The sequence below is a fragment of the Drosophila willistoni genome, unplaced genomic scaffold (genome assembly GCF_018902025.1).
Source record: "Drosophila willistoni isolate 14030-0811.24 unplaced genomic scaffold, UCI_dwil_1.1 Seg485, whole genome shotgun sequence".
In the NCBI taxonomy this organism is placed as follows: domain Eukaryota; kingdom Metazoa; phylum Arthropoda; class Insecta; order Diptera; family Drosophilidae; genus Drosophila; species Drosophila willistoni.
The window spans coordinates 270,267-342,355 of NW_025814416.1; the positions used below are offsets into that span (position 1 = coordinate 270,267).

The 72,089-nt window shown below is 40.7% G+C and overlaps 2 protein-coding genes across 2 annotated transcripts; one reads left to right on the top strand and one right to left on the bottom strand.

Moving 5' to 3' along the window:
- Positions 1-41,105: 41,105 nt before the first annotated feature.
- Positions 41,106-43,738, bottom strand: LOC6649980 (probable trafficking protein particle complex subunit 13 homolog). The gene is made up of 5 exons (XM_002072480.4): positions 43,659-43,738; positions 43,216-43,603; positions 41,908-42,220; positions 41,722-41,850; positions 41,106-41,669 (listed from the first exon to the last, which is right to left on the bottom strand). The coding sequence occupies exons 1-5, from the start codon at positions 43,699-43,701 to the stop codon at positions 41,229-41,231; spliced, it is 1,314 nt and encodes a 437-aa protein (XP_002072516.1). The 5' UTR covers positions 43,702-43,738; the 3' UTR covers positions 41,106-41,228.
- Positions 43,739-62,815: 19,077 nt separating this feature from the next.
- Positions 62,816-63,520, top strand: LOC124461444. The gene is made up of 2 exons (XM_047012965.1): positions 62,816-63,218; positions 63,297-63,520. Exons 1-2 carry the CDS (start codon positions 62,816-62,818, stop codon positions 63,518-63,520), a joined length of 627 nt encoding a protein of 208 aa, XP_046868921.1.
- The last annotated feature ends 8,569 nt before the right edge of the window (positions 63,521-72,089 follow it).

A 72,089-nucleotide genomic window follows, 5' to 3' on the forward strand; every position in this document is an offset into this window, starting at 1 on the left:
AAGTCGACTAGCCGCCACTTTGTGTCTTCTAGCCACCATTTTGCTGTCATTTTAGCCGCCATTTTGAGTCTTCTATTCGCCATTTCAAATCTTTTAGACGCCATTTTTAGTCTTTCAGTCGCCATTTTAAGGCTTCTATCCGTATTTTGAGCCTTAGCCGCCAATTTAAGTCAATTAGCCGCCATTTTGAGTCCGCTTGCCTCTATTTTGAGTCTTTTAGCCGTCATTTTTAGTCTTGACGCCATTTTAAGGCGACTAGCCGCCACTTTGTGTCTTCTAGCCACCATTTTGCTGTCATTTTAGCCGCCATTTTGAGTCTTCTAGCCACCATTTTGAGACCATTAGCCGCCATGTTGAGTCTTTTATCCGCCATTTTTAGTCTTGACGCCACCATATTTAGTCTTTCAGCCGCCATTTTAATTCTTCTAGCCGCTATTTTGAATCTTTTAGCCGCCATTTTGAGCCTTAGTCGAAATTTTGAGTCCATTAGCAGCAATTTTGAGTCTTTCAGCCACCATATTTAGTCTTTCAGCCGCCATTTTAATTCTTCTAGCCGCCATTTTGAGTCTATTAGCCGCCATTTTGAGCCTTAGCCGAAATTTTGAGTCCATTAGCCGCCATTTTGAGTATATTAGCAGCCATTTTTAGTCTTTCAGCCGCCATTTTAAGTCTTCTAGTTGCCATTTTGGGTCTTTTAGCCGAAATTTTGACTCTTCTAGCCACCATTTTGAGTCCATTAGCCGCCATGTTGAGTCTTTTAGCCGCCATTTTGAGTCTTCTATTCGCCATTTTGAGTCTTTTAGACGCCATTTTTAGTCTTCTATCCGCATTTTGAGCCTTAGCCGCCATTTTGAGTCCATTAGCCGCCATGTTGAGTCCACTTGCCTCTATTTCGAGTCTTTTAGCAGCCATTTTTATTTTTGACGCCATTTTAAGTCGACTAGCCGCCACTTTGTGTCTTCTAGCCACGATTTTGCTGTCATTTTAGCCGCCATTTTGAGTCTTCTATTCGCTATTTTGAATCTTTTAGACGCCATTTTTATACCATACACCCATAGGGTGAAATGGTATATTAATGTCGCCAAAATGTATGTAACAGGCAAGGAAGCTTTTCCGACTCCACAAAGTTTATATGTATATTCTTGATCAGGATCAACAACCGAGTCGATCTAGCCATGTCCGTCCGTCCGTCCGTCCGTATGAACACCTAGATCTCGGACACTATAAGAGCTAGAGCCACCAAATTTGGTATGCAGTCTCGTGTAGTATGTACAGTTATCGAGTGTGTTTCAAATTTTTGCCACGCCCCCTTCCGCCCCCGGAATTTACATAAAACTGATTTTCTTAAAAATCAGCTAAAAATGTAAGCTACCGACATTAAATTTGGTATGTAAGCTACCTTAATACACGCGCAGATATTGACCACGCCCATTTTCGCCCCCGCAAATTAAACGAAACTGATTTTCTCGAAAACTAACAAAACTAAACTCACCAAATTTAGTATGTATATTGGCTTAGTATGCGCGCAGAATACGTATATTTTAATATGTTGCCACGCCCACTTCCGCCTCCATAATTTAGAAAAAAACGATTGGCTCTTGCAATTTTTTGACCATCGCGATCAAATTTAGCAGACTAATAAATCTTATCTATTTCTATCAAACTACCAAATTTGATTGAAATCGGACTAGAAACATACAAAATATACGTATGAGCGTATTTTGCTACGCGATCCATAAGGGCAGAATTGGCCGTTGGCTAGTGGCGGCGCTAGAGTGCTCGTGTGTTTGTAGAGTGAGCGAGATAGCATATGGTATGAGGCATGTTAAAACAATTTAATAGACATACATTTGGTTTTCGAAATTTTAAATATTTGTTTCACCTGGTGTATGGTATACCCAAGTTGGCGAGACGACTTACTTACTTCATTAGTTTTTCAGCCGCCATTTTAAGTCTTCTAACCGCTATTTTGAGTTCATAAGGCGCCATTTAGGTCTCCTAGTTGCCATTTTTAGTCCATTAGCCGCCATTTTGAGTCTTTTAGCCGACATTATGAGCCTTAGCCGCCATTTTAAGTCTTCTAGCCACCATTTTGAGTCTATCAGACGCCATTTTGACTCCATTAGACGTCATTTTGAGTCCTCTAGCATCCAGTTTAAGTCTTTTAGCCGCCATTTGTAGTCTTGACGCCATATAAAGTCGACCAGCCGCCACTTTATGTCTCTTAGCTACCATTTTGCTGTCATTTTAGCCGCCATTTTGAGTCTTTTGGCCGTCATGTTGACTCTTTTCGCCACCATTTTGGGTCTTCTAGCCGCCATTTTGAGTCTTCTAGCCGCACACCCAAAAAATTCGATCACGTCTGAATATAGAAAAGTTTGTGGAAAAAACAGATGCATCAGCAAGGTCAGGTTTTAGTCTCGTTGCCCTAAAAACTAGAATGTTATGTTCAAAAAAAGACTATCTACATAGATTTTGGAAGCTTAGATTTCAGTCCTGTAACGTTGGCGTAACCCAGGTTAATGTAGGCCCGATTCGATAGACCGGAGGATATTCGAGGAACAAATCGCACTCACCCACTGTGTATCTATCTATCTGTTTATGTAGCATTGCGTCTGTTTTTGAAGTGAAAACTTCTTTAGAATCGTTGGGAGTGATTTGAGACTCGATGAAACGAAAAAGCGACACTAAAAAGAGACACATATAGATCTTATAGTATTTAGCCTGCGAGAGAATGAGATGCAAATATATAAAAAGCATTATGAATAAAAAGCATTATGAAAAACTTCGACTAAGCTGGGAGTCGAACCCCGGCCGCCCGATCGCCAAGCGAGCACACTAACAACAGAGCCACGTCGACACTTATTTACTTTTTATTTACTTTTTATACCCTTGCAGAGGGTATTGTAAAATTGGTCAGATGTTCGTAACGCACAGAAGGAGGCGTTTACGACCCCATACAGTATATGAATTCTTGATCAGCATGAGAAGCTGAGTTGATATAGCCATGTCCGCAAAATGTTTTCTTCTAGACCTATATGATATAGTGGTCGGGTCCTAAGGATTTTCATACTTTATCTTACCCGGGTAATAAAAAACCCCAAAAAAAGATTTCATCCCGATAGCTCTTAAGACGGCTGAGTAAAACGCATACGCACAGACGGACGGACAGATGGACATGGCTATATCAACTCAGCTTCTCAGGTCGTAAACGCCTCCTTCTGTGCGTTACGAACATCTGACCAATTTTACAATACCCTCTGCAAGGGTATAAAAAGTAAATAAAAATGTATCACAAAATATATAATGAATGAATGCACAGCAACTAGAATCACTGTCTGTTCAGCTCTCTAAAGTGGGAGAAATATGTGCATGCGAAACCAGATTGAGCAATGGAAAAACAGTTTTAATTGTGGCAATTTATATTTCACCCAATCAATCAATAAATAGCATCACGGAATTCATTCATGAAAATTTAATAAAGTATACACCAGAAGTATCGCGGATACTTAGAAAAGATTACGATAAAGTTCCAATGATTTTAAGTGGCGATTTTTACGTAAATTTTGCATTGGACACAGCGGTTCCTTTAATTGACTTTCTCAATACAACATTCAGTTTAAAAATGTGTAACAATCGCACTGAATCAACAACACGATCAAAAACAACAATTGACGCGGTATTTCAAAGATATGTTGACAACATCGAAACCAAAGCATTTGTATCATATTTTAGCTATCATAAGCCACTCGTATCATTTGTTGAAATTGAAAACATTGAGGATGAATAATAATAAAATGAAGAAAATAAAACATGACCTTTATAGCAATATTATAATGAACCTAAAATTATCCCGCTCCTAATGCTGCTTTCGTCTCATTCTCTCTCAGTTTGTTTTACGGAAAGTTTCACTTCTATCGTGTCTAACCGTTAGACGCCCTCTTTTTATACCCTTGCAAAAAGGGTATATTAATTTTGGTCAGAAGTGTGCAACGCATAGAAGGAAGCATTTCCGACCATATAAAGTATATATATTCTTGATCAGCATGACGAGACGAGTTCATATAGCCATGTCCGTCCGTCCGTCTGTCCGTCTGTCCGTCCGTCTGGATCAACGCAAACTCCTCCTAGACCGTTGGAGCTACAGAGCTGAAATTTCGCATGTAGGCTTGTATATACTGCAGGCGTTGTAAATATCGGATTCAGCCGGATCGGATCACTATATCATATAGCTCCCATACAAAAGGCAAAGTCACGAACTGTGACTTTTTTTAATAACTTCGTTATTTTCTGAGCTATTGTCATGAAATTTAGTATTAGTGCGTTAATTACACATATAAACGACTGTGCCAAATTTGATCAAGATCGGGTGTCTATATCATATAGCTCCCATAGGAACGATCTTTCGAAAACAGTGACTTTTGTCAATAACTTCGTCACTTTTGACGCGATTGCTTTCAAATTAAACATTTGTTAGTTTAATATATCTGTTAATGACTGTGCCGAATTTGATAAAGATCGGGTTACTATATCATATAGGTCCCATAGGAACGATCGGTGGAAAACAGTGACTTTGATCAATATCTTCGTTTTTTCCTATGCTAAGATTGTCGGCCGTTCTTTCGCAAACATTAGCCTTTTTAACTCGAACGTTTATCCACTTTGATGGCTATAGGTAAGGAAAGAGTTACCATAAAAGTTGCAAGGGTATACAAACTTTGACGCGGTCGAAGTTAGCCCCGTCCGGACGCGTCCCTCTGGTTTTTTTTTTTTTATTATTATTGCGGGGAGAGCCCTCTTTCTACAATCTATCCGAAAAGTGGATAATCAGCAGAAGTCAATGGCAAACGGGACATTTGGAAGGTTATACATATAAAAACAAAAGGTACATATAACATTTCATAATTTCAAAATGAGGTGAGGTGGGCTCTAGTCAGCCTTGTTATTTCGTCCGTTACACGTGGAATTCCCAGCGTACAGTGGATCTCAGCATTGGACGTAAGGACGTTGGCATCCCCCAGAGTGTGATCCCGTAGGTCCCTACTGGCTTTAGGATGGTTTTATATATCAGTAGTTTTGAACGTAGCCTTAGGGTAGATTTGCGTCCCACCAGCCTGAGGTACTTCCTCAATCTTTTGTCGAGCATTCTGCGCAGGCCTGTGTGCCACACTCTGTCGAATGCCTGATTTACATCGAGGAAGGCTGCCGTACAATATTTTCTCTTCTCAAACGCTTCCAGAATTTTGTTGCTAGTCCGATGACATGGTTCTGGTGTGCCATGACATTCCCTGAAGCCAAACTGGTGATCGGGGATCAAACCGGCCTCCTCCATCCTCAACTACTTTGGAGAATACGGCCAACAGACTTATCGGACGATAAGAGGCGAGATCGACTACAGGTTTCCCAAGTTTAGGCATTAGTATGATTTCGGCGCACTTTCACTGGGTGGGGAAGTATCCTAACTGGAAGCATTGGTTTGCAATGGTGAGAAGAAATTGTATGCCTTCTTCAGGTTGCGCTTTAATCGATGGTACGTCGATTCCGTCGTATACCGGGGACTTGGACACCTTCAGTCTGGAGATCTCTTCCAGCAGCTCGTCCATGTCAACGGCTTGGATGGGAAGGGCTCTGCCTGGGTGCATCTGGTGAATGGGTTAAACGCATCACACAAGTGGGTGGTGAAGGCATTTGCCCTGTCGCTGTCTGATCGGCACAAGGTACCATCGGCCCTTTTAACAGGCTCTTTTCTACTGGTGGACCTTTTTAGTCCATTGGTTAGCCTCCACAGGTTATATTGCTGGTGACCAGATTTAACATTTGCTAGAAAATTTTTCAGAGACTGTTTGCGAAGAGTATACAGCAGTTCCTTGAGTATTACGCGAGCTTTGCCAGACTCGTCAGAGTCGCCTGTTTTCCGCTACCATAGCCGTCACTTCCGGGGACCACAGAAAGTCATCTCGACAAGGTGTATTTCTTGAAGGCCTTAGAGGTGGTGTTGCCTATGTCACGTGGCATTGTGGATTTCGATGTTCAGCAGTTCAACTGCTTCCCTTAGGTCTTCTTTCGAGGAAATCTCAATGTTTGGGTCCAGATTCCTCTGAAGTCAAGATTGGAAGACCTCAACATTGGTATTCCTCCTGAAAAGTCTTTTTCTCAACGAGTTGGTGCTGGCTGGCATGTTAATAAGGAGCTTGACTCCACAGTGATCTGAACACAGGTCGAGGTCACTGGAGATAGAACAACCGGGACTTTGTTCGGATCCGTGGGCCAGTATGTTGGTTCACACATTGGTATAGGGCCCTACCTTTGGGAACGACGATTCGGGATCCCCACCAAGAGTGCTTAGCGTTGAAATCTTCTCCAATGATGAACCTGCTCCCAAGGCTATCCAGCAGGTCTTGAAATAGACTTTGTCCAACCAGATGGCGTGGTGGACAGTAAGCAGCCGCCAAAGTGACGTCTCCAGTTGGGGAGGTAACTCTAACCCGAGCGCACTGGGCCCAGGGCTCTTGAAAGGCAGCCACATATTTGATGCCACTCCTGATAATGACAGCGACGCCGCCACGCGCGTTGCCATTGGGATGGTTAGTAGCAATAATGTCGTATCCACTGATGGAGAAGTAGGATTGAGAGGAAAAATGGGTTTCGGAGACTAATAGAACATCCACATACTTAGATTTGAGGTATAGCTCGACCTCTGTTTCTGCACAGACCGTTCGCATTCCAAATGACAACATGAAGGTTTATTTGCATTGATTGGCCATAAGCTTTGTGATCAACTGTGTCAGAGCTGACATTTGAGGGATCATGCTCTCCATCATTGCCTTAAGCTTGTTCATTCTTGCATGTGTCTGGTCTACGACGGCGGGAACTGGGTCTGGTTGCGGCTGGGCAGACTGCTGGTTGCCTCCAACCACACTAGCGAAAGTCATGCCAAGTACAATGGTAGGTCTTTTGTAGACCGAGCATGGAGTGGGTCGCTGAGTGAGCCGCAGAGCTGGCCTTTGCCTGGGCTGGTGAAACTCCTTGGCCTTTTAATACACATTGCACCATTTATATGATGCTGTATGATTGCCATTACAGTTGACACATTTTGCTGGCTCGTCTTTTGTCTTCGTGCATTCGGCCGAAGAGTATTTTTGCCTATCACACTTGACGCAGCCATAGTCAAGGTAGCAACCTCCTCCTTGGGTGTGTCCGAATCCTTGACAGCCAAAGCACTGGAGAACTTCCATGGACCTGCTAGGAGGCTCAATGGCAACAACACAACTACAGAGTCGTTTGATGTTGAACACTGTGACCTTAAGCACACAGAGCTTCCTTTATATCCATCAGATCAATCGTGTGATGGAGACCCTTGATAACTATCCGATAGGCACGCTCATACTTCGGCTGGAACGTCTGAAATCTAACCAGATTATTTATTAGATAAGATTTCAGCTTGTGGTAGCTTTCCTTCTTCTCAAGATTAATTCACTCGTGTCCGCTTAGTATTTGGGACAAGTAGAATTAACTTGACAATCTTGATCCATGCCTCAATGTTCGGGATAAGCTTCAAGTTCCACCTGCCCTTTGTGGAGGCATCCCAGCGTCTCTGCCAACTGACGAGGAATCCATGATATTTCTCTTTTTGAAGTAATCTTCGAATCGCATATGATGCGATTAACACGCATATGTTAAATGAAAGACGTTAATATTTCTTGAATTTATTTAATGTTTATTTATTTATATGTAAATAGGCACTAGCACATCAACCAGTGACTAAAAGTTGTCGCAACCAACACATAAATTGGGTGGACTTCGGACTGAGATTACAAAGGTAGAGATGGGGGCCAAAGACACAGTGGTGCACACCCGATGTAGCTACAATTGATCTTACTAGGAATAATGCAATTCTTTTATGGTTAAAAAAGAGAGCTCACCAGTGCATAGTTCGACATAGTGTCGAAGCAAAATACGTCTTTATTGATAATAGGTAACCACAGCAGCTTAATTAACTAGGTCTTTATTGTTATCTGCTGACCCTATCAGATCTACTTATGACTGATGAGCCATCGATATCTATAATCTGGTTACATACTAATCTTGACATAGATTTCCATTTGTTCTATATAATAATTGCAAGAGCTGCAAAAATGTTGCAATTGCAAAGATATGATTTTCTCAAAATCTTTCGGAATAGCGGACAATTTTAAAATACCCCTATAGGTAGAGGCTTCGGACTATTTTCCATTTTATGCAAAGGAAGAATATACGAATCCTTCCAAATAGATGTCAAAAAGAAAGATTCGACAGACAATAAAAACAATTTTAAAATGGATTTACATAAAGCATTTGCACAGAACTTGAGTACACATCGATGTAGACCATCTGGACCCGGAGAATAAACAGGTTTAACTAGTTTAAGTTCGCTAAGAAGAGAACTTTCATCAATCACTGGATTAAAAATAGAACTAACCTTTTTTAAATGATAAGGATACGGATTTGCTCGATATTCCGTTGAGGAAAAAGTTGTTTTGAAAGAACTCGCAAACATATCGGTAATGGCCTGATCAGTGTTAGCTCTTTTATATTGAAAGGTCATAAAAGATGGGTGCACAGATGTCTTATGCTTAAAATTAACAAAATTATTAAAATTTTTGGGGTCAGAAGAAAACTGAAGCTTAGAGTGCTGAAGATAATTCTTATATCATTGTGTTTTAAGCACCATGAATTTTAAACGAGCGACTGTATACAGAGCGTACTCCGATGAACGACGGGTTTTTTTTTGTAAAATTTTTATAATATCGAGTCTTCCCATTTTTCAAATTAGATAACTCTCGAGAGCCAGGCAGGTTCGTTGAGCCGCTCCTGCCTACCAAGAGGCACACAAATATCAAAGTGTGAATTCAGAGTATCATAGAAAAAACGAACCCCTGAGTTCATATCTCTACAATTGTACAGATAAGACCAATCGGTAGTAGCAATGTTTTCATTAAGGCTGGCAAAGTTAGTCTTACGAAAGCACCCAGTTAGAGGTAACTCATTTGAACCAAGTAATGGTGAAAGCAAGGGCAAATCAATTTTTAAATTTAATGTAGTTTGAAATTTGTCTTCTGGAAGAACAAATGGTTCGATCCTAGAAACCTCACAATAAGAAGAATCCAATACAAAAATAAGATCTAACGATTTTCCATTAGAATTTAAGACAGGTGTTGGTGTTTAGATTATATAAAATAAGCTAACATTAAGCCAATTATAATATAGAACGAATGGAAATGTATGTCAAGGTTAAGTATGTAACCCGATTATAGATATCGATGGCTCATCAGTCATAAGTAGATCTGATATGGTCAGCAGTAAACAATAAAGACCTAGTTAATCAATAAAAACGTACTTTGCTGACCTAACACTATGCACTGGTGAGCTCGCTATTTTGTACTATAAAAGAAATGCATTATTCTTAGTAAGATCAGATACCAATTGTAGCTACATCGGGTGTGCATCGCTGTGTCTTTGGCCCCCATCTCTACCTTTGTAATCTCACTCCGAGGTCCACCCAATTTATGTGTTGGTTGCGACAACCTTTAGTCACTGGTTTATGTGCTAGTGCCTAGATATATATATAAATAAATAAACATTTAATAACTTTAAGAAATACTAACGTCTTTCATTGAACATTTTGGTGACCCCGACATTGGCGGCTCCAAGTTAAAAGAATAACAGACTTGGTGAAACCGTCATCAAGCGAGAACATTTGGTCAACTCAGGCGACCAATCTCTCAACAAAAAGGAAACTGGTCAACTAGGCGACTACTTTCTTTGCACGCTTTGGACACGACAATCCTAAGCGAGGTCCCGACTAAAAAACATCGCAATTGATTAACTTGGCAATCATTGCGTAGCCACCTTGGCGAATAAAAAAGATTTATTGGAAAACTAGGAGTTGGTTTTCCGCAACGGGGTAGCAGTGCATACCTGCATACATGAATAAAAGTTGATCAACTAGGCGATCACCTTATAAAAAACATTTAACAACGATTTGTGTCAACGAGGCGACCAAATCATAAGAAGTTATTTTTATATAAAATAAAGTTTGATCAACTCAACTCTGTTGCATTCCCCCGCGTCAGCAATATCTGACCTAGTTAACTCGGTCAGTAACCCAGGTAGTACGCACGAGTATAGATTTTGGCATTGATCAGCAATTTTTTAAACAAAGAAAAGAAACTCAAAAAAATTGGATTCACTGTCGTGGCAGTTATCAGTGTAAAAGAATAGGTATATTGGAAATAAAAATAAAACTATTGTTAAAACACTAATCAAAAGGCAACTTCGGTTTATTTCTTATTCTTATTTGTGCTACACTTGACCAATTTTAGGAACGAGTCGGAGCGTTCCCAGTCTTTGACAAAATAAATAAACTCCCATCGGGTCAAGTACTAGTATAAATAAGCAATTACATAAGAATATAAAGGAACATAGAGGAGTTTTATAAACAGCAGACAGAACTGGGAGAGGCAATCCAGGCCTTTATCCGGAATACCAAAAAAGATTCTTTCGCCAGGAACGCAAACCATCTTATTTCGAGGAGAAATACATGTGGGAGAACTTCGAGAAAAGTCATCAAGAGTTGATGGACAAATTAAATAACGTGCCAACTGAAGATGACTACTTTGTAACGGACTATTTCAGCAAAATGAAGGCGGTTGTATCTAATATAGTGGAAGATTGGAAGGACCATTTGGCAAAAATAAAACTAGAGAGACAAGCTCGCCAACGAGAGGAAGAGCGAGTCGTGATCAAACCACTGGTTCGCAAGCAAAGTGCTCTGCTGGATTCATTGTCCAGGACATTAAGACAATTTGTGCCTGAAGACAATATGACTTACAAATCGGTAGTCGACAAATTATGGATGCAAATTGAAGAAATCCATTATGAGATTCATCGGCTAGCTGAAAATCCAGCCGAAGCCGGATATAATATAGCTACGTTTGTGGCCGCAGAAAATACAATGCTGAAATTCTGTGTGGCACCCGCAGAAAATGTAGTGATACAATCACCACCTGTATTGCAATCGATACATCATTGCAACTACCCAAAATTCCCATTCCAAAATTTGATGGGGATTATCTGAAATGGCAACAATTTCATGACATCTATAAAAAGGTGGTTCATGAGTCAAATGTATCCACGATAAAGAAAATGTGGTACTTAAAATCAAACCTGTCTGGAGAAGCAGAGAGATTGATACGGCACCTGGAATTAACAGAAGCCAATTACAACACTGCTTGGTCAGTGTTGCAGGAACGTTTTAATAACAAACGAGTTCTAGTAACAGCCATACTGGCAAAGCTGTTTGATCACCCAAATGTGGGAAATGACGCAGCTTCTATAAAGAATTTGCATGATAACATTTTTGAATCATTGCAAGTCTTAAAAAATGTAGGCGTCAATATGGAATCGTCAGATGCTGTCATAATGTTTCATATGACAAGAAAATTGGATAGATTCAACCACGCACTATATGAGCAATCTCTTTCCAACACAAGGGATCTGCAGGTAGTAAAAGATTTCCTATCCTTCTTGGAACAGCGCTTCCTAACATTAGAGGCGATTGGGAAACCAAGAAACGAAAATCGCAGCATTGAAAAACCAAGTCCAAGGAAGACATGCGCAACAGCATCTGGGACAAACAGTACCCTGTGTGCTTTCTGCGAAAGAGCAAAGCACAAACTCTTCCAATGTGAAAAGTTCAAAATCAAATCCGCAGCAGAGCGGCTTAATTGGGTGCAGAGACACAAATTGGGTGTCAATTGCTTCAAGCCAAACCATATGGCAAAAAATTGCTCTTGGAGGGGATGCTTTAAGTGCGATAAAAAACATAACACAATGTTGCATTTAGAAACCGGCAACCAAATTGCTACATCGGCTTCTGCAGCTTCTGCATATGGACTTGGCAAAAAATACACCCTGTTGGCAACGGCCAAGGTAGTGGTAAAAGGGATCAATGAAAGGAAAGGAGAATTTCGAGCACTCCTGGATAGCGGCTCACAAGTAAATCTCGTCTCAGAGAGACTGGTAAAGAAATAATAGTTAAAAATTAGCGAGACTCATGTGCACATAAATGGAGTGGGTGGTCAACGTCAGCTTCAATCACATGTATGGTAGGCATGACGAATCCAGAGAAATCTCTAGAAAGATTCTGGCAGCTAGACACACTAGAGCCAATAAAAAGGTACAGGAGTCCGGAGGAAGAGTATTGTGAAAAATTCTTCCTCGATAACCTACACACGGCGGCGGACAATCGACTAATTGTAAAGATTCCATTTGCTGAAGAGGCTTCATCTCTTGGAGAATCTCGGGAAGTAGCCATAAGAAGATTCATGTCGTTAGAGAGGCGAATGAACCCTGACATAAAAAAGGAGTATGTAAAATTTATGTCAGAATATGAACAGCTTGGACATATGAAGCAAGTAATGGTAGAACAAATTCCCAAGAACCATTACTTTATACCGCATCATTGTGTACTAAAACCAGAAAGTACCACCACCAAGCTAAGAGTGGTATTTGATGCATCATGCAAAACGTCATCAGGAAAATCACTGAACGACATTTTATATCCTGGACCAGTTGTACAGAGTCAACTCTTCTCAATTCTTCTGCGGTTCAGGACACACAAATATATGTTCACGGCAGATATTGAAAAAATGTATCGCCAAGTTTGGATAAACCCTGCCGATCAATTCAATCAGATGATTGTGTGGAGAGAGGATCCAAGTCAAGAACTAAAGTTTTATCGTTTAAAAACGGTAACTTATGGAACCACGTCAGCCCCATATTTAGCGACGAAGTGTCTGGAATATTTGGCACTGAAAAACATTGAAAAATTGTCGTCTGGAGCATCAGCATTAAAAAATGACTTTTATGTTGATGATTGTCTCACAGGAGCAGACAGTTTACCAGAAGCCCTGCAAATAAGACAAGAGCTTCTAGAAATCTTGAAACCTAAGGGTTTCAACTTACGAAAATGGTGTTCAAATAGCAGTCAACTTCTAAAGGAAGTTCCAAAGGAAGATACGATTGCTGACATCAATCTCGGTGACACACTGGAACAAACAAGTGTCAAAACATTGGGAATCATATGGCCACCCAAACAAGACCAATAATGTGGAAAGGCTCTAAGACATACAAAAGGAATAACCAGACGAGTGGTGCTATCTGAAGTCGGTCAAATCTTTGATCCTCTAGGACTGTTCGCACCGGTAGTGGTAAGAGCGAAAATGTTTCTTCAACATGTTGCTACCGAACGAATTGAGATGGATGGTGACCTACCGCCGTATTTGGAAAAGCAATGGGAAGCCTACCGAGAGGATGTACAGGCACTAAACCACATGAAAATTCCAAGGCATATTTTTGATGGCAAGGTCCCCACTACAAAGGAATTGCATACATTTGTTGATGCATCAGAAAAGGCGTATGGTGCGGCAGTTTATGTCCGATCAACCTATAAAAATGGCCAAATTTCGGTCAGAGAGTGTCTCCCCTGGAAAAACAGACACTGCCCCGGCTGGAACTATGTGCAGCTGTACTTGGAGCTGAACTCACGGATAGAGTTCGACAGGATCTCCAATTAGGATCAGAAAGTGTGGAATCATTTCTCTGGTCAGACTCAACAGTGGTACTCTCGTGGATTAATTCACGGGCATCACATTTCCACACGTTTGTGGCTAATCGGTTGACAAAAATACACGCAGTATCACATCCAAGGCAATGGCGACATGTGTCATCAGCGCTCAACGCAGCTGATGTTCTGTCGCGAGGCATATCAGCAGTTCAACTTAGCACACATACATTATGGTTGTATGGACCACTATTTCTGCATGGACCACAACGTGGCTGGCCAGCACCATTTAAGCCTACAGAGCACACGATGGATACCGCTGAGAAGAAAACCAAGGTATTCAGCATGGTGACTGCCACGGCAAACAACAAGAGTGAATGGATATATACAGTAAATCACAGAAATTCGTTTTACCGGCTACAGCGAATAGTGGCGTATATGCTACGGGTTTGTCACAAGCAGAACAGGAAACCAACGGCTCAGTTAGAGTTGGAAGCGTTGGACCAAGCACGGAGAGTGATCATTAAACAAATTCAAGAAACAGGTTTTTCATATGAATTACGGCACTTAAAGAAACGACCTGATCAACCGCTAGATCGCAAAAGCACGGTGGCAACATTGCCACTAATACTGGATGAAGATTCAATCATACGAGTAGCAACTAGGCTACAACAAGCACCAGTATCAACGGAAACAAGGAATCCATATCTCTTGCCGTATAATGATCCGGTGGTAAAAATGATGCTACGGAAACTTCATGAAGAGAATCTTCATTGTGGACATGAGGCACTACGCGGAATAGCTCGGCAACAGTACCACATCATTAAGGTGAAACCGATGGTCCGGAATGTGATCCAGGGCTGCGTAGTATGCACCAAGTACCGGCCTCAGTTCTTTAAACAAGTCATGGGCGACTTACCTGAGCATCGGGTATCTCAGAATAGACCCTTTCTCAATGCCGGAGTAGACTATTGTGGACCATTCTGGATCCACCATAAGGTTCGAGGAAAACGTCCCGACAAAGCCTACATTGCAGTATTCGTATGCTTTGCAACCAAGGCAGTACACTTGGAGTTGGTCGGAGACGTGTCCACCTCCTCATTTGTGGGCGCGCTTCAGCGCTTTATTGGGCGCAGAGGAAGATGCCAGACATTATACTGCGATAATGCAACAAACTTTGTTGGAGCAAACAACCAACTTAAGGAACTGACCGATACAATACACTCAGAAACGGCAGCAGGTAGTATCAAGGAATTTTGCAATCAAAAAGGAGTGCAATTTAAGTTCATACCACCACGGTCTCCACATTTCGGAGGATTATGGGAAGCTGCGGTAAAGTCCGCTAAGCATTTACTGTTGAAAAACGTATCGACAGCAAACTTAACGTTCGAACAACTGTCTACCATCATTGTCAATGTTGAAGCAGTGCTGAACTCTCGTCCGTTAACGCCAAACTCAGACAATCCCAACGACTTAACAGCTCTAACCCCAGGCCACCTATTGATCGGAGAACCATTAGTAGCCCAACCAGATTCAGAGCCAATAACACAGCGATCGATTCCTGAGCAATGGGAATTAGTGCAACGGCTTAAGCATACATTCTGGACACAATGGTCTCAAGAGTACCTACAAGAATTGCAGGGTACATCCAAGTGGAAAAAACCATATAACAATGTCAAAGAAGGCATGATGGTAATTCTAAAGGAGGATAATGTGCCAATTTTGCAGTGGCCAATTGGACGAATTGTTAAATTATATCCAGGCCTGGATGGATACGTCCGCGTGGTAGACGTTAAAACAGCCAGAGGCACCTACAAGCGGGCTATCCATAAATTGGCCCCCTTGCTTAGAGAGACGGCGACAAAACGTAAAATCGAGGCAGATGACACAGAATCGAATTCCCAAAAAGACCCTGGTATCGAGGACAACGAAGAACCAAAAACAAAAAGACGCTTATCGATCGGTCTGCCACCGTTGGCAATGACGATCTGCCTAATGCTGTTATTATTGCCTATAGCATTTTCTCAAAGAACTAATATAACTCGATTCAACCCCAAACCAGGCATATACTATGAAAGTATTGGCACAGGAAGGATGGCAACGTCTGACTGGACTATTGTGGCATTCTACGATCTCGAACCATATTGGGCCGACCTGAAGACATTTTCAGACGGAGTAGTAAAGGTTGGAGAAATATGCGTGTTAATGAAGGTTCCAGAGGCATGCACCGCAATGCAGAGGCACTTCGAGCATGTCAACTCGGAGCTACGGAAATGATCTCCTTCACATAGAACGCCAACGACGATCGCCTTTAGATATAATTGGGAACAGTGCGAACGGCTTATTTGGTGTGCTGGACTCAAAGTATGCAACAGAGATGTCAGGCACCATACGAAAGGTTAAATCAAATGAAGATTACTTATTGAACTTGCTGCAAAATCAGACATCTGTAATTGATTCAACGATAAATACCATTAAGCGAGACGAAGCCACGATTGAAAATCAGATGAAACTAATGGAACAACAAATGAACGACATGACCAAGGTCCAGGACAATACGGTAAATGCATTGCAATGGTATATCACGCTAACTACTCAGATGACAGTTATTGCAGGGAATTTGCAACGAATTCAAACCGAAATTTCCCGAGTATTTACAGTAAAATAAGCCAGTTACTACTATCACCAGGCCAGCTTGGGTAACATCTGAACCAACTGAAGAGACATCTTCCGTTCGGTTTGGATTTGCCAGTTCCAGATAACGACGTCTTGCAATTATATGGCTTAATGAAGGCACAAGGCACAATCGCAAACAATCATGTGATATTTAAGGTCACATTTCCATTAGTGACAACGCAGACAAAGCAACTGTATAACCTGGTACCCATTCCAGCAATTGGAACTCATGGGATTGTAATCATGAACATTAAAATTCCCATCATTGCTGTCAACAAGAAACAGAATCAATACATTGGGCTCTCAAGAGCCGATTTGGAACAATGCCATCAGCTCAACAACGAGCAATATACTTGTTTTGATAAACAAACGACGTTTACGGCTAATAGCAACTGTGAGTTCCAGCTATGCAAAAACACAAAATCATCAACTTGCCAAATACAACACACAAACAGGTCATTCGTATGGTACGACATATATCACAAAAATCAGTGGATTTTTGGCACCACCAGACCAATTGAACTCGCAGTGACCTGTGACGATAATATACAAGGTCTCACTATCAAGAAGACTGGATTGTTAACTCTAGACCCGACGTGTACAGCAAGGAGTACTGCTATACGAATAACAGATCACAGTATAGCTACGACAGACACAATGAACTTGTCATACATATGTATGTCCGATTTGGCAACTTCAGCATTGGCCCAACAAAAGTAGCGCCAACAACAACAGTCCAGGACAATACGGTAAATGCATTGCAATGGTATATCACGCTAACTACTCAGATGACAGTTATTGCAGGGAATTTGCAACGAATTCAAACCGAAATTTCCCGAGTATTTACAGATGCCCATCATAGCAAAATAAGCCCGTTACTACTATCACCAGGCCAGCTTCGGGAACATCTGAACCAACTGAAGAGACATCTTCCGTTTGGTTTGGATTTGCCAGTTCCAGATAACGACGTCTTGCAATTATATGGCTTAATGAAGGCACAAGGCACAATCGCAAACAATAATGTGATATTTAAGGTCACATTTCCATTAGTGGCAACGCAGGCAGTGCAACTGTATAACCTGGTACCCATTCCAGCAATTGGAACTCATGGGATTGTAATCATGAACATTAAAATTCCCACCATTGCTGTCAACAAGGAACAGAATCAATACATTGGGCTCTCAAGAGCCGATTTGGAACAATGCCATCAGCTCAACAACGAGCAATATATTTGTTTTGATAAACAAACGACGTTTTCGTCTAATAGCAACTGTGAGTTCCAGCTATGCAAAAACACAAAATCATCAACTTGCCAAATACAACACACAAACAGATCATTCGTGTGGTACGACATGTATCACAAAAATCAGTGGATTTTTGCCACCACTAGACCAATTGAACTCGCAGTGACCTGTGACGATAATATACAAGGTGTCACTATTAAGAAGACTGGATTGTTAACTCTAGACCCGACGTGTACAGCTCGGAGTTCTGCTATACGAATAACAGGTCACCGTATAACTACGACAGACATAATGAAATTGTCATATGTCCGATTTGGCAACTTTAGCATTGGCCCAACAAAAGTAGCGCCAACAACAGCACAATTCACAAAGATGCAGCTAAGCTACGACGAACTAAGCAACATTCAAGGAAAACTGGAAACTAAGCAAAACTGGAAATTGCCAGAAGACCCCAGCCAGCCGGCTCACCATGTTATAGTCTCCTACGTAGCGTTAACAATACCATTGGTTCTTGTGATGGTATATGGAATAAAAAGATGCTCACAACCCCCAAGACACAATGGTCCAGAGCAGACAACCGTGAGGATCGTCAATACCGACTCCTGCTGCAGTAAGCCCAGCCCCCAGCAATTTTGCGGTCAACGTTGGATAACGTTGAACAGGTGTTCAACGGCCGGGAGTATGTTGGTGTTTAGATTATATAAAATAAGCTAACATTAAGCCAATTATAATATAGAACGAATGGAAATGTATGTCAAGGTTAAGTATGTAACCCGATTATAGATATCGATGGCTCATCAGTCATAAGTAGATCTGATATGGTCAGCAGTAAACAATAAAGACCTAGTTAATCAATAAAAACGTACTTTGCTGACCTAACACTATGCACTGGTGACCTCGCTATTTTGTACTATAAAAGAAATGCATTATTCTTAGTAAGATCAGATACCAATTGTAGCTACATCGGGTGTGCATCGCTGTGTCTTTGGCCCATATTGGCCGCCATTTTTAGTCTTTCAGCCGCCATTTTGACTCTTCTAGTCGCCATTTTGAGTCTTCTAGCAGCCATTTTGAATGTACTAGTCACCATTTTGAGTCTTTAAGCCGCCATTTTTAGTCTTGACGTCATTTTAAGTCGACTAGCCCCCACTTTGTGCCATTTTGAGTCTTTTAGCCGCCATTTTGAGTCTTCTAGCCGTCATTTTGAGCCTTAGTTGCAATTTTCAGTCCATTAACCGCCTTTTCAGTCTTTCAGCCGCTATTTTGAGTGTTCTATCCGCCATTTTCTATATAGCAGCCAAACCAGATTCTGGAAGTTTTTTACAGCCTGTATTATGAGTCTTCTAGCTGCCAGTTTGAGTGTTATATCCACTAACCACCACTTCGAGTCTTATAGCCACCATATTTTATATAAAAGCCATTACAGCTGCTAAAACCATTCTGCAGCCGGCATTTGGAGTCTTTAAGCCGGCATTTTCAGTCTTCTAGTCGCCATTTTGACTTTCTTTCTTTCCTTCCTTCTAGCCGCCATTTTAAGTGTTTTAGCCGCCATTTTTAGTCTTTCAGCCGCCATTTTAACTCTTCTATCCGCATTTTGAGCCTTAGACGCCACTTTGAGTCCATAAGCCACCATTTTGAGCCGTAGCCGCCACTTTGAGTCTTCTAGCCGCCATTTTGAATCTCTTAGCCGCCATTTTTAGTCTTTCAGCCGCCATTTTAAGTCTTCTAGCTGCCATTTTGAGTCTATTAGACGCCACTTTTATTCTTCTAGCCGCCATTTTGAGTCCATTACCCGCCATTTTGAGTCTTCTAGCCGCCATTTTGTGTCTTTTAGGCGCCATTTTGAGTCTTTCAGCCGCCATTTAAATCTTCGAGCCGCCATTTTGAACCTTAGCCGACATTTTGAGTATTTTAGCCGCCATTTTTAGTCTTGACGCCTTTTTATACCCTTGCAAAAAGGGTATATTAATTTTGGTCAGAAGTGTGGAACGCATACAAGGAAGCATATCCGACCATACAAAGTATATATATTCTTGATCAACACGATGAGACGAGTTCAATTAGCCATGCCCGTCCGTCCATCCGTCCGTCCGTCCGTCCGTCTGGATCAACGCAAACTCCTCCTAGACCTAGCCATCAAAGTGGAAAAACGTTTTATCTAAACAAGCTAATCTTTGCGAAAGAACGGCCTACAATCTTACGACGATATTGATCAAAGTCACTGTTTTCCACCGACTGTTCCTATGGGAGCTATGTATATGATATTGTTACCCGATATTTATCAAATTCGGTACAGTCATTAACAGATATATTAAACTAACAAATGTTTAATTTGAAAGCAATCGCGTCAAAAGTAACGAAGTTATTGACAAAAGTCACTGTTTTCAAAAGATCGTTCCTATGGGAGCTATATGATATAGTCACCCGATCTTGATCAAATTTGACATAGTCATTTATATGTGTAATAAACTGCCCAACATTAAAGCTCAGAAAATAACGAAGTTATTGAAAAAAGTCTCTGTTCATTTGTATGGGAGCTTTATGATATAGTGGTCCGATCCGAGATATACAACCCCTGCAGTATGTACAAGCCTACATGCAAAATTTCAGCTCTGTAGCTCTTACGATCTAGGAGGAGTTTGCGTTGATCCAGACGGACGGACGGACATGGCTATTTGAACTCGTCTCGTCGTGCTGATCAAGAATATATATACTTGATATGGTCGGAGATGCTTCCTTCTATGCGTTGCACACTTTTGACCAACATTAATATACCCTTTTTGCAAGGGTATAAAAAGTATGTGTACACAAGGGTGTCGCCTAGTACTGGCATGGGGTGTTACCTTCACTCCCCCAATATTGCGATCAATTTAGTGAGACTTCAAATCGAAATGTATTAACAAAATTCAGCTACACTTCAGTGACCCATTAAATTCGACGAATTCCTAGAGAGCTTCGCTCTACCCAGGTGTCCCGTGACACCTCATTGCTTTTTTTTTATTCAGTAACTAGCTAACTTTTAACTCACCTAACTAACAGAAAAACATAACATAAAGGAACAAATTTGATTCCGTTTATATGGAAGCAGGGGGCTGACATCTCCGGAACTACCAGTGTATAGTTGCGTCGAAAAGCGGTGTACCTAATACTGTCCTGACCTAATCCGTTTCTGTCTCTGTTGCTCTCTCATGACCTTTGCAAAGCCGTTTACTGCCGTCCAGATTTCAGCGACCTGTAGCATCCTTCTAGTTAGGTTGGCCCTAGTCTGGAGTTTAGTAATCTTCTTTCAACGTCGTATCTCGGGCAATAGATGACATCATGTTCAGCGTGTCCGCTAAGTATTTGGGTCAAGTAGAAGTTAGCTTGACCATGGCGCCTCTTGATCCATGCCTCAATGTTCGGGATCAGCTTCCAGTTGGTAACTTATAAGTAAAACGCCGAGTGGACTTCAAAATTAATTAACCTTTTTTGCAAGGGTATAATAAAGTAAGAACTAGTATCGGGCCGGGGTTGAACCATACCTTAGAGCAGGACCTCAACCTGCTTGCAGCTGCTTGGTTTGTTGCTGAGATCTGAGCAGACTGGCTCTGATGTTGTTGCCGCTGCTGAAGCCTTGATATTTTCTGTTGCTGCTGGCAACTGCCTCCTGCTAATGCTGACTCGCCGCCTGACGGTTTACCATAGATGACCTTTGAACTGGTGACGTTTGGCAAAGTTTGTTCCGCTTCGGTTTACTACTGCCTGATCACACGTGTGGGTAGAGATTTGCTACAAATAGCACAGGCGACTGGCAATGCGGGAATCGGCCCTTGGCTTTGCAACAGAGCCCTCACCGCTGGTTGCACCTCTTGCAGCCTACTACCTTCTCCATAAACACATTAATGAATCTGCGGTTAATTTTGCCATTAGCATTCTTCTCTTTGCCAAAGTGGGTAACATTGAGGCCAGAATATGGCCCATTTCCTCTAACTCGCGCCTGTTAAAGCCCCTGAAGCCGATGAGGCGGCATTGCGTGTGTGTGTTTGTCTGGTCTGCTGCTCTGTTCATTTCGACGTAGTAAGCAGCGGGCGGCTTTCGAGCAGAACCAATTTATATTGCCTGTGACTTGTGTTCTATTTATTCGATCAGATTGAAATTTGAAATAAAACATAAAATTAAAATGAAATCAGGATATGATGTTTTATATCCAATAATATCACATTAATTATTAAATTTCATAGCGATACTCTTGGAATACTTAAATGCACCATATTAAGGAAATGGCATTGGCACAAATGACAAATCGCTACTGATTTAAACCGCTGTTCTGCTTCGAATTGCTCAAAAACTTGGTTTGGAAATAGACATTGTTGGTGTTTAGATTATATAAAATAAGATAACATTAAGACAATTATAATATAGAACGAATGGAAATGTATGTCAATTAAGTATGTAACCCGATTATAGATATCGATGGCTCATCAGTCATAAGTAGATCTGATATGGTCAGCAGTAAACAATAAAGACCTAGCTAATTAAGCTGCTATGGTTAGCTATTAGCAATAAAGACGTATTTTGCTGACCTAACACTATGTCAAACTATGCACTGGTGAGCTCGCTATTTTGTACTATAAAAGAAATGCATTATTCTTAGTAAGATCAGATACCAATTGTAGCTACATCGGGTGTGCATCGCTGTTTCTTTGGCCCCCATCTCTACCTTTGTAATCTCACTCCGAGGTCCACCCAATTTATGTGTTGGTTGCGGCAACCTTTAGTCACTGGTTTATGTGCTAGTGCCTATTTATATATAAATAAATAAACATTTAATAACTTTAAGAAATACTAACGTCTTTCATTGAACATTTTGGTGACCCCGACAGTGGCGGCTCCAAGTTAAAAGAGTAAGAGACTTGGTGAAACCGTCATCAAGCGAGAATATTTGGTCAACTCAGGCGACCAATCTCTCAACAAAAAGGAAACTGGTCAACTAGGCGACTACTTTCTTTGCCCGCTTTGGACACAACAATCCCAAGCGAGGGCACAAATTGATGAACATTTCACATCAATCTGGGGTCCCGACTAAAAACATCGCAATTGATTAACTTGGCAATCATTGCGTAGCCACCTTGGCGAATAAAAACAATTTATTGGAAAACTAGGAGTTGGTTTTCCGCAACGGGGTAGCAGTGCATACCTGCATACATGAATAAAAGTTGATCAACTAGGCGATCACTTTATCAAAAACATTTAACAACGATTTGTGTCAACGAGGCGACCAAATCATAAAAAGTTATTTTTGTATAAAATAAAGTTTGATCAACTCAACTTTGTTGCATTCCCTGGCGTCAGCAATATCTGACCTAGTTAGCTCGGTCAGTAACCCAAAGGTAGTAGGCACGAGTATAGATTTTGGCATTGGTCCGCAATTTTTGAAACAAAGAAACTCAAAAAAAAATTGGTTCCACTGTCGTGGCATTTATCAGTGTTAAAGAATAAGTATATTGGAAATAAAAATAAACTATTGTTAAAACACTAATCAAAAGGCGACTTCGATTTATTTCTTATTCTTATTTGTGCTACACTTGACCAATTTTAGGAACGAGTCGGAGCGTTCCCAGTCTTTGACAAAATAAATAAACTCCCATCGGGTCAAGTACTAGTATAAATAAGCAATTACATAAGAATATAAAAGAACATGGAGGAGTTTTATAAACAGCAGACAGAACGAGGAGAGGCGATCCAGGCCTTCATTCGGAATACCAAAAAAGATTCTATCGCCAGGAAAACGAAGCCATCTTATTTCGAGGAGAAACTTGAGCTCCTGGAATACATGTGGGAGAACTTCGAAAAAAGTCATCAGGAGTTGATGGACAAATTAAATAACGTGCCAACTGAAGATGACTACTTTGTAACGGACTATTTCAGCAAAATGAAGGCGGTTGTATCTAATATAGTGGAAGATTGGAAGGACCATTTGGCAAAAATAAAACTAGAGAGACAAGCTCGCCAACGAGAGGAAGAGCGAGTCGTGATCAAACCACTGGTTCGCAAGCAAAGTGCTCTGCTGGATTCATTGTCCAGGACATTAAGACAAATTGTGCCTGAAGAAAAAATGACTTACAAATCGGTAGTTGACAAATTATGGATGCAAATTGAAGAATTCCATTATGAGATTCATCGGCTAGCTGAAAATTCAGCCGAAGCCAGATATAATATAGCTATGTTTGTGGCCGCAGAAAATACAATGCTGAAATTCTGTGTGGCACCAGCAGAAAATGTAGAGATACAATCACTGCAACTACCCAAAATTCCCATTCCAAAATTTGATGGGGATTATCTGAAATGGCAACAATTTCATGACATCTATAAAAAGGTGGTTCATGAGTCAAATGTATCTACGATAAAGAAAATGTGGTACTTAAAATCAAACCTGTCTGGAGAAGCAGAGAGATTGATACGGCACCTGGAATTAACAGAAGCCAATTACAACACTGCTTGGTCAGTGTTGCAGGAACGTTTTAATAACAAACGAGTTCTAGTAACAGCCATACTGGCAAAGCTGTTTGATCACCCAAATGTGGGAAATGACGCAGCTTCTATAAAGAATTTGCATGATAACATTTTTGAATCATTGCAAGCCTTAAAAAATGTAGGCGTCAATATGGAATCGTCAGATGCTGTCATAATGTTTCATATGACAAGAAAATTGGATAGATTCAACCACGCACTATATGAGCAATCTCTTTCCAACACAAGGGATCTGCAGGAAGTAAAAGATTTCCTATCCTTCTTGGAACAGCGCTTCCTAACATTAGAGGCGATTGGGAAACCAAGAAACGAAAATCGCAGCATTGAAAAACCAAGTCCAAGGAAGACATGCGCAACAGCATCTGGGACAAACAGTACCCTGTGTGCTTTCTGCGAAAGAGCAAAGCACAAACTCTTCCAATGCGAAAAGTTCAAAATCAAATCCGCAGCAGAGCGGCTTAATTGGGTGCAGAGACACAAATTGGGTGTCAATTGCTTCAAGCCAAACCATATGGCAAAAAATTGCTCTTGGAGGGGATGCTTTAAGTGCGATAAAAAACATAACACAATGTTGCATTCAGAAACCGGCAACCAAATTGCTACATCGGCTTCTGCAGCTTCTGCATATGGACTTGGCAAAAAATACACCCTGTTGGCAACGGCCAAGGTAGTGGTAAAAGGGATCAATGAAAGGAAAGGAGAATTTCGAGCACTCCTGGATAGCGGCTCACAAGTAAATCTCGTCTCAGAGAGACTGGTAAAGAAATAATAGTTAAAAATTAGCGAGACTCATGTGCACATGTATGGTAGGCATGACGAATCCAGAGAAATCTCTAGAAAGATTCTGGCAGCTAGACACACTAGAGCCAATAAAAAGGTACAGGAGTCCGGAGGAAGAGTATTGTGAAAAATTCTTCCTCGATAACCTACACACGGCGGCGGACAATCGACTAATTGTAAAGATTCCATTTGCTGAAGAGGCTTCATCTCTTGGAGAATCTCGGGAAGTAGCCATAAGAAGATTCATGTCGTTAGAGAGGCGAATGAACCCTGACATAAAAAAGGAGTATGTAAAATTTATGTCAGAATATGAACAGCTTGGACATATGAAGCAAGTAATGGTAGAACAAATTCCCAAGAACCATTACTTTATACCGCATCATTGTGTACTAAAACCAGAAAGTACCACCACCAAGCTAAGAGTGGTATTTGATGCATCATGCAAAACGTCATCAGGAAAATCACTGAACGACATTTTATATCCTGGACCAGTTGTACAGAGTCAACTCTTCTCAATTCTTCTGCGGTTCAGGACACACAAATATATGTTCACGGCAGATATTGAAAAAATGTATCGCCAAGTTTGGATAAACCCTGCCGATCAATTCAATCAGATGATTGTGTGGAGAGAGGATCCAAGTCAAGAACTAAAGTCTTATCGTTTAAAAACGGTAACTTATGGAACCACGTCAGCCCCATATTTAGCGACGAAGTGTCTGGAATATTTGGCACTGAAAAACATTGAAAAATTGTCGTCTGGAGCATCAGCATTAAAAAATGACTTTTATGTTGATGATTGTCTCACAGGAGCAGACAGTTTACCAGAAGCCCTGCAAATAAGACAAGAGCTTCTAGAAATCTTGAAACCTAAGGGTTTCAACTTACGAAAATGGTGTTCAAATAGCAGTCAAATTCTAAAGGAAGTTCCAAAGGAAGATACGATTGCTGACATCAATCTCGGTGACACACTGGAACAAACAACTGTCAAAACATTGGGAATCATATGGGCACCCAAACAAGACCAATAATGTGGAAAGGCTCTAAGACATACAAAAGGAATAACCAGACGAGTGGTGCTATCTGAAGCCGGTCAAATCTTTGATCGTCTAGTACTGTTCGCACCGGTAGTGGTAAGAGCGAAAATGTTTCTTCAACATGTTGCTACCGAACGAATTGAGATGGATGGTGACCTACCGCCGTATTTGGAAAAGCAATGGGAAGCCTACCGAGAGGATGTACAGGCACTAAACCACATGAAAATTCCAAGGCATATTTTTGATGGCAAGGTCCCCACTACAAAGGAATTGCATACATTTGTTGATGCATCAGAAAAGGCGTATGGTGCGGCAGTTTATGTCCGATCAACCTATAAAAATGGCCAAATTTCGGTCAGAGAGTGTCTCCCCTGGAAAAACAGACACTGCCCCGGCTGGAACTATGTGCAGCTGTACTTGGAGCTGAACTCACGGATAGAGTTCGACAGGATCTCCAATTAGGATCAGAAAGTGTGGAATCATTTCTCTGGTCAGACTCAACAGTGGTACTCTCGTGGATTAATTCACGGGCATCACATTTCCACACGTTTGTGGCTAATCGGTTGACAAAAATACACGCAGTATCACATCCAAGGCAATGGCGACATGTGTCATCAGCGCTCAACGCAGCTGATGTTCTGTCGCGAGGCATATCAGCAGTTCAACTTAGCACACATACATTATGGTTGTATGGACCACTATTTCTGCATGGACCACAACGTGGCTGGCCAGCACCATTTAAGCCTACAGAGCACACGATGGATACCGCTGAGAAGAAAACCAAGGTATTCAGCATGGTGACTGCCACGGCAAACAACAAGAGTGAATGGATATATACAGTAAATCACAGAAATTCGTTTTACCGGCTACAGCGAATAGTGGCGTATATGCTACGGTTTTGTCACAAGCAGAACAGGAAACCAACGGCTCAGTTAGAGTTGGAAGAGTTGGACCAAGCACGGAGAGTGATCATTAAGCAAATTCAAGAAACAGGATTTGCATATGAATTACGGCACTTAAAGAAACGACCTGATCAACCGCTAGATCGCAAAAGCACGGTGGCAACATTGCCACTAATACTGGATGAACATTCAATCATACGAGTAGCAACTCGGCTACAACAAGCACCAGTATCAACGGAAACAAGGAATCCATATCTCTTGCCGTATAATTATCCGGTGGTAAAAATGATGCTACGGAAACTTCATGAAGAGAATCTTCATTGCGGACTACGCGGAATAGCTCGGCAACAGAACCACATCATTAAGGTGAAACCGATGAAACCGGAATGTGATCCAGGGCTGCGTAGTATGCACCAAGTACCGGCCACCTGAGCATCGGGTATCTCAGAATAGACCCTTTCTCAATGCCGGAGTAGACTATTGTGGACCATTCTGGATCCACCACAAGGTTCGAGGAAAACGTCCCGACAAAGCCTACATTGCAGTATTTGTATGCTTTGCAACCAAGGCAGTACACTCGGAGTTGGTCGGAAACCTGTCTACCTCCTCATTTGTGGGCGCGCTTCAGCGCTTTATTGGGCGCAGAGGAAGATGCCAGACATTATACTGCGATAATGCAACAAACTACAAGAATTGCAGGGTACATCCAAGTGAAAAAACCATATAACAATGTCAAAGAAGGCATGATGGTAATTCTAAAGAAGGATAATGTGCCAATTTTGCAGTGGCCAATTGGACGAATTATTAAATTATATCCAGGCCTGGATGGATACGTCCGCGTGGTAGACGTTAGAACAGCCAGAGGCACGTACAAGAGGGCTATTCATAAATTGGCTCCCTTGCTTAGAGAGACGTCGGCAAAACGTAAATTCGAGGCAGATGATACAGAATCGAATTCCCAAGAAGACCCTGGGATCGAGGATACCGCAGAACCAGAGACAAAAAGACGCTTGTCGATCGATCTGCCACCGTTGGCAATGACGATCTGCCTAATGCTGTTGTTACTTCGTATAGAATTTGCTCAAAGAACTAATATAACTCGATTCAACCCCAAACCAGGCATATACTATGAAAGTATTGGCACAGGAAGAATGGCAACGTCTGACTGGACTATTGTGGCATTTAACGATCTCGAACCATATTGGGCCGACCTGAAGACATTTTCAGACGGAGTAGTAAAGGTTGGAGAAATATGCGTGTTAATGAAAGTTCCAGAGGCATGCACCGCAATGCAGAGGCACTTCGAGCATGTCAACTCGGAGCTACGGACAGGAAATGATCTCATTCACATAGAACGCCAACGACGATCGCCTTTACATATAATTGGGAAAATTGCGAACGGCTTATTTGGTGTGCTGGACTCAAAGAATGCAACAGAGATGTCAGGCACCATACGAAAAGTTAAATCAAATGAAGATTACTTATTGAACTTGCTGCAAAATCAGACATCGGTAATTGATTCAACGATAAATATCATTAAGGGAGACGAAGCCACGATTGAAAATCAGATGAAACTAATGGAACAACAAATGAACGACATGATCAAGGTCCAGGACAATACGGTAAATGCATTGCAATGGTATATCACGCTAACTACTCAGATGACAGTTATTGCAGGGAATTTGCAACAAATTCAAACCGAAATTTCCCGAGTATTTACAGTAAAATAAGCCAGTTACTACTATCACCAGGCAAGCTTCGGGAACATCTGAACCAACTGAAGAGACATCTTCCGTTTGGTTTGGATTTGCCAGTTCCAGATAACGACGTCTTGCAATTATATGGCTTAATGAAGGCACAAGGCACAATCGCTAACAATCATTTGATATTTAAGGTCACATTTCCATTAGTGACAACGCAGACAAAGCAACTGTATAACCTGGTACCCATTCCAGCAATTGGAACTCATGGGATTGTAATCATGAACATTAAAATTCCCATCATTGCTGTCAACAAGAAACAGAATCAAAACATTGGGCTCTCAAGAGCCGATTTGGAACAATGCCATCAGCTCAACAACGAGCAATATACTTGTTTTGATAAACAAACGACGTTTACGGCTAATAGCAACTGTGAGTTCCAGCTATTCAAAACCACAAAATCATCAACTTCTCAAATACAACACACAAACAGGTCATTCGTATGGTACGACATATATCACAAAAATCAGTGGATTTTTGGCACCACCAGACCAATTGAACTCGCAGTGACCTGTGACGATAATATACAAGGTGTCACTATCAAGAAGACTGGATTGTTAACTCTAGACCCGACGTGTACAGCAAGGAGTACTGCTATACGAATAACAGATCACAGTATAGCTACGACAGACACAATGAACTTGTCATACATATGTATGTCCGATTTGGCAACTTCAGCATTGGCCCAACAAAAGTAGCGCCAACAACAACACAATTTACGAAGATGCAGCTAAGCTACGACTAACTAAGCAACATTCAAGGAAAACTGGAAACTAAGCAAAACTGGAAAATACCAGAAGATCCCAGCCAGACGGCTCACCATGTTATCGTCTCCTACGTAGCGCTCACAATACCATTGGTTCTTGTGATGGTATATGGAATAAGGAGATGCTCACAAGCCCCAAGACACAATGGTCCAGAGCAGACAACCGTGAGGATCGTCAATACCGACTCCTGCTGCAGTAAGCCCAGCCCCCAGCAATTTTGCGGTCAACGTTGGATAACCTTGAACAGGTGTTTAACGGCCGGGAGTATGTTGGTGTTTAGATTATATAAAATAAGATAACATTAAGACAATTATAATATAGAACAAATGGAAATGTATGTCAATTAAATATGTAACCCGATTATAGATATCGATGGCTCATCAGTCATAAGTAGATCTGATATGGTCAGCAGTAAACAATAAAGACCTAGTTAATTAAGCTGCTATGGTTAGCTATTAGCAATAAAGACGTATTTTGCTGACCTAACACTATGTCAAACTATGCACTGGTGAGCTCGCTATTTTGTAATATAAAAGAAATGCATTATTCTTAGTAAGATCAGATACCAATTGTAGCTACATCGGGTGTGCATCGCTGGTCTTTGGCCCCCATCTCTACCTTTGTAATCTCACTCCGAGGTCCACCCAATTTATGTGTTGGTTGCGGCAACCTTTAGTCACTGGTTTATGTGCTAGTGCCTATTTATATATAAATAAATAAACATTTAATAACTTCAAGAAATACTAACGTCTTTCATTGAACAGACATGAAAAGCATTGTATGGAAAGCTACATTTAATAACGGTGCCTCCATAGCAGAGATATTTTTAGTTCACTGTTGGAAGAAGCTCCGGTTACACCAACGTTACTCGGACTTTAATCTCGATCGTTATATCATGCAGTCATAGATAGGTTGAACTGATATATTAAAGTCGACAAAACGTACGCAACAGGCAGAAGCAACCCAGAGCTTTTCCAGCCAAGTCGATCTAACCATGTCCGCCCTTCTCGAAGACTCTAAGAGCTAGAGCCGTCATATTTAGTATGCAGACTCGTGTACTATGTACAGCGATAAAGAAAACTAGATAAAATCGATTTTCTCAATGACTATACTAGCTATAGACTTAAAATTTTCCTCTTCCGACCGCATAACATGGAAAAAACCATTTGTCTCTCACAATTTTTTTATTATGTAAGATGTCATTTATTTATGTTATTATCGTTCTGTTCGACTACTTTAGATATCTACACATATATCGCTGTGAGTATTTTTAAGTATCGATGGTTAGTATTAAGTCAGTATGTTGAAAATATCGAGATGTGGCCTAAGGTCACATTGGAAGTGAGCCCCTTTCTCCTTCGGTGACGCTTGAACGAGCCCGACGCACCACCTGCCGAAAAAATAAATCTTTCTATATAAGCGAACTAATAATCGATCGACGATTCTTATTAGCTTTTTATAATTATTTGGAATACTAATTACTACTAATTAGTCTTACCAACTTTTCCAACCTTTACGTATGAACGTATGCGACACATAAAACATAGAGACCCCACAATACATTTTTTTTCATGTGTTTTTGTATTTTATCTTAACAAAGCTTTCAACTTAACGTAATGTAATACGCCAAACAGTTACTACTAACAGTGAATTTTGAATCTTATTTACATAAATCTATATAATCTATATTTTTAGTGGTTATATCTTTTATATTTATTTAGTTTAGTTAGTCAGCAACTGAGCGTAGCCTTTGGATGGTCCTTTGCTCGCACGGGGTCTAGCCAGCCGGTTTGCATGTGTCTGTTATTGTACCTGCTGGTGTGGCGATTTATTTGATCTTCTACCGTTTCCATGTCAAGATCGTGGTGTAGTGAGGCGTCTCGGATAAACCATGGGCACCCTGTCATCTGCCGCAGAGCTTTGTTTTAAAAAGTTTGTACCTTTTTCCTATTGCAGCCATCTCCCAGATTTGGATTTCATATCTCTAAGTAGGAGCTATTATGGCATTATATAGTGCCCATTTGCATCTTAGTGGCAATTTGCTTTTGCCATTTGTCAGCCAGTTTAGTTTTGACCGTTTGATTCTGCATGTTTTTAAAGAGGCTTCCCAGGTATTTTGCCTTTGCCTACTGTTTGTAGCACCTTGCCGTTAAGCCATACACGAGGAGGATGCTTTCTTCTCAATGTGAAGCATATATTTAAACATTTGGCCTCGTTTAGCATTATATTCTCGCACTCTATCAGCAGCAGAATACTCACAGGATGAAGAATAAAACATACAGAACTCGTCTGAATACGAAGCTATTAAGTACTTGTTTTCTTCCTCAGGCCTGGGTATATCAGAATTATCCATTGTGTATAGTAGAGGACCGAGAACATTTTCTTGAGGCACGCCCGCAGCCACATCATGGACACTGGAGAATACAGATCTTACTTTAGCTTCCAAGTAGGAGCGAAGAATGAGGTAGAAAGGAGCAGGCAGCTTTCTCTTCAGTTGTGCAAGAAGGCAAACATGCAAGACTCTATCGAATTTTTGCTTTGCAATACTTGCAATACTCCATTGCAATACTTCTTTTTGTCAAACGCCGTCAGAATAAGATTTACAACTCGGTGTACTTGTTCCACAGTGACTTGTCCCTTTCTAAATCCAAACTGGTGATTTGGGATGAGTTGCATGTTTGGAAGTCTAGTAATTCGAGTCACCATTACTTTTTCCCATACTTTTGAGCAAAGAAATTGGGCGGTATAATTCTGGATCATCTTCCTGCTTTCCTGGCTTGTGTATCACGATAACCCGAGCCAGTTTCCACTGTGTCGGAAAATGCTGCGGTCTTAAAATTGCGTTAAATATTAAAACAATAAAAAACAGTGCACGCTTGGCAAAGCTTTCAGAGTGTAATGGCAGATCCTGCCATGGCCGGGAGATTTGTGATTTGGCAAACCGTTAATTATGACCTCTTCTAATCGGATAGGATTTATTGGAAGACTCATTTGCAAAGGCGTCTCTAATTCATTAAGAGTTTCCAAATCTACTACTGGGTAGCAATCTGGAAAGGTTTAAAACGATTTTCCAAATGGTCAGTGAAGACTGATGCTTGTTCATCATCTGATCTACAAAAGCGTCCTAGTGGGTGCCTAATGGGGACTATTCTCATCGGCTGCCGCCTTAAAGATCTCGTAGGCTTTCATATAGAATACCCAGAATCGACAGTATAGTCCATAGCTTTAAGTCTTTTTTCAAAAAAGCAAGTCTTTTAAAGGTGTAACGCCTCTTTAAGCCTCTTACTCGTTTCTTGCCATGATGCCTTGTCTGGTTCGGATATATAGTTTATTCCCTTAGTATTCATGGTTAGGATGAGTGCAATGCGATCGCTGTAAAGATCCCAAGTGTCATTTATTATCAGCATATCATCTGGAATCCCATTACAAAGCCCAAAATCAATGCAAGATGGCCTCCCTCTTCTACCATAGTGGTATCTGGTTGGCGAGCCAGTGCCAAGAACCTTTGTTCTGGACGATGGCACGTATCTGGCAAGCTTGTTGCCTCGGTTATTTATAGTGGAATCTCACACAGCCAATGTGTGGCGTTCCAGTCTCGTTAAACCTGAAATTTATTACCTGCCGTGTTGAGCATATGTCTAAAATCGTCTTCTTTAATTCTTTGATTCGGCCGACAGTACACTGCACCTAGATCTAATTCCCCTTTGTCAGTGCTGATGCGTACTACGCAAAAATGGGCCAGACCCTTTCCTAATAACACTGCCACACCACTTTTCATTTCGTTGGTAAATTAAGTTTGCTGGATATGCTTAATAACCAAACAGTTTTGAAGGAGCATTATTCCCTAGACGAGTTTCGCTAAGAAGGATTATGTCAGTTTTTTTACTATGAGCATAAAGTTCAAGCTCTGAAGCTTTTTCTAAAAAGCCATTGACATTCCATATTAAAATTTTTAGAGAGGTCATTTTAAAACGAGGGAATTGAGCAGATTTACAATCTGCGTTTGCGTAGCAAGAAGCTGGCATTGCATTTCCGCCAGATTGGTTATCGCTTTGCTCTTTTCTTTAATTGCTGCCAGTAACTCACTGTTCTCGCCCAGCTGTGTTTTGTGGTTGTGCAGAAAAAGGTTGATGTGAAGGGGATTGTGTTTGTTGCAATGGAGGATTGGAGCCTCTTACAACATCTGAAAAGAGCGCCCCATTTGGGATAGCATTCAGCAGGACTTTCTGTTGTTTTTTATTCTTTGTATTTTGTGTAATTTGCTGTAGAAGCTTTTCTTAACGAGGTGTTCTTCTTATTTTGAAATACTCCTGATATCAAGGACAGCGTATATAGTATGCTGGGTGATTAGCTGAGCAACGTGCACAAGTTGCAGTAGAATCGTTAGGTAACTCACCATCTTTGGTTCTATATGTGTCGCTTCCACATTTCATACATCTAAACTTCATCCCGCAGTAACCGGCTGTATGCCCATAATCTTGGCTTTTCGAACAATGGGTCACTTCTGAACGTTTTCTCATATGTTCAATTTCAACACTCACTCTGCAGATGGTTGATATGTCAAAAACTTCCTTGTTATTAGGAGCAATAGCAATACTTACAAAAAACATGTTTAATGGATTCTTTGTATTTTTATTTTTTGGGTTGAATATGTGTAACACCCTATGCTTTTGATTTTCCAAGCAAGAAATAATATCCTTGTTTAGTGTTGGATGATATAGTACTGTAATAACAAATCTAAAGAGCTTGTCTTGCTGTTACTGGTAACTATAATACTGAATTTTATATGTACTCAGTTTTCGAGTAATTGAGTATGAGAGTTGGCATCATATGCGAATATACGTATGGTGTTAAATCCAAATTCGATTTTTTTCATATCTACACAAGGTTCTAGTAGTAGCTTTAAGGCGTTGATGTTGTCAACATTTTTGACTACAATAGGCGAATGTAGCTGGAACTTTTGTTTCCTACTTTCGCTACAGTCGACACATTACTAGGACACTTGCGTTCAACATCAGCCAATTTGTTGTTGTCTAATGTTCTCTTATTGTTTCTAGACTGAGACATTATAATTCTGTCTGCTACAATGCTGGATCCGTCATGTATATTTAATGAATTTGGTGTATGAACAGATGTCTCAGCTCCATTTGAAGTAGCTCTCAGAGCCGGCTGGGACGGTTCGGTTGGTTCATTTTCCTTTGTACTAAGGAACATACGTGGGGAGCAATCAGTGGTAATATTGGGGGATGACACAATTTGCTGTGACATTGATGTTGTTACTGTACATGTTGGCGTAGTTCTTACAGCTGGTGTGTTGTAGTTTATGTGAGCAGTATCAACATCTGCTAGGTCGGTAAGCCGTAGTGCCAAATCCCTCGTTATTTGCGCACGAATTTCGGCTGGACTTGCACCAGCGAATTGCCTCGTATTCTCAACAGCTAATCTATTGCTAGATTCAGAGGGAGTATATGCAGTAGTCTTCATGTTTAGTGTCTTTGTTGTGTTGTTTCTTCTTTGCAATTAAAAGTCAAAGACAACAAAAAACAACAAAAAATACAAAAAAAAAAAAAAAAACAAAAATCAATGGTCACAAAGTTTTGTTTTCTCCCCTCTAATGTGTAATAACGAGGAGAAATTTGTATTGGCCTCTTGGGCAAACAACTGTTATTTTCTGATGTTTCTTTTGTGCTTTTGTCGCTGCACTCGTCACCGGCAACGGCAAGCCAGTGCCTACGATTAGCGGAACAACGGATTTACGCGAAACTTAAATCAACCAATTACTTAATTACTTCAACAAATTTTAAACAACGCTATATTCATCGCAAAGTTTAAATTCAATCAACATTCTTATTAATATCAAAACATTAACAAACGCACATATTATTTTGCGCTGTCAATTTACAGCTCACAGTTTGTTTTTGTTTGTGTGATGTTGGTGCTCTCTATTCTTTTGTTTTCTCTTTTAATCGCGCTCGCGGCCGCGTACTTCGCGCTTGGGACAAAAATTGTTCTTGTGTGTTTTAATACAAAAAATATTCTCTTTTTTTGTTTCCTCTTTCTAATTTGCATATTGCAGTTAGCTTTTGCTTTGGTTTGTATACGCCTATCTTAACATATATATATTTCCCTTTTTACTTACATTTTGATTTATAAATTAGTTTTTCATAAATTAATTATAATATGTGAAGACTTTCTGTACTGTTGACTGTGTGATAATGTAATGCAATTTAGATGTGCTGGTTATACAGTCAAGGTAAGAGATAGTATTGCACAGGGTGGCGGCCTTCAATGGGGCTGTGATTCGTGTCGTGACTTGGAAACCGACTGGGGATGTATTTAAAACCCTGCCAGCTGGCGTTCATAAGCTCCAAGAGCAGTTTTTGGCGATGGAGGTTCATTTCAGAAGTTCCAAACTTTTGATTGAATCTCCGACGCGAAAGAGGGCCAGGTTTCAGGGGGCGTCCCTCAGTCCGTCGGCACCTCGATCTCTACCAGTTCAGGCTTCCGACAATGAATCATATGTCACCAAATGTACAGCAGCTGATATCGTTTAGGAGTCCGGGTTAGGCAGGTGTGGAGTCTCTTCTCATTTTCCCTGGAGACAGTATCCCACCTACTAACACGATACCGGTTGTAGTTTCCGAACCGTCCGGGCAACCATCCGTTCCCAGGAATATTGCTAATAAAGTAGTTACAAGAGGTACTAGCTATTGACTGCTTCAGCTACTACTGCATCTGCTGTTGCTGCTACTGCTGTGCCAGGCACTTCTAGTTCCCTTGTTGTAGTTCAACCCAAAAAGCAAATTTTTATTTCGAGGCTTGATCCCAATACTACTACTAAAGAAGTCGTAGCCTACATCCAGGACAAAGTTCAAGCCCCTAACATTGCGGTGGAAAAATTCCGTTTTTCATTTACGCGTGATATTTCGTCCTTCAAAATAAGTCTCTCCCCGTATTTTTTTGGCCATATATGTCATAACGATTTTTGCCCGAAACACCTTATTATTAAAGAAGAATCGGCCTCCGATTAGCCTTCTACCTGCCTCTGTGAATATCGTTCCTTCCGGCTCGTCTGCACCTGTTGGAAAGTCAAAAAACTAATTTCGTCCCTAACTCTGGCCTATCAGAACGTACTCCCCGTACGTTAAAGTATAAACTCTCTAGACTCTGTGTAGATAGTTTAGCTGTTGACTTTCATATTCTTGCTTTTACTGAAACTTGGCTGAAGACTGATATTGCCTGGACCCTTTCATATGATTCTTTATTACTGTTGCCCTCCTCGTCACATTGTTTCATAGATGGTCTGCTTGAGTTGTCCCCAACTCAAAAAAATCCTGTCCGGAATAGTCGTGACAGATTACTAGATCTGGTAACTTGTGTTGGATTCTTCCAACTGATGGTTTGATTGACCTCCTTGGTTCTCACGTGAGTTGTATAACTTGAAGAACGTAAAATCAAGATGCTATAAAAAATTAAAAAAAAACGATAATGCATCGGATTTTTACCTTCATGTAGCTGCTTAGGTTTTCTCGCGATCCTAAGAAATTTTATAACTTTGTCAATGTAAAATATAAGAAATCAAATAAATATAAGAAAACAATAAATCTGACACTGATCAGGAAATTCCCGATACGTTGCTGATTTTTTTCAAAACAACTTATTCCTCTTCGATTTATCAAGCAAATCCTCCTTATCCTCATCACTTGCAATCGTCTAGTTGCAGTTCAGACCCTGTGTTTGATAAAAGTTCGGTTCTTAGCGTGCTCAGCTCCGTCAAACAAACATAAGCACCTGGCCCTGACGGATACCAGGCTGCGTATTAAGGTTTTGTGTTAGCCAATACCGAAGTTGTTTACACTGTCCGTCACATCTTCTGCCTTCCCGTCTATTTGGAAGGAATCATATATTATTCCTCATCATAAAAAGGGGAAAAAGTCCGAAGACTCCAATTATAAGGGTATTTCAAAATTGTCTGCCACACCCAAAGCATTTGACAAAATAATAACATCTCAATTGCAACATGTTTGTAGCTCAATTATTTCGTCATCCCAACATGGGATTTAAAATCGTAGATCGACAACCTATTAGAATTTACATCTCACTCAATCAAAGGATTCAAAACTGCTGTGCAAACTGACGACATTTATACTGACTTCAGCAAGGCCTTTGACTCTGTTAATCATACTCTGCTTTTATATAATTTAAACGCACTTAGCATCCCCAGCCTATTGCTTGATTGGATCCCTCAATATCTTTCTAAGCATACACAAAAAGTCCTCTTTAAGTCTTCATTTTCTAAGACCATCCAAGTGACCTCTGGAGTACCTCAGAGTAGTCATTTGGGTCCATTGCTACTCACTCTTTTTATAAATGATCCATTCTATTGGTAGTGACACATTCACGTGTGCTTATGTACGCGGATGATGTTAAGCTTTACCTCAGTTTTAAAGACATATCGTCTTCTCGTCTGCTTCAATCCTAATGATCTTCAGAGTTGGTGTGAAACCAACCTACTAAACTTCAACGGCTTCAAATGTAAAGTTATGTCTTTTTATAGATGCACTTCATACTTAGCAACTTATTCTCATAACGACACTGCCTGTGTTCTTATGGACCATAAATTAACTTTTAATCCTCATATTTCTGCTACAGTTAGTAAAGCTATGAATGTTCTTCTTGGGTTTGTGAAACAATGGTTAAAAGAGTTTGACGATCCGTACACAATCAAAATTCTGTATGCTTCATTAATCCGTCCAATCTTAGAGTACGGATCTTGCAAATGGTCACCTCAATATGAGACGCACCAAAGTAAGATTGAATCTGTTCAAAAGCAATTTCTGCTTTTTGCTCATCGCGGTCTAAATTGGGATCGCAATATCAATTCGCATAATCATACTCCGGTAGGCTTCTTTTAATCAATCTCCCTTCTTTAAGTATTCGTAGAGTAATGCTTGGTGCTATCTTTATTCACAAACTTTTAATAGGTGAAATAGACTCTCCTGAGCTAATGAACCAGTTAAAGCTATCTGTACCCCGTAGACCTACCAGAAATTTTTGTTCCTCTATCCTTAAAACACTGTATTTCTAGCTATGCTTTGCATGAACCTTTTCGAGTCCTATGTTCTGATTACAATCCTCTGTATCCCGTATTTAGATCATAAAATTCTTTTTCTTTTCTGAAACCTCTATTTTATCACATTTAGCTTGTAATTAGCTGTAGTTAATCATATTTTAATTGTTTGTCCGTTTTATTTATATTTGTCCACGCGATCGTGCTTTTCGATATACGCCTGCAACCCAGTGTCAGTCGGGCGGGAGATGGACATTTCTCTGCTTTGGCTCGAGCAAAACGGGTTATGTCCTGGTGTCGTATGGGCCACTTTTACGTACTTCGCATTGTACGCGTCAACGTCCAGATAAAAATACTTGATATTGACTGTAACTTGTGTTCTATTTCAAATTCATATATATATGTTCTACATCAAATTGAGATTTGAAAGAAAACATAGCAGTCCTCGGTAGATGAGTTGTCTAAGTGGCCCAGTCATTTAGTCAACTGAACAACGAGGATCAGTGTTCGAATCCCAGGCTAGTGTATGGATGTAGTTTTTATCTAAGCCGAAGGCCTTAGTTGCCAGTGCTTGTAAAATATAGTTAGGTTAATAGTTTATAACTATATCCTATACTTTAATAATAATAATAATTAAATCTATATATATAAAAGAAAGTCGTGTTAGTTCAACCACTTATAACTCGAGATCTGCTGAACCAATCTTCGTGGTCATTGATCCCTTCGGATTTGTTTCCCCCCGAATAGCAGAATACATCCTAAAACAATAAAACTTTCCGACAAGAAAACCCCTTAAAACATCAAATTTCTTTTCCCTATACAAACGTTTTCTAACAGTCAATTTAAATAAAGTCAACTGTTGTTTTAATGTCATTGTAGTGCTCTGTAATATACAATGTGAAAATTAAAGGAAAAATTGGTATATTGTGTTTTGTGTAGTAACATAATAGAAATTCGAATATCGTGTTTTGTGCAGTGTTTAGTAACCCATATTATCAAACCAAACCAATTAGCAATCTAATCATTATGCCACGTCCTAGATTATCCGATGAACAAGGAGAAATTGTACGAGAAGAGCGGTGCGCTTTAGTATTTAACGAGTAAGGGCATTAATTCGTGTGTAAAGTAAAATTGTTATTATTGGTCCCGCCAACAGAGCCATTGTGTTTCCTGCTTTATGGCGAAACACTAGAAATATGACATTTTCTAGCGAACACTTAAAAATACGATGTCTGCTTCCAAGTGACTTCATTTGGTGCATGCTCTGAAATTCAAAAATGAGCCAGCTGGGATGTGTTGCGCGTCAGGAAAAGTGCAACTACCTGAAATTGAAACACCACCTGAACCATTGAACGGCTTACTTATCGGCATGGATCCAGATTCTAACGTGCTCCTGAAGTCAATTCGAAGATTCAATTCATGCTTTCAAATGACATCGTTAGGAGCAACAGAAATAGTTAGAAATACTAATACAAATGGTCAACAATTCAATTCTACACTCAAAGTCAGAGGCCAATTTTATCATAAAATGGGCTCACTGCTGCCAATGCCAAACAAACCACATAAATTCTTACAAATCTACTTTATGGGCGGCGAGGAATCCGGAAAAGCACTTGCCAATCGCGTGAACGTTGTGATTATAATAACCTTGATTTACTTAATGCCAGGCGCATCGTCAGCGAGCTAGATGCTCTTTAGAACGAGCACAACGAGTTGTTGAAAATATACAAATCACATATGCACCAATTACAAAGTGATAATTACACTATCGTCATTAATCCTGATAAAACACCAGCTGGAGAGCATTCGTGGATTCAATGCACCCGTTGTTGATTTGATAGCACCATGTTTTTCATACGGCTCTCGAGTGGGTAAACCATCCAGTTTTAGCTAAAGATGGACTAACAAAAAATATTGTTCACGCTATAGCATTAAAATATTGATATTGTTTTAAGGGATAAATTATAATAATTTAAAAATAATGTTTTGCCTAGCTATTTTTATCTACCGTAAGAGCTACAGAGTTGAAATTTTGCATGTAGGCTTGTTTATACACAGGTTGTATATCTCGGATTCAGCCGGATCGGACCACTATATCATACAGCTCCCATACAAACGGCAAAGTCATGAACAGTGACTTCTCAATAACTTCGTTGTTTTCTGAAATATCGAAATTGAAATTTAATATTGGTGAGTTTATTACACCTATAAACGACTGTGCCAAATTTAATCAAGATCGGGTGACTATATCATAGAGCTCCCACATACTTTATGGGGCCGGAAAAGCTTCTTTCTGCCTGTTACATACATTTTGGCGACTTCAATATACAATTTCACCCTATGGTAAGGTATAAAAAGATTTATTTATAAATCTCAATCGTAGATTTAAGTCTTGACTTTTAAACATTTTTAATCTACTTCATCTTTCAAAAACTGATGTAATAGGATAGCATCATTTGCATTTTCTCTCCAAAAAGATTCGTAGTTTTGGTTGGTTTTGCATCTTAACGCATATTTGGAGCTAAGAAAGAGATGGATCCAGCTCTCTTCGTCTTTTCCTTGTGCTTATTTTCCGTATCGCTAAAATTTTTACGTGCTAAATTCCGACCGCATTCCATAAGTTTCTATTCAAAAACAAAAAGAAATTCTGTTTTTTCGACTTTGCCTTTACAATTTTGTATGATTTGACATGAGTAATTCAAACATTAAAATTTTCTTGCTGCTTTCTTCTTCATCGACATATACAATTACATGCGCAGTAATTATCCCGATTTTATGTGTTTTATTTATCTGTTCAATAATTGTATTATGTTTAATACTTACAAAAACAATATATTTACCACAGTGTATGCTTGCTTGTCGGTAATTTACACGTATCATAACTAAACAACTTGCAATTGAACTTTCTTTTGTCTTAGTAATACCTGTGAATTTTCGTATTCAGTTAACTTATTAAGAAAAAACACATCATCTTGATAATAGTCAGTATCAACAACAAAAACATCTACAACTTCTTCAAAATAATACCGCCTGTTTTGTAGAGTATCAACCAGTAACAAGGGTGATACTCTGATAAGGCCCAAATTTGAAGGACAAATTGATAAAGAAAACTCGGTCCTTTCCGCCGGTTGTATTGTCTCCAAAAGAAAATCAGCAGATCCAGTATAGCTGTTTGTCGACAATTTAGTATCAAGACGGATATGCAATTTCATAGGATGTTCTGAACTATTTGTAACTCTACACAAAAAGGAAAATGTTGATCCAATTTTAATTATGTTTTTAGCATCTAGCACTTCCAAACAAAGATCTTTGTAGTCGAAAGGCTGGAAAAATTTTTTTAGCAAGATATATTATAATATAAAATAATATACCTACCAATCGTTGCAATTGACTTGTTTGCAATCTACCTTTTTCACCCAGATTAGATCGCCAAACGATATCAAGCTTACCAACATTGGTAAATTGACGCAATACTTTGGAGCATCTCGCAATAGTGGATTTTGGCTATGAATTTATATTATGTACAAATGCACTTGCTAGTTTTAAACATTTTTTACATACCTTTATGCAATATAGAAACTGGCAGCTATTGTTCGGCTGCAGCATGTGTTTAGATGTTAACACGGACTCTCCATTTGGAAGAGTGTTTAAGGATGTGACTGTGTAATGTTCCGAGATATCCAATTCCACTTTTTCTAGGCAAAAAGGTCCAGTCGTAACATTTTGTATTTGAGCTTCTAGGTATATTTCATCCATTTCCGCATTATAAAATTTGGTCTTTACGTCAAGTGGTTTAAGTACTTGAAACTTGAAAAATTTTCGTAACGATTGGCTGAATCCAGCAGGACTAGTGTAGTTGACTTCGCAAACCAGTCTGAATATATATATTTATAAAAGAACAGGTATCTATTAGCTGATTAAGCGTAAGGCTTTTAAGGCCTATAGAGAAAAGGCATTGCCAACTCTTTTATGTCAGAATTAAAATTATTTATAAATTAATCAGGCCTCAAACATACACTGTTCAAAATTTCAAAGCCCACTTTTGCATTTGTTCTTTGTAAAATAACTTCTATTTGACACTAAGTTTTTCGTGTGTGAATCATCCTACATATCTTTATACCCTACCCTTGCAGATAGTATTATAAAATTGGTCAAATGTTTGTAATGCAGAAAAGGAGAAGTTTCCGACCCCATTAAGTATATTAGAAATATCCCAAGGGGGCTCCGCATTAAGAGCTGAGTCGTATGCGTATGAGTATGTACTTACATATGCGTATGCGTTTTACTCATTCAATCTTTTAATACCCTGGGTGATATTACGTATGAGAATCATCTCATCCTCATAAATTAGTGTTATAAAAAAATCGGTAAAGGAGTGGGAGTATCTTTACAATATTTACTATTGAGATAGTTTTGCCTGTAAATCATGTCCTAATAATAGGATTGGATAAAAAGAACACAAATTATTCTCATTATATATCGGCTCTGATCAAACACTGCCGATGTTATCTTTTTTGATACCTCATATTAATATTATTGATACCAAAAATAAATATGCATACCAAAAATTCTCAATGAAGCATTAAAAATACGATTTTTTATATGATATTTAAACTCAACTCGCAGCTGTACATTCAAGTATGCATATAAACATACACATATATGTATGTACATGTATGTATGTACATATGTAAATGATGTTGCTATTCTACTAAGAGAACATGTGAATTTCGAATATCTGATTTTATGAACAAGGATTGCTAACATATTGTAATTCTAAGATATTTAAAAAGACTACTTTTAAAGGTGGTTTTCCAACGTTTGATGAAATGAATGTAAAATTAAGATATAAAAATGTATTGTACTAACATATGTGTACCAATTTCTTTAACCTCATAGCGTATCACATCATCTAAAGTTTCATCGGGCGCTAACATTACAGAGGACTTGCAATTTTCATTTATCGGCAAATTAATACGAGAAGTATTAGACTGTAGGTCCGCCTTTACTGTGACAGATTCAACAGAATGCGCAGTACAATTGTGAACGCAAATGTAGCATGAAAAAGTTTCGCCTAGATATATATTCCCGAATGACTGCGGAAGTAATAAAATGTAACCCGCTGTCAGGGGTTTTCCAACAACTTCACTTTTTTTGTCCTTTTTCTGAACATTAGAAAAGGGCTGAAGTAAATCTCGCAGATCACAATTTACGATTGGTCCAGGTGCAACCAAAGCAGGTCTGGTTAGACGCATTACTGTAAACTCCATTTATTATTATCAATGAATTACAAAACTTTAATCTAATCATACCTTTTAGTGCTAATAAATGAACGTCTGACTCTAAAGCACTCATTTTACAATGTATGGCAAACTAGTGCTGGAAGTTCCATTGATAGTGCATCGATAGTATCGATGAAAATGTTAAAACCCGATAGATCAATGGTTACTTTCTAATGGTGATAAATGGGATTTTTATTTGTAAATGGAAAACATTGTAGTATCTAGAATAATTTTAAACGAGATATGCGACACGAGTCAAAGAACACATTCGTTCGAAATAATTGTACATACCACAACTTTACTTGCAAAATATCGAAGAAGCTAACTTCGGCAACGCCCAAGTTTATATACCCTTGCAGTCCTTGGCAATAATATTTTTACATTTTGAAATTTCTTTCCCTGCAACCATCAATATTCATCAATACATAAAGAAAACATTACTCTCGAATTTTTTCTTCTTCTTCCATCATTCCCTAAGCAAAGCACGTCACGCATACACATACAGTTTATGTAGCGTTGCGTCTGTGTGTGTATGTGTTCTATTGTTTTGATGATGAACATCACAACACTCTCACATTTATTTTTTTTTCATGTGGCGCCAAAAATCTTTAACAAGGAGTTTCAATGCCTCGAAAACAAGGGTTAAATTACCGCAGAAAACAATATGGGGAAAAGAGTTTTTAAAATGAGATTAATTAATATTGAAAGTCCTAATAGGCATGGGCTGGCAATTCTTCGTGTTATATGTTTTTTTTTTAATATTGACTGAATATAATAATAATTCAGGTTCTAGTCCAAAAATTTTTAGGTGTACCCACGAACTCTGCTACGATTAAAGGGTTTTTCCATATCTGGACAAATTTTAAATGAGCGTCGTCAAGTCCAGCTTAAACCTAGACAAATTATTAATTCTATATTTAAAAAAAAAGTAAATACTAAATAATTATAATGATTATGTTATTCATATTAAGGAAATGATAGATATATAAAAAACTTAAAATAATCTACCGTGTTGAATCGTGTTCTGAGAAGGAGCGTGCGTTTTAGGTTGAGACATCATATTGCATAACATAAGGCCCGATTCTCACTGGCGATCATCCACCATCCATGACAAATTAAAACTCTGCTACGAACATTCTGGTCAGATTGGGAAGAAATTTTTGATCCGTTGCAAAATTTATTTAAATTTGGTTTCTTTCTGTTTGTTTTTTTACATTTTCGCTGTGAATGGCACATATTTTCCAGTGAATGACAAATTTTTAGTGTTGCATTGGAAAAATATTGATAAAAAGGCCAATCGAACCGCCTGAGACAGGAAAGGGTGGCGATCTCGAGCTCGTAACTTTTTGACAGGGGTCCCGCGACTAGCAAAAGTGACCTTTTTCTTTGCCCAGCCTTTGCAGGTAAAGAGCCACGTGTGCCATAAGAGCCACTTAGTAGCATATTGTTACATATTATGTTCAGCTTCTCTCTCGCGTAATTAGTTTTGAAACGCCGCACAGTGGAACCTTTTGGTTTTTTACATTGCAAATTCGACTTTCTAACATATTTACAAAACATAAAATATACCTACAAATTTGAGGAATTTTTTTGGTTAATTTTGAAAATTTGCTATTGATGACTTTAAAATAATTTTCAATATTTACATGAATATGTAAGTAGTGAAATTCTTTTTGAGTATTTTCATATTGGACACCTTAACCTTGAGGTATTTGCAATTTTCCACCAATCATTGTCAGGAAAAAAAATTAGCTTATTTATTTGTATTTATGGGGTAAAAAAGTATACATTTACATCCAAATAGGTAAACGGGAATAAAAAGGACCAACCTGCTACTAGGATCAAGTTTTCATCAACTTAAATATCATTTACCTGTTTGGTTTGGTTTGGTTTGTCATTTACCTGGCGAGGTAGTATTATGGCTTTCGCATCGAAGTCCCAAATTTGCTCAGATTGGTACTGTTTATGCCCAAACGGGCAACACAAGGGTTAAGGGAGGCGGGAGCTTTCACCTCGCGCCGCTCTCTCGATGATGCCCATCGCTCTCCCCACAAAGGAACTCCCCACACTTCGCTCCAAGCGGGGCTTGGTGCGCTGCTCTTAATTAAGCTAGTTTTTAGTTGAAAACTTACAAGTGAAAAAAGTACAACACAGAAGAGGAATTGCTGCGTTACCCCATTTCTTTGGCGAAGGAAGATTTCTTAGAAGATTCATTTAGCTGCCTACCAAGGATATTCAACCGCCCTACAGAAACATTGGTCCTTCGAGCCGGATACCAAGATCCTCTCGAACCATTTGCATCGGTGGAATTTCATACATATTTCAAGCTAAGAAATTTTTTCCAAATTATATGTATATGAGTAAATGTACATGCCTCCAGCATCCGTACCCATACTCACATACATATAATTGTTTCCCTTGATTTTCCTTATCAAAGTTAAATCACTTTCTCGCAAATTTTTCCTCCTCAAAGGAGAGAAAATTTTGGTCCCCAATTTTTTCATACATATATATGTGTCCAGTACATAAGGTGCCATATTTGTTCGCCCACTTCAAGATTTTGTTCTCGCACTTTGGCATATATAGGCCAATTATATAAGGAGCCATATTTATTTGCCTATTTCCAATATATATTTTTTCGCAATTTCCAAAATATTAACACATATTTATGTATGTATCGAGACAAACCTACGAAACTTAAAGTGATCTCCTACATACAGTTTGGCAAGAAAGTGTTTACACACAGGGAAAACATTAAAATTTTTAGCTTTGAAGCGAAAAAAGCAGTAGAAATATGATTATCCAAACTTCTTTTAATGAAATTAGGTAAACTAAACTATAAACTTATTAGTAAGTGAAAAACAATTAACAATATGTTTTAATTAACAAAAGAAAATAACAAAAAACAAAAAAAGGCACAAAAAGTAACTGCCAAGAAAGTGTTTACACATCTCGCTTTTTCGTTTCTTTTTGTCGCATATTCTAAATTTACCGTTGTTTCCCGGAATTTTCCGATCGACAACTATGACTGCTTCAATTTTTTGTGGGGTCTCATTATTAGTTGGCACAATTACTCCGGTAATAGGAATATTTTCAAAAAATAAAAATGCCAGGCAAACGTGCACCATTTGATATGGCCCAGTTGGTGTATTATAATCACACATTGGGTAAAACCGCAATATATGCACATATATGCACAATATATGTACATATATATATATGCAAGCAGAGTGTGTGAATTTGACATAACAAAAATTACAAAATTTATCCAGTGCTAATTTAAATCCTAAAAAAAAAAAGTTTTTGTGCAAATACAGTCCACTCCTGGGAAAAGTGTGCGCGAAGTGCAGAGTGGTTCCAAAGAAGAGAAAAAAAGAAAGTGAACCGCCCTCTCACATATAAAGGTCACACTTGGTCATTTCTTGTGTCCCGCGACACCCTATAAAGTTGGGTCATATCAGCTAGACACATCAAAAGAATATTAAAAAAATATTAATTTGTATAAAGAAATCCGATCCATTCACACCTCTGCATATTTCCATTTCATATTTTCATATTAAAAAAAAAAAAATATTAAATACACATATACATATATATACATATATCTATACATATACTCCAACATTTTACATATCCATACACATATATATACATATTTTTCCATACATAAAATTGTACATATTGATATTCATATCCATATAACATATATGTACATACATACATATGCGAATAAAATCCCGCTACTCTTTGCAGCCTATATACATAAGATCGAATAAACAAGATCGAATAATATTTAATTATTAAAAATTTGTGTTCCGCGCTTTTTTTATTCTGATTCCAAATCGTTTCCAAGTCGTATCTTGGGTTTTTTAACATTGAATTCCCAAATTTTTCCAATCGTTTCAAAGTCGTATCTTGGGTTTTTATACCATACACCCATAGGATGAAATGGTATATTAAAGTCGCCAAAATGTATGTAACAGGCAGAAGGAAGCATCCCCGACCCCACAAAGTATATATATTCTTGATTAGGATCAACAACCGAGTCGATCTATAGGAGCTAGAGCCACCAAATTTGGTATGCAGTCATGTGTAGTATGTAAAGTTATCGAGTTTTTTTCAAATTTTTGCCACGCCCCCTTCCGCCCCCGGAATTTACAAAAAACAGATTTTCTTAAAAACTATGTAAGCTACCGACATTAAATTTGGTACGTAAGCTAGCTTAGTAGATGCGCAGATATTGACTATTTAAAAATTTTGCCACGCCCATTTCCGCCCCCGCAAATTAAACAAAACTGATTTTCTCGAAAACTAAAAAAGCTAAAGTCACCAAATTTAGTATGTATACTGGCTTAGTATGCGCGCAGAATACATATATTGTAATATGTTGCGACGCCCAATTCCGCCTCCATAATTTAGAAAAAACCGATTGGCTCTTGCAATTTTCCATCCATTGACCATCGCGATCAAATTTGGCAGACTAATAAATCTTATCTATTTCTATCAAACTACCAAATTTGATTGAAATCGGACTAGAAACATACAAAATATACGTATGAACGTATTTTGCTACGCGATCCCTAAGGGCAGAATCGGCCGTTGGCTAGTGGCGGCGCTAGAGTGCTCGTGTGTTTGTAGAGTGAGCGAGATAGCATATGTTATGATGCATGTTTAAACAATTTAATAGACATACATTTGGTTTTCGAAATTTTAAATATTTGTTTCACCTGGTGTATGGTATACCCAAGTCGGCGAGACGACTTACTTACTTAATTTTTTTAATATTGAATTCCCAAATTTTTCCAATCGTTTCCAAGTCGTATCTTTGGGGTTAGATTTCGATTCCAAAGAATTTTCACGCGTTCGAAGTCGTATCGTTGGTTATATTTCAATTCCAAAGTGTTTCCACACGTTCCAAGTCGAATCTTTGCCTATATATTTGAATACCAAGGTGTTCCAATGTCCCAAGCTGTATCATTGGGTTTTATATTTCAATTCCAAGCGTCCCAAGTCGTATCTTTGAGTTTTAGATTTCTATTCCAAGACGTTCCAAGACGTTCCATTTTGTCTTTTTGCTAATTTTCAAGCCGTGCCAAACCAGCTCACTACTTTATAACCGCCATTCTCTGGGGTTATAAGCACGGATCCGTCAAAAGGCGAGAAAGAAGCTGAGAACACTGCGGCCACGAGCAAATCCTCAGGGGCTGCTCCAACTCAGCACCAGAGGAGTACCAGCCCTACTACTCCTCCTTCCCAAGCATTTTAGACCCTCTCTAGTCCTTTAGCTCTCACGTCCGCACCATTAAGCACGACCTTTCAGCAAGCCACGACGAGCAAGCCAAAAAGAGTTTAAATCATTGGTACCACTTCCACAGAGGCACTCGGTCCGAAACTAAAAGGGTTTTAGTTGCTTCTACCATGGCTTTGAAGAAGTTTGTCTCCATTAGCGATAAACTAATTCAGTTTGAAGTCGACACCCACTTCCGAAGTCAGCGTATTTACGCTCCAAGTCCGTCGTGATCGAGTTCAATCGTTGTGGGAGAAGGTCGAGCAGGAATATGAGAAGTGCGAGGCCCTCATAGATGGCAAAGACGATAACTCTGAAGATTTAGAAATACGACAAATGCTATCAAGTTAAAGAGCGATGCACGGCTCGATTAAACGAGCTTATCCACGAAGCGTCTGCTCCTACTCCTCCGAATCGTTCCGTGACTTGTTTACAGCCATCTACATAAGCGATTTGCGAATTTCCCACTGTACCATGTCCTAGCGAAAACGAGGGGTGAAGCCAACCTTATTGTAGCAAAATTCCCGCTTACAAATGATGGTTTTGAAACCTCATGGAATGCACTCAAACAGCGTTTCGAAAATAAGCGACTTATCGTGAACAGCCAATTCCGAGCACTTCTTGACCTGCCTGAAATTTCCCATGAGTCCGGAAAAGCATTACAAGATCATCAGAATGCTCTGCAGGCATCCATTCGTGCTTTTGAGCACTGTGGCCTGCCAGTAACCACTTGGGGAGGCACTTTCGTATTTTTCTGTTCCATCAAACTGCCGAAGAACACACTGTGGGAACAATCTCTGGGATATAAGACTGCCATTCCAGAGTGGCAAATGATGGACGATTTCCTCACTGAGCGGTTTCGTAGGCTCGAAGCGGTTGAAAATACAACTGCAATGGCTAATTCGGTTCCCACATCGAAACCTCCGCACAATCCGCTTCCAGCCACCCGAAACGCTATTACATTTGAAGCCAAGGTGACCACCAAACCAAAATCCTGTAATCTGTAAGGAGAATCACCGGTGCGTCGATGTCCCCGCTTCCTTCAAGAAAAAGTCCCTTTGTCTGAACTGTTTCGCAAGAGGACATCAAGTAAAAGATTGTCCGAGTCAGCACAATTGCTTCACGTGCAAGGGGCGTCACAATACGCTCTTGCTCAAGAATGCCCGACCGGAGAATAGTCCAACGCCGGTCCCAGCGCATCCCAGTTCTCACAATATTGTCCGTACTTACTTTACCTCTGAGGCAAGGTCCTTACGAGATAAGTTGCTAGGTACAGCCATCGTGGACTTTTGGCACAAGGGCACTACTTATGCTTCACGGGCGCTATTAGACCGGGCTTCGGAAGCCAATTTTATATCCGAAAGAAAGTTCCGGCTCATGAAGTTACCATTCCAAACTGTCAGGGCCGAAGTGACAGGCATTACCGGAAAGGTCAATAGAACCTTGAAGGTCTGTCACATAAGCATTCGGTCATCGCATGGACCTCCAGTCCAGATAGGGATAGAAGCTTTTGTCTTGTCCCAAGTTGCTGATGATTTGCCGTCATGTACGATAGCCCAAGCCACACTGGAAGGAATGCCCAATATTCCTTTAGCCGACCCCTCCTCAGATTAAAGGCAAAGATCGATCTACTTCTTGGCATTGATGTCATACCAGCGGTGACCCTCTCCGGCATCCAGACCGAAGTTTGCGGATCTTTAATGGCCCAAGAGATGAGATTCGGTTGGGTCATTTCAGTCCCGTTGCAAGGGGTCCCCGTTAGTTCGTGTGCCGCGTTCACCACGAGGGTCGCTGTTAGCAGAGAGGAGGCACTTGAAACTCTTCTCACAAGGTTTTGGGAGGTGGAGGATCTAACGGGCAAACCGGTAGAAGATTCTGATTCTGTTTGCGAGGTTAATTTCCAGAAGACCACAAGAAGAGATGTTTCGGGGAGATATACGGTCTCACTTCCGTTTCGAGATCCAACCAACATCAACCTTGGTCATTCCAGACCAGGGGCATTGGCTCAGTTCCTAAAAAACGAAGGCCGGCTCCTAAAAAATATTCCGGCGAAAACTGAGTATGACACCGTCATCCAAGTATATTTGGACTTGGGCCATATGCGTCAGGTGCCATTTGACGGCAGTAATAACAATTTTTATTTGCCACACCATGCTGTTTTCAAGCCCGACAGCACCACAACAAAAGTACGGGTAGTCTTTAACGCCTCTAGCAAGTCCACAAACGGAGTAAGTCTCAACGACATACTTTACCCTGGTCCGGTACTTCAGTCCGATCTCACTACTCAGATTCTCAAGTGGCGTTTTTTCCGAGTAGTTTTCAATGCCGACATCACAAAAATGTACCGCCAAATTATGGTCGATCCAATCCATACGCCATTTCAGAGGATCCTGTTCCGAAATAAAGAGGGGCAAGTTGGTGATTACGAGCTGAATACCGTCCATTTGGCATTAACTGTGCTCCGTTCTTAGCCATCCGAGTACTTCAGCAACTCGCAAGTGATGTACAATCCAAATTTCCTTTGGCTAGCGATATTATCAAGTCCTATATGTATGTCGATGATATCCTGGCAGGGGCTGACAATGAAGCAGCGGCAATCGCAATGGTCAATGAACTTCAAGACGCTCTTGGTTCAGCTGGCTTTCCTTTGCGCAAGTGGACATCGAATGTGAAGAACGTGCTCAGTTGCATTCCAAAGTGTCATTTGCTGAACGCCGATTTCCTCGATATCGAAGAGGTTAGCACAGCAAAAACACTGGGAATCCGATGGAAAGCGACTACGAATGAGTTTTATTTTGTCATCTCACCCCAAAATATCAAGTCAGTTTATACTAAGCGAGAAGTCCTCGGGCAGATTGCCAAGTTATTCAATCCCGCTGGCTGGCTTGGCTCCCTTTGTAATTCAAGCCAAGGTGTTTATGCAAGAGCTTTGGCTTCAAGAGCTAGGGTGGGATGATCAATTACCCAGTGAACTCCATCACAGGTGGCAGTATTTTACAAAGAGCTACTACTTCCTTGACCAGATCCGAATTCTACGGTGGGTTCTTCATGATCCAAATTCCGACATTCAATTCCATTGTTTTTGCGATGCGTCACAGCGGGTTTATGGTGCCGCAATTTACGTGCGCGTTAGCAATGACCAAGGCATATCGTGCTGCCTTCTTGCAGCGAAATCTAGAGTAGCCCAGGCTAAGACGGTTTCATTGCCCCGCCTTGAATTATGCGGAGCCACGCTTTTAGCTGAACTGGCAGCTGCAGTTCTTCCGCAACTTCCAGTTGATAGTGCGGAGGCATTTGATTGGTCAGATTCCACCGTCGTACTGTCGTGGTTAAATAAGCCACCCTGCACATGGACAACGTTTGTGGCAAATCGGGTAGCCAAAATTGTGACGGCAACATATAGGTCCCTATGGAATCACGTTCGTTCAGAGGACAATCCAGCAGATATCCCTAGCCGCGGCCTGAGTGCGCAGGAACTTGTACACAAGGATTTGTGGTGGCTCGGCCCACCGATGCGGCTATGGCTACGGGAACCACAAGAGTCCTGGCGGCGAGCGACACCACTCCCGCTAGACACTACCTTGGAGAAGCGGGTAGTGCAGGTCCACGTCGCGATCGCTAAGCCAGCCAACGAGATACTGTCTCGTTTTTCCAATCTGGCACGTGCCTAACGAGTGGTAGCATTTGTGGTCCGTTTCGGCAGAAAGTGTCGTAAACTTCCAAACGATTACTCCGGGGAGGTGACGTCTTGCGAGATCAATCAAGTACTCCAGGCGTTGATCCGAGTCACACAGCGTGATTACTTCCCGACGGAACATCGGTGTCTACAGCAGAAGAAATCTCTGCCCACGTCTAGCACCATTCTCAATTTGAATCCTTTCATTGACGCATCAGGTGTGATCCGAGCATGTGGGCGCGTGCAACAAGCAGCGGCCCTCAGTTACGATGAGCGTAACCCCATTCTGTTGCCAGTAGTAAGTCCATTGTCCCGGCTGTTGGTGCTTTTCACGATTTCGCAGGTCCTTTCGACCTCAAGAGTTTCACCGGCCGCGCTTGCCGCATATCAAAGGGATATGTGTGTGTCTTTGTTTGCTTTTCCACCAAAGCCATTCACCTTGAGGCAACTTCGGATTTAAGTACCGAAGCATTTCTGGCACCATTCGCTCGGTTTGTATCGAGGCGAGGGTGTCCCCAGCAAGTGCGGTCCGACAACGGGAAAAACTTCGTAGGTGCGTCCAAAGTGCTTGAAAAAGATTTCCTAAGGTCTACCCAGCAGAAAATCTTATCCCACCATCAGAGTCTGTCCTGGCATTTCATTCCTCCCGGGGCACCACACATGGGAGGGTTGTGGGAGGCTGGAGATAAGAGTTTTGAAACTCTGTTCTACAAGGCCACCTTCAACCAAAAGTATACTTTTGAAGAGTTCTCTACGCTGCTGGCTAAGGTAGAGGCTTGTTTGAACTCGCGGCCGATTTCTCCTATGTCTGAAGACCCCACCGATTCTCTTGCTTTGACCCCAGGCCATTTCCTAGTGGGCGGTCCATTGCTATCCGTGACGGAACCTGAAATCAAGGATCAGGTTCCGTCTATCATTAACCGGTGGCAGCGGCTGAAGGCTGTGAGTCAGCATTTCTGCACCCGATGGAAAGACGAGTATCTGAAGGAGCTACATAAGCGCAATAAGTGGTGATTCCCTTCTAAAAATATTGAAGTGGGCGATCTGGTGGTAGTCAAAGACGACAATCTTCTATTTAATGAATGGCGTCTCGGGCGAATCCACCAAACATACCCTGGCAGTGACGGCAATGTCCGCGTCGTCGAACTGCTTACCGCTCGCGGTATGGTGAAGCGTCCAGTCGCAAAGATGATCTTTCTTCCTCTTCTGGAAGAATTCAAACTCATTACGTAAAGCTACAGTAGCGTCCAGCACTTGGTCCTTCCTCCGAATTAAGAAGGGCTGAGCTGCCAGTAGTAATATGTGTATTCTATAGTCCTACATTAATCCGCCTTCTTAATTATTTGTCCCGGCAGCTTCCTGACTCACTCTATATCCCGTTTCCATGGCTCCGAGACCACGTTCAGTACAGGCATCGAAGGAGAAGCGCAGATGTTCGCGAGGCACTGAGTCATTCCGTTGCCGAGTCTGTGAACGTGGAGAAGAGGATAAGGGCAGTGCTTGCGAACAAGTACTGCGCCAATTGCCTGGCCCACCAACACTCCGGAGGAAGCTGCTTGAGCGAAGAAAGTTGCCGAATTCGCAAGGAGGACCACCACACGCTACTCCACTTCCACGTCGACGCGCCACCGAGTCCTCCAGACGAAGGGTCGCACCAACGCCAGCCTCCGATCCTAAGCTTGTTCGGCGGTATCGTCGATGGCGACGTTACTGGCCACGGCCTTTAAATTGACAGCCGTCAATATTGGGGCGTCGAAAGCGGTGGCAGCAGTGATCCGGTCCCCGATCAGTGAAGGATGGCGATTGGAGGCGATCCTGAAGGTGGTCGATGGCTTGTGCTGCCGCACTCCAAGCTCTCCGATGGACCCGCAAATCTCCAAAAAGTTCGAGGGCATTGTCCTGGCGGATGATACATTCTACCGACCGTCGTCGGTGTCTTTGGTCCTGGGCACGGACGTGATGACGGAGGTCATGTTAGAGGGGAGTCTACCCGGGGTTGGCGGGCGGCCAATTGCGATGCGCACAGTCTTTGGCTGGAGGCTGCCCGGAGCGTGCCATTAGACTGCCTGGGTCTTGCACTCCTGCAAGGGGGGGGAGCATGTTTATGCCCAAACGGGCAACACAAGGGTTAAGGGAGGCGGGAGCTTTCACCTCGCGCCGCTCTCCCGATGATGCCCATCGCTCTCCCCACAAAAGAACTCCCCACACTTCGCTCCAAGCGGGGCTTGGTGCCCTGCTCTTAATTAAGCTAGGTTTAGTGTAACATTTACAAGTGAATAAAACACAACATAAGAGAAGAGGAGATTGCTGCATTACCCAATTTTTTTGAAGGAAGACATTTTTTTTTAGCTGCCTACTGAGGGGAACCCCTACGGAACCAAACCCAGACGTTCAACTATACGGATAAGAAAATATTGCGTTAGCCACCATAAGATCTTTTCAACCATCTTTACTCAGTTTGACGATCGATTATATACGGAAATTACAATAGAAAACAGAAAATACAAAGCTTTGCTAAACTCAGGAGCAAACATAAGCTGAGTAGGCGGAATGGCTGCCAAAGAATTGTTAGAAACCGGTAATTAAAAAAAGTGCTCAGAAGGAATCCATACGGCAAATGGAACACCAAGTATAGTAGTAGGTAGACTTGAAAACCAAATTAAGTACAGACAAATCATTAAGACGGTAGAGTTATTTATTATTCCCGAACTTAAGTAAGACTTTCACCTGGGAATTGATTTCTTTAGGAAGTTTGGTCTACTAGACCTTATCGCTTCACCTCTAGAAGTTACAGAATTGGATGTAGGATCAGATTACTCAGAATAACTACGGAAATATTAGAATTTATCACCAGAGCAACAGAAACGACTAAATGTAATAATAGTAAACTATCCATCATTTGAATTAGAAGGACTTGGCCGCACTAAGCTAATAGAGCATACAATCGATGTGGGTTCAGCAGTCCCCATAAAACAACGAACTTGGCCCGTATCACCCGCTAAAGAAAACCTTATGTTTCTTGAAGTAGATATGATGTTAGCCCTAGATGTTTTTAAAGAATCGAACAGTCCCTGGAGCAGTAACTGCGCCCTAGTTCAGAAAGAAAGTAAAATTAGATTGTGTTTGGATTCGCGGGAGATTAATCGAAGACGCTTACCCGTTACCGCATATCGACGGTATTTTAAGTCGCCTTCCCTCAGCACAGGATATCACTGGTTTAGATATGAAACATGCATACTGGCAAATTCCTTTTGATGAGAAATCACGACAATATACTTCCTTTTCTATTCCAAATCGACCGTTGTACCAATATAAGATGATGCCTTTTGGTCTTCGTAATGCCGCTCAAACTCTGTCGTTTAATGGACAGTTGCGTAACCAAGTTGTTGTATACCTCGACGATCTTTTGATCATGTCTGATACTTTCGATTCACATTTTACTTCAAGAAATTGCATTATGTTTGCGTAAAGCTAATCTTACCATCAACATAAGTAAATCTAAATTCCCAGCTCAGGAACGAGATGGAGTCGAGTTACCCATCTCTTACATGTCCGAAAAATTATAAAAAGCCCGGCGAAATTATTCAGTAACTAAACTAGAATGTTTAGCATTAATCAAAGGTATTAAAAAATTCCGACCATATATCGAAGGACAAGATTTTGTAGTTATCACAGATCACGCTTCACTCCAATGGTTAATGCGCCAGAAAGACCAATCAGGTAGACTCGCAACATGGTCAATGAAGTTGCAATCCTTTTCTTTCAAAATAATACAATATCTAGCAATATCTAGAACTTATAGAACATGTTCAAAGTAACCCATATAAATTCCCTGATATTAAGGTTATAGAAGGATTCGTTTATAAAAGAACCGCTTTTAACAATGTCGTAGAGTCTCGAGAAGATACATCATGGATATTGTGGATTCCATTTGCCCTAGAACCAGAAGTCTTGCAACAGGCCCATGATTTACCAAGCTTACCTCATTGTGGAATAGCGAAAATGGTAGAAAAAATAGAACGATATTTGTTTTGGCCACATATGGTGAGCCAAATCAGAGCTTACGTTTCCAGTTGTGATATTTGTCGTTCAACAAAGAGTCCAAATATTGTGTTAAAACCTCCTATGGAAAAACCTTTAGTTTCCGAACGTCCATTTCAGAAACTTTATTTAGTTCTCCTTGGCCCATATCCTAGAACCAAGAATGGAAACATCGGACTCATCGTATTCATCGACCATAACACGAAGTTTCATTTTTTGAATCCCTTTAAGAAATTTACTGCCCCCAGGGTTTGTGAATTTTTGCAAAGAACCATATGTTACACTTTAGGTGTGCCCGAAGTCATTCTTACTGACAACGGATCCCAATTTAAATCAAGTTATTTCGAAGCCTTCTTAACTAGTTTTGGTGTGTCGCATCGGTTTACGCCTATATACTCGCCACAAGCTAATGCCAATGAAAGACTTAATAGATCTATCCTTTCCGCGATTCGTGCATATGTCGGCGAAGATCATACCAACTGGGATGTACATATGAACGCTATTAGAGGCGCGCTTGGGGCTAACATACATCGAAGTATTTGTTTTTCACCATATTTTCTTACATTCGGTCAGAATACATATATATATATATTAGAGACCTGCACGAGCACATTCGAAACGGAAAACGAAATCACTCTACACTTTCGGAACTCGTTTTCACACTTACTCGTATTTGTAAATCGAGTATATCAAGCATCTCAAACAAACGAATGAGTTTAAACGAGCAGGGCATACCGAAAAATCCGGTAAAGCAAATCCGAGCATATCGAGAAGCAAATACCAAAAATCGAATCGAGTACTAGGTACTGTTCAAATGTCTTGCTCGTTCTCGGTATACCGAATTGTGAAGCAAGTACCTGACAGCAGACTTAATGTTTATAATATGAAACATCTGAAAATAAATTCATTTTATAAAAATATTTACAGTATTTAATAAAAATAAAAACATGATTTTATTATAAATTTAACAATGATATCTTAACAATAACTATTAACACATTTTCAAACATTTTTTGTGAAGATAATCTGAGACTATTTCTTCATTCTCATCCATGACCAGACCAAATGTATTCCAGACTTCACACCGTCCTCTCTTTTTCTTAAATTTATATTCTCCTGTCAGCAGTTTGGTCTTAATCGATCCAAAATGCTCGATTACTCCTGAGCTTTCCGAAATTCCATGCTAATTTAAAAAGATATGTATGTATATGTATAGTGTACTTATACATTTGGATATGTACATACATAGATGAATATTAAACTAATTTTAAAAGTACTCTTAGTATGTACATATATACATACATACTTTTTTTTACAAATTGATACTAAAAAAGGACAGCACAGTTAGTTAGAACAACACATTTAGTTAGTTTTACACATAAATATCAACAATCATAAACTTAATTTAAGCATACTTACATTATTCGAATTATATTGCAGATATTCTTTGCTGTTCATTTTTGTACGCACAAAAAAAAAAAAGATACACACTTTGCAACTACTCCAGTGAGATTAAAACAAAAACCGAAATTAAATTGCCATCGAAAATTATTGACATTTCATAAGTATGACCATACTCACGAGTACTTGGAAGTACCAAGTAACTTGAAAGAAGTACCGTATTCATTTGTTTCGTTTGTAGTCTTTCTTATTTGTTTCGGCTTGCTTTGATTTTGTTTTTGTTTGTTCGGCTTGATACATTCAGGAACTACGAAACACAAAACTTCGAGACTTTTCATCTCGTTTCATTCGTTCCGAAGCAATATTATCAAACCAAATATAGGAAAATTTGTAAGTATTTGAAAGACTGAGGCAAATGAGTGAATTCGTGCAGGACTCTAATATATATATATTTTTTTATTTTTAACGTTTAATATATTTGTTGAATCTACTCCTAAATTAGAGCCCAACAACAAGTTTGAGATATTTTTCTTAGTCTAGTACTTAAGATAAATCCTGGGGATATTGCAAACGGCCTAATCACTTGTTATTGGGTTGGTCTTTTATTTCTTTTAAGATTAGTTCACGTAAGGGAATTGGCAAGAACATTTGGGTGTGCATCCAGTTTCGCAGAATACTTTAGTTGTTGACTACCTATTTCAGATTTCACGCTAGGTACATTTAGATCATTTTGAACGTTTTCGTTCCGTATGTACCACGGAGCTCCCGTGATTGATCTTAAAATCTTCGACTGCTCCCTTTGTACAATGTCGAAATTGCTGGTACTTACATTTCCCCATAGTACGGCTCCGTAAGTCCAGATGTGTTTCAGTACGGAGTTGTATAGGAGGACTTTATACTCCAGACGTAGAGGGGACAGAGCATTGATAATCCAATGTAAGCTACTCGCTTTCAGTTTAAGCTGTGCCGTTTTTTGCTTCGATGTGCTTGCGCCAAGTTAGTCTTCTGTCTAGGTGGATGCCAAGGTAAGTGACATTCACAGCTTGAGGAACTGGTACGTTGTTTAGCATTAGAGCTGGACAGTTTCTTCTGTTCAACGTAAATGTAACATGTTTGCATTTCTGCTCGTTGACCCGAATACGCCAGGTTGCTAGCCATTCCTCTACCACCTTGAGGTGTTCCTCTAATTTTGCAGAGCCTTGTAATGTCCTAAACTCGTTGGTAAGTCTGCAGTGTACAGCAGGTAGAGCAATGGGCCGAGTAAACTGCGTTGCGGTACACCAGCTTTGATTACAAAGCCAGCCGACACGGAGCCATTACATCTTACAGCAAATTTCCTATTGTAAAGGTAAGATTCCATGAGTTTGTCAGACCCTCCAGCCAAACTCTATCGAAAGCCTGGGCAACGTCGAGAAAGACAGCCGCTGTTCGTATTTGTTTAAGTATGAGTTTAGTCGGATCTGCAGGAACTTTTCAAAAAGCTTCGAAAGACATGGCAGCAAACTAATTGGCATATAGGTTGATGGCTGGGTTTTTACCTTTCCCACTTTGGGAATCATGATGATAGTGGACCTTTTCCATGTTCCTGGGAAGTAGCCAATTCTTATTATAGCGTTGAAGAGTTTGCATTGTATTGTATGGCGATGATAGGGCGCTCTAGGATCATTTTCGGTGTGATTAGGTCATGGCCAGGGGCTTTTTTCGGCTTTATGTGGTTTTTAATAACTGCAGTGATCTCGTCCGATTGGAATTCCGAGTACTCACTATCCGTTAATGTGCTCGAAGGGGGAAGTACAAATGAGTTTGATGTTGGATTTGGCTGGAAAACCATTTCAAGATGTGTGGCGAATACGGATGCCCTCTCTTCGTCACTGCGGGCCCATCCACCGGTTGGACTCCTTATCGGTGAAATTGTCTCTGTAGGAGCGCTTAAAGTTGGGTTTGGCATATCAAGTACTTGAGGTCTTGTTAATAGTGTGAATATCACTAGAGACTGATCGGAAGTTAAATCTACCAGTGTATCCGCACTGCACCGATTACGCGGAAATCTCTTGGTTACTGCGAAATCATTCAAGTCAGGCACTTTCTGTGGATCTGTGGGCCAATAAGTAGGCCTACCCGGTGTGACGCAATCCATCTTATTGGATATAGGGTTGACTATTGTGTTGTACAACTGCTTGCCTTTAGGATTTACCAGGCGAGATCCCCAGTGCGTATGTTTGGCGTTATAGTCCCCTGCTGCAATGAAGCGATCTCCGAGTGTGTTAAAGAAATCGGTAAATTCCTTTTCAGAGATTGAGAAGTGAGGTGGGCAGTATAGGGCAACCAATGTAGTGTTGCCGCAGCTTTTTTGGACGGTTATAGCAGTTGCTTGTAGGTGCTGTGTTTCAAATCTGTTGCGGAACGAGTGTTTTATACGGTTTTTGATTAGGATACCAGTCCCGCTGTTCATGAACGGATTGCATTTATCGATAAGTCAGTTGTAGTTATAAGAATCGACACATACATAAGCATTGTACACACATACATATTTGTGCACTGCTGCGTCAGCGCTTTTTCTCTTTTGGTTTATATTATATATAAATTGGCACTCAACTGATTCAGTAGCAAAGAAATACAAAGGGAAATTATCCATCTTAATTTCAAGGTACAGTCCACTGCTAAACCAAATCATACTTTGGTCATTCGATCCGAATAAGGAAATCGGTTTTCGATCGAATAAAGTGCTTTTCGTTCGAATTTCTTTGGATCTATTGGAAAGTTTTGTGGGTTATTACTCGGGAATAGTTCTGTACAATGGAAGAACTAAAGGCATTGGTGGGTCGACGGAGCCGACTCAAGGCCAGCATCACAAGAATTCTGGATTGGTCGGAACGAACCCAAACTACATCAACTACTGAGGTAGCCACTCGGATGGATCAACTCCAGTCCGTGTGGAAGGAATTTAAAGGAATCGGGGATTCCATAGCCCTTCTGGAAGATGTGGACGGCTATGTGGATCCAGAGGTATATCACGTGACCTACGAAGAGAAGTACTTGAAGGCATATTCTTTACTTCTGGGAAAAAAACGGTTAGTTTAGCAACAAGCATCATTGTCTGGCGACGGCAATGGTGCCATGGGTCTGCACGCATATAACGACGACATCGTTCATTTGCTGCAACAACAACAACAACTCTTTGAACAGTTAGCTGCAAGCCAGAGCAGTTCAAACTTGTCGATGCCCGCTCGCAATGAGATGGCTGCTTCGGGTTCGACTTCGGGAAACAACACGACGGCATTCGTGCATGGAGGCGAATTGCCAAAAATTCAAATAAAACGGGTCGCTGGACTCTACACAGAGTGGCCAGCTTTTCAGGAAATCTATGAGAGCACGATACACAATAAAAGGGAGTTAACCAACACTCAAAAGTTTCATCACTTAAAAACACTGCTCGTCGATGATGCTGCCAACTTGGTGCGGCACCTGGCGATAACTGACACGGCTTACAACACTGCTTGGGAACGCTTAAGGGAAAGATATAATAGGCCACGCCATACTGTTAACTCATTTTTGGAAAAATTTATGGGTCTACCAACGACAAACAAAATTGATGTGTCCATCTTACGCAAGGTATCAGATGGCACAAATGAGATTGTTCGCGGTCTGGATGCGATCAATCAAACAGGACGGGACTGTTGGATACAATATCTGGTATTGGAAAAGCTTGACGCTGATACACGGCGCAGGTGGGTTGAGCGCAATATGGACAACGAGGCGACCACACTGGAGGAATTCGTCAAGTTCTTAGATGATCGTTGTGAGGAATTAGAGCTCAGCAAACGGGGGATTGCGTTTGGAGGCAAAACGCCGGCGTAAATCACACACACACAACGGGTCACACATTCGATGGTTGCAGTTCAAGCTGGCAGCTGCACCAAATGTCAGGCAACGGATCATAAGTTGTATGGCTGTCAACAATTCATGGATTTAACACTTGCAGAACGTCGTATGTTCATCAGGGAAAAGGCTTTATGTTATAATTGCCTGAAATCAGGGCATATGGTGAAAAACTGTCCATCATCATTCTCATGCAAATATTGTAAAGGTAAGCACCATTCTCTGATCCATGATCCAGGTAACTCAATAGCTTTAAGGAACTTGCAACAAGGTAAAAGGGAGAATCAGAGTAGTCCAAACGCTTCTCATTACGATATGTCTAACACAAATCTAGTGGCTCATAATGGGAGTGCACCAGCAACGGTTTGTTCACAAAGCTCTGCGAAATTGAAAACAGGAAAAGGTTTAAATCGAAGCATATTGCCTACTGTAACGGTTTATGTTCAAAAGGTAAATGGAGACTACATTACATGTCGTATCTTACTAGATACTGGGTCGGAACTTTCATATGTATCAGAACGATGCATACAAGCACTTGGATTGCCACGGTCGGCATCATCCATTTTGGTCACAGGAATCTCTTCGGTTCAGGCTGACACCACAAGGGGAAGCAGCACGCTTCAGATAAAGTCAAGGTATTGAAACAATCACTTAACGGTACAGGCTCATGTTCTTGGCAAAATCACATCAACACTGGAAAGGCAAAACATTGACGCATCGGCACTTGATGTCTTTAGCGATCTTCAACTCGCTGACTCGGAATTCACGACAAGCGCTCCAATTGACGTTCTTTTGGGTGGTGAACACGTTTGGTCTACAATCACAGGGAAAAAGTTGTATGACAATACGGGCAAACTCATTGCAATATCATCGATTTTCCGATGGGTCATCAGCTCTATAACGATGCCCCAAGCTAACAACGCTTTCGCTTTGACATCATACATTGATATTAACGCTTCGCTCCAGAGGTTTTGGGAGCTAGAGGACATCAGTTCCACAACCAAATTGGAACCTGATGATGAACAAGTGGAGAAACACTTTCTCGCTACGCACACTCGAGATGAAAAGGGGAAGTACATCGTGGAACTTCCATTCAAGCTCACTAATCCTGAATTTGGGGATACTCTACAAGGAGCTCTTAATCGTTTCCAATCGGTCGAACGACGGTTACAACAATATGCAAATCTAAGAGCAAAATATGTCAACTTGATGAGGAAATACTTCGATTTGGGGCATATGCGCGAACTGCCACCAGATGAAGTAAATAATGCACAACGGTTTTATCTACCACATCACCCGGTTTTGGGTCGGAAAATGAGAGAAGTTTTCGACGGATCATTTTGCGACACTAAAGGCAAATCACTAAACGATTATCTCTTTACAGGGCCTAGCATTCAACGCGATCTATTTGCTGTCTGCTTGCGCTTTCGGATGTATAAATTTGTATTCTCAGACGATATAGTCAAGATGTTTCGGCAGATTTGGGTGAACAACAAACACCGACTGCCAGAGAATTGTCTGGAGAGAAAGGCCATCGGATCCAATCAAACACTATCAACTATGCACCGTCACTTATGGCACCTCATGTGCACCATTCCTGGCTGTTAGTGTATTAGAGCAACTGGCTACTGATCATCAACAGGAATTCCCGAATGCTGCAAAAATCTTACAAGAGGATTTTTATGTCGACGATGTGTTCACTGGGTCAAACAGTGAGGAGGAACTGATACAAAATCGAAAGGAACTTATTCAACTTATGTCCTGTGCTAATTTGGAGCTTGGGAAATGGGTATCAAACACACCTCGCATACCAACAGAAGGAACTGATTCTACACAATCATCTCCAGTGAAGGTTCTTGGACTTTACTGGTTGCCAGTCTTGATACACTGTTTTATAATGTTGGTCTAAAAGGAAATGTCGATTGTACAAAACGACAAGTTTATCGGATGTCTCACGGATCTTTGATCCACTTGGGCTTTTTTTCAATTCTAATTCAACTGCCGCCGTGTACAGACGTGTTTTTTAATGCACTCCGCAAAAATTGAGTGTAAAAAAAAGACCGCGTTTGCAATAATTTGTGTAGGGCTCTCAGTCGCCTCAGAGACGCCTATTTACAATCATATTGCTATTAGATTGCTCTAATAGCAATAAATACTAAGTTGCAACAACAAAGTGCGTAATTGTTACAAAAGCCATGTCCACCAATTCGGGCCCAAGCTCTCTCAATCCCCACCAGCAACACCTACAAGAACTAATTGTACAACAACAACGTGAGCGTCGACTCTCGGTCCAACGCAACAACGCGTACTTTTTAGTGGTGTCGCCGACCCCACTGAATGCTAACGTAAGCAATAACACCGAAAGTGCTAGCCACTCAGCAATCAACAGCAACTTACCGTGTAGAGAGCAGTGTGCTTCTCCATCAATATCGATAACTGGGTCACCGATTGCACCAACCAGTACCGTCAGCTCGTTGACAGCAACTACTGCAACGTCTGCCGAAGTATTGACCTGCCTCAAGCCGTCAACGACAAGTCGCCCAGAGTCAGCCACAACAGTAAACCCAACGACTTCTGTCCAAACTGGAATGGACAGATATATTAAAATAACTAAGCGGAAGATAAGCCCGCAAAAGAAAAAAAGTGGCAATACGCCGAAAATAACCAAACCAAATGAACGAGTAGCACCCCTTAGCGGGAATCGTTTTAAAATTCTTGCCGATCAGCAAGACGATCAAGCCGGCGCTGTAGATAAAGTTAAATCGGCTAGACCACCCCCTTTATACATCCGTGGAGCCAACTGCAGCGCCCTGATTTCGAAGCTAGTAGAAACAGTAGGGGCAAATAACTTTGTTGTAACCCCTCTCAATAGGGGTAACATTAAAGAAATTAAATGTCAAGCCCAAACTGAGGACAATTTCCGCATCATCGAAAAGTACCTCCGTAATGCTAACATCAACTTCTATACCTACCAACTAAAAAGCAGTAGTTGGTACTGCTCCAGGTTGTGTTAAAGGGGATTGAGCCATCGGTCCCTACTCAAGAAATAGCAGACGCGTTGGTCGAAAAAGGGTTTGCGGTCAAGACCGTTGTAAACATCAACAGGAACAAAGTCGCACAGCCGCTCTTTAAAATCGAGCTCCAACCTGATGCAAAGCGGTCGAAGCCAAATGAAGTGCACCCGATCTACAACCTACAGCTTCTATTGCACAGAAGAATCACCGTAGAGGAGCCCCATAAGAGACACCAACCACCGCAGTGTAAAAACTGCCAGGAATACAACCACACCTCTAACAATTGCAATCTTAGGTCAGTGTGTGTTGGCTGCGGCGAACATCATGAAGATGGCATTTGCACCAAGGACAGAAACAACGTCGCACTAAGACTATGCAGCAACTGTGGAGGGAACCACACGGCCAACTACAGAGGATGTCCTGTCCCGTGAAGGATCTTAAATCACACCTAAACGGGCGCAAACCCCCAGCTGGACCAAAAATCATCTTCAACGCCTCCAAAACTACACCGGAGGTTTTCTTCGCCAAGGCTGTTAGATCATCCAACATGACTGCTACAACCAGTCCTAGTGTATCCTTCGCTAGTGTGCTCCGAACTGGACAGACGGAGCCCGCGAAAGAGACCCCGTCACTCCGCCATATACAGAATCCGCAACCTAGCGCACCAAAGCATGGCCAGCAAACTCCAAGTGGTCTAGAGGCCCTATTGATCTCACTCAATCAAAACATGACCACTTTTATGACGTTCATGCAAAACTGTATGCACGAACTGATGCGGAATCAAAACCTGCTTATCCAGAAGCTTATCGAGAATAAATAATGGCTTCCCTACGTCTATGTCTTTGGAATGCTAACGGCATCTCCAAGCACAAAAATGAACTGCAACTATTCCTAGACTCAAGTGAAATCGACGTTTTGCTGATTTCGGAAACACATTTAACATAAAAAAAAAATTTTCAAATACTAAAATATACCTTCTACGCAACAAACCATCCAGACGGAAAAGCTCATGGCGGGACTGGTATCCTAATCAAAAACCGTATAAAACACTCGTTCCTCAACAGATTTGAAACACAGCACCTACAAACAACTGCTATAACCGTCCAAGCCAGCTGCGGCAACACTACATTGGTCGCCCTGTACTGCCCACCACGGTTCTCAATCTCTGAAAAGGAATTTACCGATTTCTTTAACACACTCAGAGATCGCTTCATTGCAGCAGGGGACTATAACGCCAAACATACGCACTGGGGATCTCGCCTGGTAAATCCTAAAGGAAAGCAGTTGTACAACACAATAGTCAACCCTCTCAATAAGATGGATTGCGTCTCACCGGGTAGGCCTACTTATTGGCCCACAGATCCACAGAAAGTGCCTGACTTGATTGATTTCGCAGTAACCAAGAGGATTCCACGTAATCGGATCACTGCGGAAACACTGCTAGACTTAACTTCCGATCACTCTCCAGTGCTATTCACATTATTAACAAGACCTCAAGTACTTGATCGCCCATATAGGCTTACAAACAACAAAACAAATTGGCTTAAATTTAAAATGTACATGAGTGCCCACATTGACTGTTCGCCGAAACTGGATGCTGCAGAGGACATTGATATGTGCGTCTCTGCACTTGAGTCGATGATGGGAGCAGCAGCAAGAGTATCTACTCCACTTGCCTCTTCTTACACCAAACCTGTTGACAGGCCTACGAACCGGCGGATAGAACAATTAGTAACGGAAAAACGACGTCTAAGAAGAGAATGGCAGATTACTCGATCACCAGCAGCAAAACTTCGCCTAAGACAAGCTAATCGCAACCTCTCCAAGGCGTTAAGACAAGAGGAAAGCTGGGCTCAAAGGAAATACATAGAAAAGCTCAGTCCAACCAGCACTAAACATCCTCTGTGGAAAGCCCACCCAACTTTAAGCGCTCCTACAGAGACAATTTCACCGATAAGGAGTCCAACCGGTGCATTGGCCCGCAGTGACGAAGAGAGGGCATCCGTATTTGCCACACATCTTAAAATGGTTTTTCAGCCAAATCCAACATCAAACTCATCTGTACTTCCCCCTTTGAACACATTAACGGATAGTGAGTACTCGGAACTCCAATCGGACGAGATCACTGCAGTTATTAAAAACCACATAAAGCCGAAAAAAGCCCCTGGCCATGACCTAATCACACCGAAAATGATCCTAGAACTCCCTATCATTGCAATACAATATATCTGCAAACTGTTCAACGCTATAATAAAAATTGGCTACTTCCCAAGAACATGGAAAAAGTCCACTATCATCATGATTCCTAAAGTGGGAAAGGACAAAACCCAGCCATCATCCTATAGGCCAATTAGTTTGCTGCCATGTCTTCCGAAGCTTTTTGAAAAGGTCCTGCAGATCCGCCTAAACTCATCGGAGAACACAATCCCTTCACACCAGTTTGGCTTCCGCGAAAAACATGGTACAATTGAACAAGTCAATCGCATAACATCCGAAGTACGAACAGCATTCGAACTAAAAGAATACTGTGCGGCTGTCTTTCTCGACGTTGCCCAGGCTTTCGATAGAGTTTGGCTGGAGGGTCTGATGTTCAAAATCCGGCAAAAACTGCCACAGTACACACACAAACTCATGGAATCTTACCTTTACAATAGGAAATTCGCTGTAAGATGTAATGGCTCCGTCTCCGCTGATTTTGAAATCAAAGCTGGTGTACCGCAAGGCAGTGTACTCGGCCCATTGCTCTACCTGCTGTACACTGCAGACTTACCAATGAGTTTAGGACTTACAACGTCCACTTTTGCCGATGACACGGCAATCCTTAGCAGATCCAAATGCCCAATACAAGCCTCTGCAAAACCTGGCGTATCCGGGTCGACGAGCAGAAATGCAAACATGTTACATTTACGCTTAACAGAAGAAACTGTCCAGCTCTAATGCTAAACAACGTACCAGTTCCTCAGGCCGTGGATGTCACTTACTTTGGCATCCACCTAGACAGAAGACTAACTTGGCGCAAGCACATCGAAGCAAAAAAGTCACAGCTTAAACTGAAAGCGAGTAGCCTACATTGGATCATCAATGCTCGGTCCCCTCTACGTCTGGAGTATAAAGTCCTCCTATACAACTCCGTACTGAAACTCATCTGGACTTACGGAGCCGTACTATGGGGAAATGCAAGTACCAGCAATGTCGATATTATACAAAGAGCGCAGTCGAAGATTTTAAGATCAATCACGGGGGCCCCGTGGTATATACGAAACGACAACATTCAAAATGATCTAAATATACCTAGCGTAAATCTTACGATCATACGCACCCTCTCGACTAAAGACATTTGTTGGGAACAGAACTTCGGAAATTCTGGACACCATTCCAAAACATAGTTGGCGTCATGTGGACTCCAAATCAAATCCAGCTGATTGCGCATCCAGAGGTCTCATGGCTGCAAACCTAAAGGACTTTAAGTTATGGTGGAATGGCCCGTCATGGATACGTGACGCAGATCAGTTTATGGTAAGGTTAAACAACTCACAAGTCTGTTTGAATATTTCAGAAAAGACTATAGAAAAGGAAGTCAAATCCAATTGTCTGACTGCATTAGTAGAGGCAACTCCTGATCATCCACTTGATCATCTTGTTCAACGAGTATCTTCATGGTTGACGCTCGTTCACACGGTTGGCTATATCCTACGCTTTCTACGGCGCACTAAGGTTCCAGTTGGGGACAAGGGCTCGAACTGTCTTACGTTTGAGGAAATCACCGCGGCACGCATTGCTTGCGCCACGCGCAAACCTGCTTTCAGGATGACTATCAATTGCTACTCGCAAATAAACCATTGCGAAGTCGATCTCAGCTGGCTAAACTCTCGCCAATGATCGACAAGGACGGACTTCTCAGGGTTGGAGGACGCTTGCACCACTCGCAATTGTCCACAGAAGCGAAACATCCAGTTTTGCTACCGAAATCTCATCGCATCACCAAGCTGATACTTGAATACGAGCACAGGGTCAACCTGCACCCTGGTGTATCATCACCTTTTGTTATGGTACGTCAAAGATTCTGGATATTTGGCGCAAGGAACTTGATAAGGAAAGTCACACACGACTGATTGGCTTATTTTCGATAACGGCATAATACATCACAACAAAGGATGGCTGATCTACCCAGCATTCGTGTCACCCAGGCACTTCCATTTGTAAACACTGGATGTGACTATGCTGGTCCAATCCTTGTTAAGGATGGAAAGGCGCGCAAACCGCGCATTGGTAAGCAAATGCCATCTTCATAATATTGCAATTGTTAGAGGTGTGGTTGTATTCCTGGCAGTTTTTACACTGCGGTGGTAGGTATCTCTTATGGCGCTGCTCTACGGTGATTCTTCTGTGCCATAGGAGCTGAAGGTTGTAGATTGGGTGCACTTCATTTGGCTTCGACCGCTTTGCATCTAGTCGGTCAGAATATGATCCTTAACGGTAACGAGTAAACTCTGTTAAGAAAGTAAGATATGGTGATCAAGTTTATGCCAGGAATTTCACCCAAAGCAATGCAGCTAAAAAGTTTTCTGCGAAATTAGCATCTGTTTTTGTACCGGCAACGGTAAAGAAGAAACGTAGTCCGTTTTTTTACGAATTAGTAGACGACCACTGTAAAATCCTAGGAGTTTTTCACTTAAAGGACATTCAAGTAAAGAAAAAGCGATAAAATCCTGTCTTTTTCAGATCATGCTGTTGTGATAGAGAGCTCGCTTCATTATCTTTGGCGTAGTGACCGGATTTTTCCTCTTAAATATTTAACTTTCAAACGCTTATATAGACTTAAAATCCGAGAACGGTCACTCTGATAAGATTATGGTCAACTTAATGGCAGGGTTGAGTTTTAGCATTAAGTACAGTTAACTGATGCATTCGCATCGTCCACTGAAAACACGTCAAGTCGCAACATTTGGGAAAAGAGCCGTTAGAAAGCTCTGTTTGCGAATTCTTTTTGCCTAAGACGCGTGTTTAAGTTTCGATTTCATTCTATTCTGGTCTGCCGAAGCGATAAGTTGCACAATATAAATTGTTCTTGTTAAGAAATTTCAAATCGTAATACCACGTGTTTAAAAATAAAATCGTTACCAGGCTAGATAGCCTGATAGATATCAATACTTGTGAAAGTTCTAAAAATAGTTGCCCACTACAGCCTTTAAGTTCGTCGAATCAAAGCGAGAGTTTAAAGGGTATATTACATATTTGAGTGAGGTTATAATTCTCAGATCCGGTGAACTAAAACTTTGTTTCACAGTTGCAGGCGGAACGAGAAATCGAATATCCATTACTAGCGCTGAGAGAGCCTAGGCCTCGGAATTTCGTGGCTGGAGTTGCATCATCTGAGGGGGGAAAAATGCCACCAGGTTCACATACAGTGACTTAATGCGCTGAAGGAGAAACAGAGAGGGAAAAAACCCTAAAAGCTACACACAGCGTCTTGAGAGGGAGATGCCTATACTGCTGAAATATAGTCATGTAAATACCCTACCTCGCACATTGCGCTCATAGACCACACACAAAAAATGTAAAAACCGTCTGAATAGTAACTCAATGTGTTTAAAAACCTTGTTAAATTGAGTCAGCCTTTCTTAAAGTCTATACAATTTGCCAATTTTGTCATTTTATAGAAATCAATTATTACCCCCCGTTCGTTAAGCGACGGACCTGTATAGGACAATATAAATTTAATTCATTTTCTCTCATTATGAGCCTTTAAACGTAAGGTAACCTATAGAGTATATTTCATTGTCATTTATATAATTAATCTAAAACTTCTTTAAAAACCACACCACAGCAAATTCAACGTCATCTTGGGCCCAACGATTACAACGAAAAACTGTGAAGTATACCAAAGTCGTGAGTAATGAGTTAATCCTTTAACATAATAATTATATAAAACCCCTATCTAGGGGATATATAGCAATCTTGCTATATATATAAATATGAAATATTCCTATACGGTTTACCGTAACACAACCGTTTCCTTCTTTTATATTTAAGATATTAGTAATTAAAGTCACTTTTGGATTTGAAAGTAAATAAGTAAAGAAACCCTTGTTAGGAAATAAGTAAAGAAACCCAAATTTATGTTTGAAACAGAAATAATGATTTGAGTTACTCTAATATGGTCTGTCAAGTATCCTTGCTGAACTGTCATAAGATGTCATAAAAGAAATAAAACTACATTGTTTTAGGACAACCTTTGAATTAGAACAGTTGTCATGGTCGTGTGGGTAAAGAACAGGGACTCATCACATCTTAGTTCTCTCACATTCTTTATTTAGATTCATGTTTGTCTTCTTTCTTTAGGTTGTGGTGAATTGGCACCTTAGCAATAGTAAAATTAGTAACATCACCTTTAACTTTTAGTAGTTAGTTTAGTTTTTATAACGCGCATTAAATTTATTAATGATAGTGAGTGTGAAAAGGGGAGAAAAAACCCCGACCAATCCGACGAGCTAGACCCGAGCATAGCAAGAATGCGCATCCTCAATCCTTATCACACTGGTGGTTTAACCATTTTGTCAATTCAACAACTAATGAGCGAAACGAAGCATAACGTTTTCGGAGGATCCGGCTCATGTTAAAGACTTATCCCCAACCTTAGTGCCTCTACTTCTGAAATGAAGTTCTTGTAAACAGGACTATGTCCACTAACACCTCGGGACTTTTAGATGTTAACTAGGTTGAGCGAGAACTATAAACCAAATCATCAACCAAGTCATCACTTGGTGGAAAATACCTAATAATCTGGAATTAGCTGACCCACAGTTTTATAAGCCGCAAAAAATAGGAATGCTCATTGGAGCAGATTCGTTTTATGAAATTTTATCAATAGGTCAAGTTAAGCAAGATCCAGGACTTCCAACCTCTTAGCTGAATCCGATATATACAACCCCTACAGTATATACAAGCCTACATGCAATTTCAACTCTGTAGCTCTTACGGTCTAGGAGGAGTATCGTTGATCCAGGCGGCCGGACATGGCTAACTCATCTCGTCTCGTCGTGCTGATCAAGAATATATATACTTTATATGGTCGGAGATGCTTCCCTTTTATCGTTGCACACTTCTGACCAAAATTAATATACCTTTTGCAAGAGTATAAATATCAGGAATTGGCCATAACA

What these genes read in the sequence shown, in the direction of transcription:
- LOC6649980 (XM_002072480.4), bottom strand. Translation starts at nt 43,701, where the DNA reads ATGAGTGCTTTAGAGTCAGACGTTCATTTATTAGCACTAAAAG. An exon ending in AGTTTCTATATTGCATAAAG is followed by an intron (nt 41,851 to 41,907) that starts GTATGTAAAAAA and finishes ATAAATTCATAG; the next exon opens with CCAAAATCCACTATTGCGAG. An exon ending in CAAGTCAATTGCAACGATTG is followed by an intron (nt 41,670 to 41,721) that starts GTAGGTATATTA and finishes AAATTTTTCCAG; the next exon opens with CCTTTCGACTACAAAGATCT.
- LOC124461444 (XM_047012965.1), top strand. Translation starts at nt 62,816, where the DNA reads ATGCCCCAAGCTAACAACGCTTTCGCTTTGACATCATACATTGATATT. An exon ending in ACCACATCACCCGGTTTTGG is followed by an intron (nt 63,219 to 63,296) that starts GTCGGAAAATGA and finishes ATCTCTTTACAG; the next exon opens with GGCCTAGCATTCAACGCGAT.